The sequence below is a fragment of the Lissotriton vulgaris genome, chromosome 2_1 (assembly GCF_964263255.1).
Source record: "Lissotriton vulgaris chromosome 2_1, aLisVul1.2, whole genome shotgun sequence".
Classification (NCBI taxonomy): domain Eukaryota; kingdom Metazoa; phylum Chordata; class Amphibia; order Caudata; family Salamandridae; genus Lissotriton; species Lissotriton vulgaris.
The window spans coordinates 1,339,736,735-1,339,808,823 of NC_141687.1; positions in this window are offsets into that span (position 1 = coordinate 1,339,736,735).

Consider the following 72,089-nt stretch of genomic DNA (forward strand, 5'->3'; position numbering starts at 1 on the left):
TGCTACGCCTGTTTCAATGACCACACTCCACTCTACACCATTCTTTGCTACTCCATGCTAGGCTATTGCACTTTACACTACACTGTACGCTATTACAATCTACGCCACTCCATTATGTGATACTCCAGTGAACACCGCTCCACTGTACACCAATCTCCTGTATTCCAGTGTGTGCTATTACTCTGTATGCAACTCCACACTATACGCTATTGCACTGTATGCCATACCACTGTACGCATCTTCAGTGTACACCACTGCACTGTGCACTATTCCTCTACACTCTGCGACACTCCAGTGTAAGCTATTCACTGTACATCAATCTATTCTACACCACTCCACTCTACACTATTCCACTCTACAACATTTCACTGTACAACACTCTATTCTACTCTTTGCTCTTCCACTACATGGCATTCCACTCTACATCACTACATTGTACACCAGTCAACTCAACATTATTCCACTCAACACCATTCCACTGTACACTACTCCACTCTATGCCACTCCACTCTATAATACTACAGTCTATACCACTCCACTATATGCCCTCCACTCTACACCAAAACATTCTATGCCCTTCCACTCTACGGTACTCCACTATACAACACTTCCCTCTGTGCTACTCCACAGTACGCTATTAGACTGTACAGCACTGTGTTCTACCCCACAAAACTCTACCCAGCTCCACTCTGCAACACTCCACTATATGGTATTCCACTTAGAAACACTCCACTCTGTGCCAAAACACTGTACGCCACTCCAGTGTATACCACGTTAGCCTGTCTATTCTACTGTAAGGCACTACACTGTACCTCACTCCACTCTACTGGATGCAGCTCCACTGTATGCCACTCCACTCTATGCTATTCCACTCTATGTCATTCCACTCCACTAAAGTGTAAACTATTCTACTGAATGCCCTTACACTCTACACTATTCTTATACCGTGGAGTATGTCATTCCTCTCTAGGATACTCCACTGTGTACGACTGCACTGTATACCATTCCACTGTAAGTTATTCCACTGTATGCTTCTCAACAGTACCACACTGCACTCTATTTCACTACAATACACACCAATCCATTCTATACTATTCCACTGTACGCTCCTCCACTCTATCACACTCCACTCTATCCTATCCTATGCTATGCAACTCTACATCACTCCACTGTACGCCACACTAGTATACGCTATTCTACTGTGAGCCACTCTACTCTACTCTACCCAACTCCACTACATGCTACTCCACTCTACGCCACTCCACTTGACACAACCCCACTCTGCGCCAGTCCTCTCTATTCCATTACACTTTATGCTATTCCATTGAATGCAACTCCACTCTCGCCAGTCCATGCTATTCCACTACATGCTATTCTACTGTATGCCCCTCCACTGTATGTGATTCCACTCTATGCCACTCCATTCCACTCCACTCCATTCTATTGTACTGTATGCCACTACTCTACATTACTCCAAAGCAAGCTGCTTCACTCTATGCCACTGCAATGTACTCTACTCCACTGTATGCTATTACACTATACCACACTGCACACTATTCCACTCCACTCTTACTACTCCACTGTAGGGTATTCTACTGTACGTCACTCCACTGTCCGCCACTCCACTCTATGCCACTTCACAGTATCACACTCCATTCTAAGTCACTCCACTTTATGCTATTCCACTGTATCAGTATCATTGATCTTTATTCGGATCTATGTTATCCATAAAACTGCACTCGTTTCACATAGTCCATCATCCATAAAAGTTATAACTAGACATTGATTATATTACCAACTTATCGTTTAAACATTTCTCATGGTCAGTTACATAATCTTTCAACAATAAAACTTTAAAACCAAATTCAATTCTACAACTAATCGATAAAATATTACAAGGATATCACACATAGTCAATTGCCACTCCAATACCAAAGTGCCAAAGTGTGATGTGCAAATATGCAGAGAGCAGGCAGATTAATAGATAACATTAAAATTACAAATAGCAGCATTGTGTAAAAGTGCCAGTGTGCAAAAACAAGAAAAATTATATCAGAAATTAAAATCTAAACAAGGTACTCTATGCACCCGCATATTAATTGTATTACATATACCCCTATTTAAATCTAAAATCCAAAAGTATATATAAAGTGTGACCTGGTCCAACATTCAAGAATTCATGGAGGAGCATGAGCGGATAGCCATTTTCAAAAAGGTGCATACTCGGTATATTAAATCATCATTTTTAACCTGAAGAACTATTTTATAAGCAACCTTAAAGTCCGATATCCCCTTGGACCTAAAAAACGGTATCAATAACTGCATGCTATCTTTTTGATAAAAAGTACAGAAAAACAAAAAATGCAGCATGGACTGTTTTTGTAAGTTACCACAAGGGAAAGCTGCAGTGTAGTTCCTATTTTCCCAATAGGCCCTGCGCATTGGAATAACATAAACAGCAGTGTAGACGTAGGACTGAGGTCAACTAGGTCTCTACTGACTTAATTTAGGTTTGTGCCAGCTAGCTCAGAGGTCACTGGAAACTTTCTTGACTGAATAGGAAGTGATCAGCTTCCCTGGCTCAGACAAGAAGGGATTCAACCTCTGACAACCCCATAAACATGACAACTTTGCTCCCTCAGAATAAGAGTCAATCTCTAGAGTCGTGTGAAACAATAGACAGCTATTTCACTCAGTCAGATGTGCATTCTTAGTTTCACCAGAGTGCAGAGAATAGAGAGACGGGCGTTTTCAATAAAAGGTATTATTTATTGAGCAGTCTTCCTTCTCATGCAAGAGAAATGAATTGCCACAATTGCAATACTTAATGCAAAGTAAAGTACGTACAGTAAAAGGAGTATTATGAAATAATACTGTAAAAGCATTGATATGGTTTCTTAGCCATAAGACACTTTAAAATGGATAAAATATATATACATATATACATAGGCTAACTTGCTCAACTGGTGCTTCTAAAATACGCCTACCCCGGTGTACCTGACCTAATCCTAATACGTGGGAAGGAGTAAGTAAGTAGCAGTTTGAGTTAAGTAGGTTTTTGCCAAGAATCTGACTCAAGAATTCTCTCTAAGGGTTTAGTCAGCACTGTACCTTTGGAATAGAATGTAGGAGGTCTGGTATCTCTCTCTCAGGACTCGATATCCCAGTCACCCGCAAGGGTAGGCTGGAAACGCCAGAGCTGGATTTTCTCGGCAGGAGAAAAGACAGCGTCTTTCTCAGCGCGTCAAAGAGGAAGGGCAGCGTCCGTGGGCTCTCTGCGTCTGCTGGGCTCTCGGCAAGTAGATTAGCTGCTCTGCTCCGAAACCACCACCGTGGGTTTGCTTAAGGCAACGTTGGTATATTTATACCTGAAAGGTGCCGAGTTTGACGTAAGGTTTGGACATAAGACGTCAATAAAGATGTCACTAAGAACTGGCCGTTCTTACAGTGCTCGCAGGAGTTCTATTACAAATCAAAACAAAGCAAGCAGGGATTTCCCAATTTTCTGGAGGTTTGGTGTGTTGAAAGAACTTGTTGTGCTTTCTAGGAATCTAAGGAAGCAGCTTTTGCCATGCCTTGGGCTGCAAGGGCGGTTACTGAAATATGGATATGTTTCTTATGCCATTATAGGGGTATTTATTGATTATAGCCGTGTAAGGGCATAAAATGGTAATATTGATTCAGGTTCCTAGATAAAAACACTACACCCACTCCACGATTTTATGTCCATCAATTACTTAAAACTAAGCAATAAAGATGCATGTGTATTCCAACCCACCCCAAAATACATTTAGCATTCGAAATGGTGTATGCGAAATACATGGAACGTTATAGGTACTGTACGTTTTTAAGCAGTGTAATCATTCAAAAAAAGTTTCATATATCTTTAGCTGAACGATTTGCGAAAATTGAACATGAAATGTCTCTTAATTACAGAAAAGAAGGTCGAGACTATTTCATCACATATAAATGAAATTGCTTGTGAGTGTGCTAGAGGCTGCAGTAACATATTGTCTCTAGATTAACTAAAAATAGAAGCTCTGTTCTTTATGAATAGTTCTACTGTAAGCAGAGTACATGTGCCAAAAAAGGTAAATATTTTTGAATTTGAAAAAAAAAAATTCGTTTACAGGGGAAAAAATAGTTCCAAATGTTTTCAATAGCTTTTGTTTTTCAAAGCTGAAGGCCGAATTCAGAGTTCATGGGAACGCTGTGTGCCGGTTTGCTTTAAAGTTATTCTTTTGGTTCAGGGGAGAACATTACTTCAGATAGATGCGCAAAAAAACAGTCTACAGCTTCAGGTGAAAGTTCAACCATGGTTGAAAAGGCTGTAACTGGGCAGTCGTGAGATTGATTGCTGTCATCTGTGTCGGGATCAGCAATGCTCACAGAAGGTCGTACCTGGGTGATGTTGCTCTCATTTCTTGCTTCACTGTGAAGAAGTGTGGCTCAATGATTAGAGCGGCAGACCCTGATGCAGAGGTCTAGCCCGGGACCAGGGTTCAATTACCTGCCTCGGCAGGTCTTGGGCTAAAAAATTCCACGGACCTGATAATTCTCGCCTCGGTGCCTATTTCAATCAGGGAGTCCCACTCTGAAACTCTGGGCAATAGCTTGCTTAATCTCCACAACGGCCCCCACAACGCTAAGGATGCCTGGCCTCTACCTTGGGGGTACCCAGGAGTGTACGCCTCACAGAGAAAGCCAGGATGGGTTCCACAGCGGTATTCGTACAAGTGCCTTGAGGCCCTTGTGGGTGAGTAGTGCGCTATACAAGTATCAATTTACATTTACATTTACTGCCACCACCTAATCGTAGTGGAGAAGTCTCAACGAATGCCGTCATCAGGATTGGTAACCGCTGGGGACAACACGATGCATGAGCCATTACAGGACTTAGCAAAGTATTGATATCCATTGGTACTGCTGATTGTAGTGTAAGACAGGTGTCCAACACGCATTCTTCTCCGCATAGCATACATCGAAGCTCAGGTAAGATGCAGTTCTGCCATATAGGTCTGAATGAAAGAAACCAGGTCATATTCCGATCTCTTAGCCGGGCTAATCCAAGGTTTTTAGTTATGGGGTCCCGGTAGCGTATTGCTAGGATTGTTTCTTCTATTGTTGCTGGAGTCATGTCTGCGTTTTGGCTTGCCATATCGGAGCAGAAGGGTCAAAAATAAGATTCCTGCCACGAGTCCCAAAAGTAGTGGAAGGGCGCCAAAGACCGAATGGACAAAATTGGGAAAGATGCCCAGGACTGCTTCGAAGGGTGTTAACAGTCCCGAAAAAATTGTCTTAAATACATGTGCGATACCACTGGCATCTGACATATTTAGGATTTGGCTTAGCATTTCTACAAAATGCACCGGGCAATTGGTTGATAAAAGTATCTCTGCCGTTGTCCTTGCAATTTGAAGATCATACGTTTCTTTTGATGACGAAATAGGCACTGTTGTCTGTAAAAGCACAGACTTCATTCTGCTTAAAGCATCAATTCGTATAGAAGAGATATTCAACCGAGGCCAGATCGTCGCCTCAGTATCAGTAGGGACGGTTGGGTACAATGCTTGCATACAGCAAGTGACCATGGAACTAACGCTTACGAGATATGCTTTTCCTGGCACCATGCCACAACAGCTGTGGTCCGTTATTAGAACGTAACTCCCGTTAGAAAGTTGTCTAAAGAATGGCTCTATTTGTGTTGCAGGTGTGCCGTGCTGGTGGCATGAAAGGTTATTTGAAGTCCCCTCACAGGCCCATGTAAATTAATACCTTGGCACAGAAGTATACCGCTTAGTGATTGTTTACAATTATTACCACTAAGAAATACATTCTGGTTTTTGTCACTATAACATGTGTGTGTATAAGGTAATTTCCATGATGACTTAATGTAGCCTTTACCCAACCTTTCATACTGGCCTGCTGGTATATACTCTTGGCATTTTTTAAATTGGAAAGTTGTTATCGGAATTGTGATAATTCAGTGTATTATCCATTCAATGACAGATCTTTATGACATTGTCAATGGTAATCTCTCAAGTTTTTCAATGCTCAGAATCGTATAGTCTGCTCCTTTTTGTGCCAAACTGATTTGTTTATCAGTAAGGTTAAAGATAGAGAACAATGACGTTGTGTTGATTAAATGCCAAGGCACATATCCGGAACGCAGATTTTGCAACATCCAGCCTAGCTGTACAATAGAACATAATTGGGACTGACCATGTTGTAGCATTAGCAAGTCCTGATCTATTATATCTATAGCAGATGATACAATACTGTCCAGTGAATATATTATGGAGGACAGAGTCATTAACCCATTGTCCACAACAGAAATTGATTTTTCCAAATTAATACGATAAATTTCTCGTATTTTCTCTGCTGTCTCAATTTGAGTCACTTTCCATGCTTCGTTGTGTGCAGCGTATATACTGGCCGCTATGAAATGTTTTTGACGCTGTTTGCGTGGTCCCATTATGAAATCGCGCAAGTCAGCACCGTCTTTAAGTAAAGTCTGGTGTTGCTTAATTTCTGCCAGTGTGGATGTTTGTAGCCATTCAAGGCATAGTTTCCCTACACTGTATGTTGTTACTATCCCTGGATGTTGTCTTTTGGAGTATCTAGGGTCTGGTCTGGTCATTTTTAACCCCTGCATTTTGTTCAGGAATCTATCTTGACATTTATCTGTGTCTGATTGCCAGATTAACCACTTTTTCCAATCAGGATGTGTTCTATTTTGATGTAAAATTTGGGATACGTCTATCTCAATATCTGTGGTTGTGTTATCAGGTATTGGCTTTTGAATAGACGGTTTGTTTAAGTCTTTGATCTTGGCTAGGCCAAAACAGGTAGTTTGTTGAATAGTGTCATTCAAGAACATTATTTGTTCTGGGATCATGCAGGCTCGAAATATTGCTTCTAGGCCTTGTACCTGCCATTCTTTTGTACCCCAGATGTTTTTTGTTTCAATGTTGTTTTTCCAAAAATCTAAACCAAATGTAATCATTTTTTCATAAAATGTTTCCGAATAGATCAATTTAGTATTTGTCAGCATGTTTTTTGTCCCTGTTTTATCTAACAGTTTGTAATAAAATGTTTCTGAATCACTTGTGTTAAACCCTGAGAAGTATGGGAATTTCTCATAGAATGTTTTTGAACTGCTTTTAGGTGGAGTTGCACAATGTTCTCATTGATTATATTTAAAAAAAAATCTAGGTTGAGCAGATTTATGCAAATAGTGGTGTGCATAGTGGTTATAGCAATAGATCTGTTCATAATTGGATGAACCTTGTAAATAATCATGTTCTGTAAATTTTGCTGACATTACTAAATCTATGTATAAGGCCTAGTGCATAAAATCACTAGGACTCTGACATGCACTACAAACAAAATGTTTTACCTTTTGACCATTCAGATTTATTTATATCAATATCTCAAAAACAAACAATTATGTCACATTTCTGTGATATACAATAGTACATTCTTTCAAACAAGAATCATTCCAAAAATCCATAACGGGGTAATGTCAGTTAGTGCCAAAATCAACAGTGCATCATCAAACCATAATCAAAGAAATTAAAGAAACCCAATGCATTTCGGGGCATGTATTGCCCCTTCGTCAGGGGTCTAGAAGAAAAAAGAAAGATACAGACAAGGAGTACGTTACTCAATTATTTAAATTGCTCATAATCATTTATCCTTTGTTTTTATATCTAGGCTTACCTATTAAGGTGAATAGATGTACAACTTGTGAGCAGGGTTACTTAATCAATGTTTTCATATTTCTGTGAAAGTAAACCACGAAGCGTCATGAATAAATGCAAATATTTTAAAGGAAAGGGGAGAATGCGTGCTGTCCTATTGTTTTGTTACCTGTGCTTATAAGAAAAATCGCATCTGAAAGACAAAGCGGTAAAATGACCTTAGCTGCTTGCTAAACGAATGCTTCTAGTGTTATTAATCACTGCAGTAACATAGTAATTGTGAAGGCTCACCTGTGCCTTAAATTGGGTTACACGAATTTAACGGAGACCTGTTGTAAAAGAAGCGGCTTAAGTTTAGTAGCCTGCAACCTTTAGATTACCTCACTGTTTAAATTATGTCAAAACATCCGTTTACCTGCGAGCCTAGTGAGATATACGTCGGTCTCGCCGAGGTGTCCGTTTTCCAAGCTAAAAATAAAAATAAAAAGTCGCCGGGTGTAAAAGGCTGTTATTCTGTTGAAGCAGAATATCTTATCTCGAGCAAGCCATTAGTTCGGCTTGACTTACGCTGATCAGCGTTCCGCTCATCACGAAGTGCTCGCCATCTCCTTCACCACACGAGTGCCGTGGAGGTTTTGATGGTCCTGCGTTTATTTTTACTCGCGTGTAGTTAAAGGACGGACTAATCCCGCGTTGCTGAGTGCTTTTTTTAACAAAATCAACTTTATTTGCCCTGAATGCTTCACAGGAAACACAAAAGGTGTTTGTGTGTATTAAAAACGGCAAAATTACCATATTGATGGTCTGAATGTAGGCTCTTTCATATTTATTTTTACTTGCATATAATATAAGGACGGACTAATCCCGCGTTACTAAGTGCTTTTTTTTAACAAAATCAACTTTATTTACCCTGAATGTTTTTACAGGAAAACTAAAGATGATTGTGTGTATTGAAAACGGCAAGATTACCATATCAATGGTCTGAATGTAGGCTCTTTCTTTGAAAAAGGCTCTACTCGTGAATGATTAGATAAGGAGCAATTGGTTATCTGCCATTGAAAAAAATATTTGGGCATAGATCAGGTCCTGACCAACCATCGCATTTCCTTTGTGTATGTTATTTAGGATATGCATGTGACTATAAGGTGAAATAGGGGGGGATAAACATAAGACGCTTCTCAATGATAGATAAATGTACTTGAATAATCTCAAGATTCCTGGAGTATCATAAAAAATTCAACAAACGTTTTCTTTGAATTACATGATTAAATTCAAGCATAAAGGAAAAATTCAAAATACCCGTCTCATTATATACATCGATACCCAAATGCTGCAATTTCTAGATGAATCATTGGACCTGGTATCAAGGATAGCCCTGCCTATATACAATCTACAACATTTGTTCTGAATCAATTTTCGAAATTCCATCTCACTTACATTTCTCAATAGTTAGACAATGAACCCTTGAGGATGTATGTATGAATGTGTTTAGTGTGTGATTTCCAGTGAAAAATGTGATTGTTTTACAGGAAGCATGACATTTCTAATTTGTCATTCAATCCAAACGGAATCATTGTTTGCAATTTCCGAATCCAATAAGTTTCTCTCTGAATCAATATTTTAGCATTGTCCATTCCAAGCCTCTGTGGCACTAGTTCTATGACTTGGAAGCAAACTTGAGCTATGTTATGGTTTTTCTCTATCCAGTGCTGTGCCAAAGGGGATGTTAAGTTCTTGTTGCGTATACGACTTTTGTGTTCTGAAAGTCTAATTTTCAGTTTCCTGTCAGTCTTGCCAATGTATAAAAGGCCGCACGGGCATTTAATTGAATAAACAACATGTTCCGAGTCACAGTTCGTGGTATGCCTCAATGTTATTTTTTCTCCAGTGCGCGGATGCTGTAATGTATTTCCAGGAATTACATTATTGCAATTCTTGCAATTATAGCACTTCATGGTGCCTTTGAAAGTTTGTTCATGCTGTAGTGGTGTTGATTTACAAAGTAACTCCTTAAGATTTTGAGCTCTCTTATACGCAAACAGCGGTCGTTCCTTAAACAGTACACCGAAGTCTTTTTCTGCCAACAGAATTTCCCATCTCTTTAATATTGTTCTCTTTATATCTCTGGATGCGGTTGAATACTTGGACACAAAAACCATTCTGGTATTGGAAGTCTTGGGCGTTTTAGTGAGGAGATCAGCTCTCGGAATAGTTTTGATTTTTTCCAGATGCGCTTCAAGTAATTTCTTCGGATATCCTCTGTCAAGATACCTTTGTTTCTGCTCATCGAGACTTTTCTCACACTGTTCCGTATCAGACGTTATCCGTTTAATCCTCATAAATTGTGAGGCTGGTAAATTGTTTATCAAATTCGCTGGATGAAAACTACTATATAGTAGTGCAGTATTTTTGTCTGTTGGCTTCTTAAACAATTTTGTGTTAACAGATCCATCCTTAATTTCCACTAGTACATCCAGAAATGGTAATGCTGTGTTGCTGATATTGTGCGTGAACTGAATCCTTGGGTCTGCAAGGTTCAGGCTTTTGATGACGTTGAGCAGGTCAATTACTGGGCGTTTCCATATGATGAAGATGTCATCTATAAAACGCTTATAATAGATGAGTCCTCGTTGCCATGATGGATCTTCTAGAATATAATCTAGCTCAAATTTAGCCATATAGATATTGGCGTATATACAGGCCCCAGGGAAGCCCATAGCTGTGCCTGTCAGTTGGGTGTAATACCTGTCTTGCCAAATGAAATAGCTGTTCGTAAGGCAAAATTCCAATAGTTGAAGAATCAAAATTTTTAGTTCATTTGATTTCTCTGTCCTGAGGAGTGCCCACTCCATAGCTTCAATACCCTGCTTATGCGGTATGGATGTGTACAATGATGTGACATCTATGGTACATAGAGTCCATTCTGCGCATCCTGTTGTATCAATATTTGATAGACTTCTGAGGAAGTCTGAAGTGTCTTGCAAGTAAGTGGGCCATTCTTGTATAAAAGGTTGCATATGCGTGTCAATGAAGATTCCTAAGTTCTCAAAAATGGACGAACAGCCCGATACTATAGGCCTGAAAGGTGGGTTGTTGACATCTTTATGCACTTTGGGCAAAAAATATATCTTTGGTCTTCTTGGGTAAATTTGTTTAAGATATCTCCTTGTGGGGTTATCTATCCAATGCAGTTCTTCCGCTTTATTCAATATCTCGTCCAACTTCTTTCCAATGTTATTCGTAGGATCTTGATGAAGCTCAGCATAGGTACTCGTGTCGTTGACATGCTCATCACCCTTTTGTATGTAGAAAGAAGAATCCATTATTACAAGTCCTCCTCCCTTGTCCGCCTTTTGTATTGTTATGGTGGGTTTTCTAGCCAGACGTTGTATTGTACTTTGCTCAGCTCTTGTCAAGTTACTCAGTTTCCTCTTGTAGTGTATTTTGCTTAAATCTGCTTTTACCAAAGTTTCAAAGGTGTCCAAACATTTGTGTGATGATGGTGCTAAGAAATTGCTTTTGGGTTTAAACTGTCTGTCCGAGTCTTCAGGATCATCCATTGAATTTAAGGTAGTGAAAAAATATTTCAGCCTCAGTACTCTCATAAATTTGAAGAAGGAAATCTCGGTTTCAAACTCGTTTGACTGATACGTTCGGACGAAAGAAATCCCTTTATTTAGTAGTTTTTCTTCAAAACTTGAGAGAGGATGACTGGAAATATTTATGACAAGGTTTTTGTTTGGCTCCGTAATCCTGATTTTTTCTGAAGTTCCCTGTCCTTCTCTTTCTCCCTTTCCTTTTCTTTTTCTTTCTCCTTGTCCTCTTCTCGTCTTTTTTCCTGTTGGGCTAATGGTAAATCGGGAGGTTTGCTGGGCGGCTGGTCCTTCTCTAAAAAAGTGGATGATGTTCCTGGTGTGATTGATGTTGAATCGACAGTCTGTCCTACTCTTGGCGGTTGTGTTGAGATCGGTTGTCTAGCGGTGTTTAGCTCACTATCTGAAACCACACTCTCATCTTAAGATGCTGGTTGTTGTTTTCTGCCAGTCAGTCTCCTTTTTGCATAAACTTCTGCCCACGTGTAAGTCTCATTCAGTTTATAGTCGATGGTATCGCGTTTAAACTTGCGTAACTTGGTCTCTTGTAATTCTTTTCCGTATTTGTCAAGACGCGTATTAATGTCCTCTAAAAATCTTGCCCATTGCGCTTCTTCCAGTCTTTCCGATAGTTCTTGTTTGATGTTATATATTTCTTCCTCTAAGTCCTTTATTGTTTTGGCAAGTTCCTCAACCAATAGCAATATTAAATCCAGGGAACACTTATTGAGAATTTCAAACCATTTTTCCATGAACTTTGGGTTGTTGTTAAGTCTATATAGCATGGGTCTAATTGCAAGTCTCAGGCCCCTAGGTATCCTTCTAACTCGATGATATTGTATTAGAGTCGTCGCATGTAAGCGTTGGTTCAGTTCACGTCTAGTGAGATATTCAAGTTGTTTGAGTTGCTGTTCTACAGATCCTCCTTGTGTATCGAAAGTCTTTGCTTCTTTAATGAGTTTGTAAATTAAATTGGCTTCATCTGCTGTATAAGCCTTTGTATTCACTCGGTTATCAGTTATTGAGGCGATTGAGTCGAATGACATTTTTTGGTTTGGTGCGAGTACCCTTGGGGTGCAGTAGAAATCTAGTATGAATGAAGAAGGGTGCTGCACTCAAGTTTTTCAGTGTTTTTAAATGTTGATACGATACGTGTGCTATGCCAGATCAGTGCCTGCCCACTTACGAATCAATGTATAAGGCCTAGTGCATAAAATCACTAGGACTCTGACATGCACTACAAACAAAATGTTTTACCTTTTGACCATTCAGATTTATTTATATCAATATCTCAAAAACAAACAATTATGTCACATTTCTGTGATATACAATAGTACATTCTTTCAAACAAGAATCATTCCAAAAATCCATAACGGGGTAATGTCAGTTAGTGCCAAAATCAACAGTGCATCATCAAACCATAATCAAAGAAATTAAAGAAACCCAATGCATTTCGGGGCATGTATTGCCCCTTCGTCAGGGGTCTAGAAGAAAAAAGAAAGATACAGACAAGGAGTACGTTACTCAATTATTTAAATTGCTCATAATCATTTATCCTTTGTTTTTATATCTAGGCTTACCTATTAAGGTGAATAGATGTACAACTTGTGAGCAGGGTTACTTAATCAATGTTTTCATATTTCTGTGAAAGTAAACCACGAAGCGTCATGAATAAATGCAAATATTTTAAAGGAAAGGGGAGAATGCGTGCTGTCCTATTGTTTTGTTACCTGTGCTTATAAGAAAAATCGCATCTGAAAGACAAAGCGGTAAAATGACCTTAGCTGCTTGCTAAACGAATGCTTCTAGTGTTATTAATCACTGCAGTAACATAGTAATTGTGAAGGCTCACCTGTGCCTTAAATTGGGTTACACGAATTTAACGGAGACCTGTTGTAAAAGAAGCGGCTTAAGTTTAGTAGCCTGCAACCTTTAGATTACCTCACTGTTTAAATTATGTCAAAACATCCGTTTACCTGCGAGCCTAGTGAGATATACGTCGGTCTCGCCGAGGTGTCCGTTTTCCAAGCTAAAAATAAAAATAAAAAGTCGCCGGGTGTAAAAGGCTGTTATTCTGTTGAAGCAGAATATCTTATCTCGAGCAAGCCATTAGTTCGGCTTACCTTACGCTGATCAGCGTTCCGCTCATCACGAAGTGCTCGCCATCTCCTTCACCACACGAGTGCCGTGGAGGTTTTGATGGTCCTGCGTTTATTTTTACTTGCGTGTAGTTAAAGGACGGACTAATCCCGCATTGCTGAGTGCTTTTTTTAACAAAATCAACTTTATTTGCCCTGAATGCTTTACAGGAAACACGAAAGGTGTTTGTGTGTATTAAAAACGGCAAAATTACCATATTGATGGTCTGAATGTAGGCTCTTTCATATTTATTTTTACTTGCATATAATATAAGGACGGACTAATCCCGCGTTACTAAGTGCTTTTTTTTAACAAAATCAACTTTATTTACCCTGAATGTTTTTACAGGAAAACTAAAGATGATTGTGTGTATTGAAAACGGCAAGATTACCATATCAATGGTCTGAATGTAGGCTCTTTCTTTGAAAAAGGCTCTACTCGTGAATGATTAGATAAGGAGCAATTGGTTATCTGCCATTGAAAAAAATATTTGGGCATAGATCAGGTCCTGACCAACCATCGCATTTCCTTTGTGTATGTTATTTAGGATATGCATGTGACTATAAGGTGAAATAGGGGGGGATAAACATAAGACGCTTCTCAATGATAGATAAATGTACTTGAATAATCTCAAGATTCCTGGAGTATCATAAAAAATTCAACAAACGTATATAGTAGTTTTCATCCAGCGAATTTGATAAACAATTTACCAGCCTCACAATTTATGAGGATTAAACGGATAACGTCTGATACGGAACAGTGTGAGAAAAGTCTCGATGAGCAGAAACAAAGGTATCTTGACAGAGGATATCCGAAGAAATTACTTGAAGCGCATCTGGAAAAAATCAAAACTATTCCGAGAGCTGATCTCCTCACTAAAACGCCCAAGACTTCCAATACCAGAATGGTTTTTGTGTACAAGTATTCAACCGCATCCAGAGATATAAAGAGAACAATATTAAAGAGATGGGAAATTCTGTTGGCAGAAAAAGACTTCGGTGTACTGTTTAAGGAACGACCGCTGTTTGCGTATAAGAGAGCTCAAAATCTTAAGGAGTTACTTTGTAAATCAACACCACTACAGCATGAACAAACTTTCAAAGGCACCATGAAGTGCTATAATTGCAAGAATTGCAATAATGTAATTCCTGGAAATACATTACAGCATCCGCGCACTGGAGAAAAAATAACATTGAGGCATACCACGAACTGTGACTCGGAACATGTTGTTTATTCAATTAAATGCCCGTGCGGCCTTTTATACATTGGCAAGACTGACAGGAAACTGAAAATTAGACTTTCAGAACACAAAAGTCGTATACGCAACAAGAACTTAACATCCCCTTTGGCACAGCACTGGATAGAGAAAAACCATAACATAGCTCAAGTTCGCTTCCAAGTCATAGAACTAGTGCCACAGAGGCTTGGAATGGACAATGCTAAAATATTGATTCAGAGAGAAACTTATTGGATTCGGAAATTGCAAACAATGATTCCGTTTGGATTGAATGACAAATTAGAAATGTCATGCTTCCTGTAAAACAATCACATTTTTCACTGGAATTCATACACTAAACACATTCATACATACATCCTCAAGGGTTCATTGTCTAACTATTGAGAAATGTAAGTGAGATGGAATTTCGAAAATTGATTCAGAACAAATGTTGTAGATTGTATATAGGCAGGGCTATCCTTGATACCAGGTCCAATGATTCATCTAGACATTGTAGCATTTGGGTATCGATGTATATAATGAGACGGGTATTTTGAATTTTTCCTTTATGCTTGAATTTAATCATGTAATTCAAAGAAAACGTTTGTTGAATTTTTTATGATACTCCAGGAATCTTGAGATTATTCAAGTACATTTATCTATCATTGAGAAGCGTCTTATGTTTATCCCCCCCTATTTCACCTTATAGTCACATGCATATCCTAAATAACATACACAAAGGAAATGCGATGGTTGGTCAGGACCTGATCTATGCCCAAATATTTTTTTCAATGGCAGATAACCAATTGCTCCTTATCTAATCATTCACGAGTAGAGCCTTTTTCAAAGAAAGAGCCTACATTCAGACCATTGATATGGTAATCTTGCCGTTTTCAATACACACAATCATCTTTAGTTTTCCTGTAAAAACATTCAGGGTAAATAAAGTTGATTTTGTTAAAAAAAAGCACTTAGTAACGCGGGATTAGTCCGTCCTTATATTATATGCAAGTAAAAATAAATATGAAAGAGCCTACATTCAGACCATCAATATGGTAATTTTGCCGTTTTTAATACACACAAACACCTTTCGTGTTTCCTGTAAAGCATTCAGGGCAAATAAAGTTGATTTTGTTAAAAAAAGCACTCAGCAACGCGGGATTAGTCCGTCCTTTAACTACACGCGAGTAAAAATAAACGCAGGACCATCAAAACCTCCACGGCACTCGTGTGGTGAAGGAGATGGCGAGCACTTCGTGATGAGCGGAACGCTGATCAGCGTAAGGTAAGCCGAACTAATGGCTTGCTCGAGATAAGATATTCTGCTTCAACAGAATAACAGCCTTTTACACCCGGCGACTTTTTATTTTTATTTTTAGCTTGGAAAACGGACACCTCGGCGAGACCGACGTATATCTCACTAGGCTCGCAGGTAAACGGATGTTTTGACATAATTTAAACAGTGAGGTAATCTAAAGGTTGCAGGCTACTAAACTTAAGCCGCTTCTTTTACAACAGGTCTCCGTTAAATTCGTGTAACCCAATTTAAGGCACAGGTGAGCCTTCACAATTACTATGTTACTGCAGTGATTAATAACACTAGAAGCATTCGTTTAGCAAGCAGCTAAGGTCATTTTACCGCTTTGTCTTTCAGATGCGATTTTTCTTATAAGCACAGGTAACAAAACAATAGGACAGCACGCATTCTCCCCTTTCCTTTAAAATATTTGCATTTATTCATGACGCTTCGTGGTTTACTTTCACAGAAATATGAAAACATTGATTAAGTAACCCTGCTCACAAGTTGTACATCTATTCACCTTAATAGGTAAGCCTAGATATAAAAACAAAGGATAAATGATTATGAGCAATTTAAATAATTGAGTAACGTACTCCTTGTCTGTATCTTTCTTTTTTCTTCTAGACCCCTGACGAAGGGGCAATACATGCCCCGAAATGCATTGGGTTTCTTTAATTTCTTTGATTATGGTTTGATGATGCACTGTTGATTTTGGCACTAACTGACATTACCCCGTTATGGATTTTTGGAATGATTCTTGTTTGAAAGAATGTACTATTGTATATCACAGAAATGTGACATAATTGTTTGTTTTTGAGATATTGATATAAATAAATCTGAATGGTCAAAAGGTAAAACATTTTGTTTGTAGTGCATGTCAGAGTCCTAGTGATTTTATGCACTAGGCCTTATACATTGATTCGTAAGTGGGCAGGCACTGATCTGGCATAGCACACGTATCGTATCAACATTTAAAAACACTGAAAAACTTGAGTGCAGCACCCTTCTTCATTCATACTAGACATTACTAAATCTGACATCATATTATTTATGCTTTCAAAGTCCCAATCATCAGAAAATGTACTTGGTTTTACAAATTCACTTAATGAAACCTTAAACTGGTGAGGATATTTCAAGAGTTTGACCGGTCCATATATTTCGTTATCCGTTTTGTCCGGCCCTGGGTGGTGGTGGTCCCCAGGGCCATCAAGGGCTCTAGGAGAGGGGCCCATCTCCCTTTATTTCTAAAGCCCCGGGAAGGTGGTGGTTCCCGGATGTCTTTATCGGACCCCCCAATTTGAATATCTAGTGCCCCAGGGAGGTGGTGGTCTCCTGGGTATATGGGGGAGCTGCATGCCCCCTATGTTTTATTGGCAAAGCCCTAGGGAGGTGTTGGTCCCCGGGGCCTGTGTAGGGATTGATCCCCCACACACATTTTAATCAAAAACAATGAGAGCCCTGGGGAGGTGGTGGTCCCCGGGGCTGCAGGGGGGGCTGCATGCCCCCCACAAATCATCAATCAAGTCCTGGGGAGGTGACGGCCCAGGGGCTGTGGGGGAACCCATAGGCCCCGCTATATAATTGGAGATTTCCCCCAGGACCTGACCCACCCGAGGCCTTAATAATAACAAAGCGCGGGAGCCTGCACTTTGTTTTTAAAATATTTTCTCAGCAGGATTCGCACACCAAGCACGAATTCTAAAGTTTAAAAAAAATGCTTTTTTTGGCCATGGTTGTCCCTGTGGGACCCCCTCGGCAGGCCTAGGGGGTCAGGGTGTTTCTACCCTGCCCCCTTTACTTGTTTCTTTTTTTTTTTTTTAATTTTTTAAAACCTTTATTTTCAAATCAGTGCACACAGCTATTTAGCCTTACATCCCGGAGGCTAGGCAGCAAGTCAGTAAACAATGGGTCAAAGTGCAAGAAGCAAGGTAACAGCACGTGTTGAAGGTTGTAATTTTCATTTTTCTTTTATGAGAAAAGAGAAACAAGTACAGAAAAGAGGCACCTGAACTGGCGCAAGAAAGAAGGCAATGAAACCAGTGTGTGATGGGGCCCAATCTAGGAGTCGGTTAGGCTCAGTAATCACAGTTCGATTCAAGTTACAGTGTAGATGTGTAGAACCATAGGGGGGGGGGAACGAAGGATAGTAATGAAACCAAAAGGCCAGTTGGAGTTATAGGTTATGGGGTCAGACGTTCTTCCAGTGGGGCAGTATCCGGTGGTACGCAGATGTCACCCCTATACTCATTCCAGGCCCCCCATAGCTTCTGCCATTTTTTGGGTTTACCCCTGGATACGTACACAGTCTTTTCTCGGAACATACACCAATCCATGTTGGCCTTCCATTGTACCACCTTTGGAGCTGATGACGCTCCCCACATCTGCGCAATGTCCCGTTTTGCAACCATATTCCCCAGGGTAACCCATTGGGATTGTGCAGTGTTGTAATCAGTTGGGCCCCAAATATTCAAGAGGCATCGCCGGGCCTCCGCCTGAACTTCCACCCCAGTCACCTCACTCATAATAATGTGTACCCGCCTCCAGTAGGAGGCTATCGCACTACACTCCCAAATGATGTGCATAAAGGTGGCCAGAGCGCCACAGCCGCGCCGACAGAGGCCATCAGCCGAATGTCCCATATGTATTAACCTGGGACCAGTAACATAAACTCTGTGCAGGATCTTCAATTGTACCAGTCGCAGCCGGGCAGGAATAGCAACCTCCTTGGGGGACGACACTGCGCTTTGCCAATCTTCATCGTCAATCTATATCCCATCCCATATCCATTAGTCCCTCACCCCCAAAAGAAGGTCTGTGCGAATATTAATAAATTTTTTATAGGTTAGGGAAATAGCGCTATCCGGCATATGGCCGTCCAGCACTCTGTCTTCCAGGGGGGAGTATTCGGGAATTTTCTCGCCCTCCGGCATGGCCGCAAGGAGTGCGTGGCGCAGCTGAGCGTACCGAAAATACTCCGTTCCACCCAGCTGGAACTCTGTCTGCAGTAGGGCAAAAGATTTTACCTCCCCTCTCACCATCATATCCTCCACCTTAGATATGCCGATCATGTCCCACTTGTCGAATCCCTTAGTGTGGCACAATTTACCCAGTATCTCAGAGTCAAAGAGAGGAGTTGCCATTGTGAGCCTATCCTTCCACCCCAGTGACATAGTAATCGTTCTCCAAATGTGCACCGCTGTTTTCGTTGGCCCAGACTTCCGCCTATCAAGAGACCTCGTGTACAACGCCCTGTGGTATTTCCCGCGATCTAAAAGCCACCGATCCATGGCGTAGCCCGGACTATCCACCGGGCCATAAAGGCCGTGATTGAGGGCTGCCAACTGGGAGGCCCAGTAGTATCTCCGAACATCGGGCAGTGCTATGCCCCCGTCGTACCACGGGAGCGTAAGCTTCGTGATAGCTATGCGTGGTCTGCCATCCCAAGCAGGGCACGTTGCAAGCTCTCGATTTCCCCAAAGTAGCTAGCAGGGACCGGATCTTGGGTGTTTTGCAGAGCATACAGAAACCTGGGCAGGGACATCATTTTAAATAGTGCCGCGCGCCCAAGGAGGGAGAGCGGGAGTTTACGCCAACCTTCTACGTCACGTCGGAGGCGAACTAGGGGGGGAAGCAAATTGTTCTCATAGCGTGCCCTGGGGTCAGTCGAGATGTAGATCCCCAGGTATTTAAATCCCTGTCTCGCAACCTGTATGCCACAGTCCCTTAGAAGACGAGGCGTCCCCCCTCTCAGCACGTACAAGTGCGACTTCGACCAGTTAATGACCAGGCCAGAGTGTCGGCCAAAAAGTCGAAGCACGTCACATACCACAATAAGTGACTTGCAAGGGGAGGTGAGGTACAGCAGGATGTCATCAGCATATAATGAGACTCGGTCCTCGAATCCAGGGGACCAGCGAATTCCGTGCATTTCAGGGTGGTGCCGTAGCCACGCGGCCAACGGTTCGAGTGCCAGTGCAAACAAAAGGGGCGACAGGGGGCAGCCCTGCCTGGTGCCCCTATGGAGAGCAAAGGACGCAGAGACATGACCGTTAACCGTCACGTTGGCCAGCGGGCTGGCGTATAGAAGTTTAACTCACCCTACAAATTCCGGGCCGAAGCCGAGCTTCGCCAACACTGCCCACAGGTAGTCCCATTCAAGGGAGTCAAACGCCATCGTGGCATCTAACGATGCCAGGACTGCGGGCTCCCTGAGCGTGTGAGCCCTAGCGAGGGCTTCATGGAGTCTCCAAAGATTAAGGGCAGTGTTGCGGTGTGGAATAAAGCCCGACTGGTCCGGGTGCACTAAGTCGCCTATCGCGCCAATCAAACGGTTGGCCAGCAATTTGGCAAGAATCTTAGGCTCAGCATTCAACAGAGAGATGGGACGATACGATTGGCACAAGTCTCTGGGTTTCCCTTCCTTATGGATGACCACAATGGTGGCCAGCCTCTGGTCGTGGGGAAGCACGCCCTTCTATCGCGCCTCCAGAAACATGTTCCGCAGGGGCGTGGAGACGACGTCAGGTTTGATTTTATAGAGTTCCACTGGAATACCATTGGGGCCGGGTGCCTTACCAGATCTAAGGAGAGCGAATGGCCAGGGCTCTCTCGTCCGCAGTGATGTTCCTATCTAAGTCATCACGGTCCGTCTCTGACAAACACGGGAGATCTATCGCAGCCAAAAGCGCACTGGAGTCGGTCTCAGACAGGTCCGAGACCGAGGTGTAAATGGTCTCGAAGTAGTCTGCGAACGTCTCCTCTATTGCACTCGGATCGGTAACAAGCAGGCCGTCCTCCCCCAACACTTCCGGAACCACTCGACTAGCTCTCTCCTTTTTGTCGAGCCAAGCAATGAGCTTGCCCGCCTTGTCACCGGCATCGTAAATTCGACCCTGCTGCTCTCTGCCCATGACTTTGGCAGCGTCGGAGACAATATCACGATATTCTAATTGTTTGAGCAAGAGAACGTGGAGCAGCTCAGGTGTCGGGCCCGCTTCCAGTTGGGAGTCCAGCTCCATAATCTCTGCTTCGATGCGCGCCACGTCAGCGTCTCTGCGCCTCCGAACGTCAGCAATGAGGGAGAGCGCCTCACCTCTCAAGACCGTCTTAAATGCCTCCCACAGAGTGACGGCCGACGCAACCGACCCAGTATTCTCAGTGAAATAGAGCTCAATAGCCCTGGACAAGAGTCCACGTGTCTTCGGGTTACGGCAATACCATGGATTGACCACGACAGCCCGCTCGGTAACCACAACGTCGAAGTCAAAGGACACCCAGACCAGGGAGTGGTCCGAGATGCCCCTCGCCAGCAAGCGAGCCTCGGAAACTGCCGATGCGTGGGCCGCCAGAGCTAAGATATAGTCTATTCTAGAGAGGCTACCGTGTGCCCCGGAGTGAAATGAATATTGACTCTGGGTAGGATGCATAAGCCTCCAGCAGTCAACCAGCCCCATGGTGTCTAGGAAATCTGGCAGCCAGGATTGTCAACTTCGGAGATCTCTGGGCGGATGTCTGTCCAAGGTCCCCGAGCAGACCGAGTTGAAATCGCCACCCACAATAAGCAACCCCTCGGGTAGACCCAAAATGGCGCCTCCAAGGTCCTGAAAAGTGTTGTTTTGTAGCCCCGGGGGGACGTAAACTGAAACCAAAACCAGAGACCGCCCCTCCCATCTCCCCGAGACAGCAACGTATCGCCCCCTCTCATCAACAACGCTAGAGTTTATCTCCAATGGGAGAGACGTGCGCACCATGATCCCCGCCCCTCGGGAACCCGAGGAGAACCCTGAATGCGCCACCATCTTGAACCCCTTCCTGTTAAGCGCTCGGCACGTATTTCCCACCAAATGTGTCTCCTGCAGTAGAATAACATCAGGCATACATCTCTTGAGCAGCTGTAAAACCACCCCTCTCTTGATGCGATCACCCAAACCGTTAACATTCCAACACAATACTTTTAATTTCCTACCCCCCATTGTCCAATCGTGGGCCTTCGCCGACCCCAGTAGGCCTAATAGATACATTTACGGAAATAGAGCAGTCTTTGCATTGCCTTAAAAGAAGAAAAGAGAAACAAAGAAAACAAACAGAACCAACCATCAAACCTCCCCCCACCCTGCACCCCTGCATAAGACTAAAAAGCCCCCCCAACCAGCAGTGTGCCTGTCGCCCCATTAACTAAACTACAAGAAGACCCTAGAGGAGAAAGGAGATCACATAGGCCCCCCCCGCCACCCTCCATAACGGAAAGAAGGATATACACCATGAGGTGCAGCAGTATGGCATTGGTCATTGTCAACAGGGTCGCTGACCGACAAAGTTATTAAAGTGCGTTCTACTCTTGGCGCTCGGGGCCTCCCGAGGCGCCCTCCGAATGTTCATCTCGTTCCTCTTGTCGGTGCAGCAAGGTGTCCAGCCATTCGCTTACCACTTCGGGCATGTCGAAGAACACAGCACGGCCATCATGCTCAACACGTAGTCTAGTAGGGAACATCATTGAGTACTTCATCCCCAAGTCTCTGAGAAGCCGCTTCACTCCTGCAAAACTTTGGCGCTGTCGCTGAACCGCCCTGGTAAAGTCCGGGTAGAAGTTGACATCCGCATTCTGGAACTTGAGGGGCCCGTGTCGTCTCGAGGCCTGTAGGATCACATCCCGATCTCTGAAGTTGAACAACCGAGCTATAATGGGCCTCGGCGTGGCGCCCAGCTTGGGCCGTCCCCCCGGCATTCTGTGGGCATGCTCAACTGAAAAGAAACGACTGAGGCCCACAGGGGCCAGATGAGTCTGTATCAGTTCTTCAACAAAGAGATCAGTGGCCAGGTCCTCAGCACCTTCCGGCACCCCGATAATTCGGATGTTCTGCCACCTGGCACGTCCCTCAAAATCTTCTAGCCGCTTCGAAAAGAGATCGTTGGCGGACCTCAGGTCCCGGACCTCCGTCTGCAGGTCCGAGACATCAGTCGTGAGGCTCGCGGTTTTGATGTCTAGCGACTTCACCCTGTCGTTGGTCTTGCCGAGATCAGTTCTGATCAGGTTAAGGTCGATCGCCAGAGTGTCCACTTTATGCATTAGGGCCTCATGTTGCTTGTGCATATCCGTCCTGATGCCAGCTATAGCCCCCATAATGTCCCGGAGCGTCGGCTCCGACTCGTCCGGCGATCCCGCACGAAGGGTGTCTTTAGAGCGGGTAGCCGCATTCGGCGAGATCCTTTGTTGGGCATATCGATCGATCTTGTTCGACTGGGGTTGAATTGTCTTCCTACTGACCCGGTTCGCCGTCCTGTCTGGTTTGCCCTTGCCCACCATGTTGGAGCCGGGAGTTGAACAAAGGGTGGTACACCAAAGTCACTTCGGGTACGCAAGCAATTGCAGGGCGTAGCAGCCTCCGATAGTTGTTCAGCGAAAGGCCAGTCCGCAACTTCGCGTACTCCGCAGGGCCGGCGCAGTAGTCACTCACACAGCATATCGTTCATGCATTACAGTGTCGCTGCTGTCGGCCATCACCGAGACAATGGTCCGTCCCTGGAACGAATCTTCAGCACGGTGTATCTCCGTCTACGAGCGTCGGATTTTAAATCGGACAGCAGATCCCGTCTCAACGACCGTTCATCAATAAGAATCCACCAACGTGGATCAGGATTTCGATCAGGATTTATGCGGAGGGTCGGAGGGTCTCCGGAGCTCCGAGCTTACGCGGCCATCTTGCTTGCCCGCTAAGCTCCTCCCCCTTTTCTTGTTTCTTAATGTTCTTTTCAATTTCTTCTAGTGACTCAGTTATCGAGTCACAAGATGGCTGCCATCACTTCCTGATTTGGAGTGTTGGCAGCCAATTAGATTGAAGTTCGTGTCAGGGAGGAGTCGCGACTTCTCCTTGGTGCTCAGATATCAAAATGTTTCTTTTTTGAATTTCTCAGGAACTACTTAATAGATTTACACCAATTAAACAAAAGGTCGCATTCTGAACCAAGACCTACCTTTTTGCCAAATTTGGTGTAATTTCATTCAGCAGTTCGGACTGTCACCATGTCTAAAGTTTCCTATGGAAATTAACATGGGGAAATCATTTTGGGACCCCCTTTTTCTCGGCCCGCGTTTGATGACTCACCCCAAAACTTTCAAAACAGGAGCTGACCATTAGTTTTAAACATTTTCAGAAGATTTGTCAAATGGAGCAAAAGATTATGGCAAAAGAAAACTCTTTTTGAATAGAAACAAGGTCCTAACTATAACTACCTACTGGCGACTGGTAGTAGGTAAAATATATATATATATATATTCACAGAAAAAACCATAGGTTATACTCCATATATAGTTAGGAATTTGCATTTACAAAACCTTGAAAATTCAATGAAAAAACCATTGGTTTTAGGCCATATATAGTTAGGGATTTGCATTTAGAAAACCTTATTTTACTCGCATAAAACCATTGAAATTCCATATATAGTTATAAGCGCTAACTATATATCGCGCACCCGCAATCCACTGCTGATGATGTCACATATTACATCATTCATGACATGGTTAGTGACATCACTGATGACATCACTGATGACATCTCAAATGACATCACTGATGACATCACTGATTACAACATCCAGTGACTGTATGTTTCTGTAAAGTTAAAATATGTTTTACATATTGAAGAATGAGTAGATATATAAGTGTCTGGATGAAGGATTTAGTAGGTGCATGACTGACTGTATGAGTGAGTGATTAAATGTGTCTCACTGAGGGCATGAGTTAGTGACTAAACTGTCTTAATTTGTACATCATTATATCTGTTGTTCTACAAACTGCTGCATATGTTGATCAGTAGCTATATGAGTAACTGTATGGGTTATTGATTGGTTGTCCAAGTATTTGTATGGGAAACTGAGTGTGTGTGTATGGGTGGCTGGGAGGTGTGTGACTCTGTACATAGATGTGTGAGTAGTTGATTCACTATATGTATAGATTCAAAACTGCATGTGGAAACAGCTGTATGGGCGGTTGACTGTGCATGAGTGTATTAGTGAGTGAATGGATATCTCAGTGCTACATGTCAAATTAAGTACATATGTAAAACACAGTACATGTGAGAGTTGACATCTATAAATAACTGTGCATAAGAGCTAGTGAATGTGTGAGTGGCTGTATGGATCATTGTGAACATGTATCAGAGATTGTATAAGAGAGTAAAGTAAATATGTGTTAGTATATGTTTGAATAAGTAAGGTGTGTATAACTGTATAGTTGAGAAAATGGAGGTGTGATTGATTTTTGGCATAACTGACTAGGTGTGTGAGTAACTCCATGGATGAGTGACTGTCTGTTTACACTGATTGTATCTAAGGTTATATTAGAGTCTGAAGAGATTCATGGTATTATCACATGAATGATATCATCAGTGATGTGATCAGTCATGTCAAATGAGATGTTATCAGTGATGTCATCAGTGATGTCATTTGAGATGTCATCAGTGATGTCATCAGTGATGTCACTAACCATGTCATGAATGATGTAATATGTGACATCATCAGCAGTGGATTGCGGGTGCGCGATATATAGTTAGCGCTTATAACTATATATGGAATTTCAATGGTTTTATGCGAGTAAAATAAGGTTTTCTAAATGCAAATCCCTAACTATATATGGCCTAAAACCAATGGTTTTTTCATTGAATTTTCAAGGTTTTGTAAATGCAAATTCCTAACTATATATGGAGTATAACCTATGGTTTTTTCTGTGAATTTCAATGGTTTTTTAATAGCAAACATCAAAAGCTGTCAAATGTCAAGTACGTGATAGGTAAAAACGTTTTCGTGTTTATGCACGCTGATGTGCTTTGAACGCTGCCCCCCCTCCCCACTCCCCTCTTTTCTCTTAGTAGTACTCTCTCTTTGCAGATAGTGAACGGTAGTTAACGCAGACCTTTACCCCTGTTGTAATCCGTCGTACCTGCTTGTCTCTCCATTTGATTGATTATTATCCAAGCATTTACTGTTTTACAATTGGTTCTCTTTGGATCATTCTCTATTTACAAACAAGCACAAAGTCGCAATACTCTGTTTAGTCTTTGCAGATAGTGAAAAATCGTGTAAAAAAATAAAAGTAATCGAGCAAAATCAGTAGGCCACTAATTGGATCTCTTTTTAACCTCGGTAAAATACAAACATTAGGAATAACCCTTCATGAGAAATACGAAAATAGTGAAATGAATTGAGCTCCACACCATGAGGGCTGCAAAACAGCTCGACTCCGCCACCCACACCGCCCAAAATAACGGCAAACCCTATGCAAATATTATAAATATACACAACACACCACCAAAGAAACAGAATAAAACATTTTATTAAATAACTATTTACATAACTATTTTATACTTTTTATTGCCCGATCCGGCTAGCTCAATCGATCGAGCATGAAACTCATGCACTGATAACAAGCGTTGAGAGTTTGTAGAATGATGGCTTCAGATTTTCCACATACGGTGTAGTGGCGCGAACTGGCAGGGGCCGTTTGGATTCTACCCCTTCTCCAAATAAGATTTTCATACGTGAATGTTCGTTCATGCTTTTTGTCCCTGAGTTGCTTCCATGTCACTGCCTTACATAAATGGCATAAGTCTTGGTTATTGAGTGCCATACTTCAGAATTCTAAGCAGGTCTTGTAACACTGTTTAAACCTTATTGGCACCTGCTGCAGCTTCACTATTCAAAGTAAGTGGGGTCCATTTGTGGACCTGACTGCATTGGAAAACAATGTGATACGGTGCCTCCCTAAACCGCTTGACGGAGGCCCCCGAGGGGCGGTGAGATGGCGCGGACTGAGAGGGGGCGCTTGGCTCCTGCCCCCTCCCCAAGTCGTGTTGCCCTGGTGAGGCCTGAGATCGCCCCCGGCATAGGCGGCCGGCTCCCGGGGTCCGGCGGAATTTTTTCCCTTTTGAAGAATCTTTCATTCTGGACCTTGTCCCACAATCCGTTTCACCTGAAGACACGCTGTCGTAGGGCGCCCCTTTACCGTTTTAGTTGCCATTCCGCCCGCTTTTGGTACTCTGTGCCTCTTCCGCCATTCAGCTGTTTACCGCTCGCTCTTGCGACTACAACGTCTCGCTCACCATGTAGTTGAGTTGCTCCCGCTCTTAAGATTTGACCGAACTTTTTGGACTGCTGAAAGCGGTGGAATTCCGACCGCTGGTTGGTGGAGACATTTTGACTATATTCTGCACCTGCATTGTCGCGTAATGCGTCATATGACGCGACGCGTTAGCGCACCCGGAAGTGCTCCGGTGCGCAAGGCGCAGCTTCCCGGAAACGATCCAGAGCGCGCCGCGCAGCGCGTAACGTAAGCATAACAGGTCATGTGACTTGTTAATAAAACTTTTCATTGGTTCATTTTACTTTTCTTTTCCTAATTATGTAAGACTAGGTCATGTGACCTAAAAATAACACTTTTCATTGGATTAAAACATTTTTTTTCCCCAAACGATGAAAGCCCCACCTTGTTTCTGGATGTTTCAGACTGAAGCTGGCGTCACCATGAGAGCACCACCATCTCGTAGCTCCGTCGTGGCCATTCCGCAAGAAATCATGGCAGCCGCTCCCCACCGGAAGCCTGCGGGAGTCGAGGGCCCCCAAGACTTTTGTACAATCTTCAAGGCTGAGGGGACGCTTTCGAGAATGGAACCCAAGCCCTGGCAGACAAGCGTCCGAGTTCCAAGGTGTCCCAGGGCCATTTTACTGGACCAGGCCCAAATCCGAAGAGCCGGCCGCCATTTTAAGAGTCCTGTGGCAGCCGCCTACCGCTGCACCGCAAGAGTGGGAACAACTCAACTACATGGTGAGCGAGACGCTGTAGCCGTAAGAGCGGGCGGTAAACAGCTGAATGGCGGATGAGGCACAGTGTAGCAAAAGCGGGCGGAATGGCGACTGAAACGATAAAGGGACGCCCCACTACAGCAGACAAGCCTCCGCCATGTGCTTCAAAACTGCATATGTATCTCGTGATATCAAGGTTGGGCAACCAGTACAGAACAAGCAGTTACGAGTCCCATTTACACCGGCGCCATTTTGGGCGCGGCCGGGCAGGTCCAGGATCTACTGAAACATAAAAAATGAGGCTGACGTCTCTGAAGCAGTTCACGAACAGCAGGACATAGCAAATAAACATGAACTCTCTAAAGCTGTTAACTCACTGCAGAACAAAACAAGTGAACCTGAAACCTCTGGAATAATTGTCGCTCAAAAGAACAACACACAAAACTCTGTAGAGCCTGAAGAAAAAAAAACAGAAGGGCACTGTAGTTTCAGACACACTTAACACTAATGACGAAACAAAGATATCGTCTGTTTATAAAGCAGTTATCATCTTGACAGAATTGACAAAGAAGTGTACAGACACCAATGCATCAGCATTCTCGGAGATAACATCTTAAGGAACAAAGAAAGACCTGTTCACTCTTGACACCCCAGGTGCTGTGTATATTGCACTATAGTGCTGCATCGAGAAAACGGGCAACCCTATTGATGTGGATTTTTCATTATTGATTATTGTAAAGAAATGGCGACTCCCCCCTTTAGCAGATTAGCTAAATGTTTGCGTAATTTAGGCATAAAAGTTATATTATTGTTGTTGTTGTTGTTATCGTTATAGTTCTGGTTAATTTCAAAAAATGGTTAAATATATTTACAGTTTTTGTTGCGTTCGTTATATTTAAATATTAATAAAGTTTTAAAATGTAACTGTCTTGGAGTACTATATTTTTTTTAAAAATCGGGAGAATGGGGCCTTGAATCGGGTTATTGTCATGTGTGGGCTTTGCAAGTGTACTACTACAAGATCGGACATTTCAAACTCAAATGCACGTTCTTTTTCTTACCTTTCCGAAGAATGGAGCGCAATAGCAGGCAGAGAAAAGGTGATGCACGTGTTGAACACTGCCTGGCCTGCAAATTGCTGCCAGTGCCCCCCCGCCCGCTCCTGAAAGAGGACACACACACACCGCCGCCCCGAGTACTTCACAAATCTTTAAAAGACCATGCGCTTGTTCAATGGGAAGTGGATAACATGGCTAAGAGCATTTGCTGACTAATGCATGAATATCGCTGACTTTTCAGCGATATTCATGCATTGCGGCCGTTTTTTATCGCATTTGCGATAAACCTTGCTAATAGCAAGGTTTATGTGCGATAAAATTCGCCGAAGTGCGGCGATAATTATTGTCTCTAAACAAGTTAGAGACAAAAATTACCGCTAGCTGTTGGAAATATGCCCCCGGGTTTTTCCTTGCAGGAATCGGGAAGCGAAAGACTAGCACTGAAATCAGTAGTCTCACACCTGAATCGGGAGGGTTGGCATGTCTGGATACTCTACAGCTGGAGCCATAAACTACATCCGCAGGGCTAGGTGATAGCCTAGGTCCGGCCTGGACAATCGGACACAGAGGAAGAGAAGTGTCAGAGGGTGCGGTAGTGAATAGGGTGAAAGGGAGGTGTCGAGCGGGCACAGGGTGTGATTCTCAGAGAAGAGCAGCGCAGATGGGGGGAAGTATATGGCCCATGCATGAGAGAGAGAGCGGGGTGACCAGTGCGTGGGGGAGATTCTTGCGAGGGTGGGGAGCCATGCTGAGAATCGACGGCGTGCAGAGAGTGGCCCTGGTCAAGGCATCTAAAATGGCTGCCGTGCACGACAAAATTGTGGCATTGGACAAAAACGCAAGATGGCGCAGACAATGTTTATCAATAAGGATTCATTTATAACAAAATATTTACTCGCAGTGACAAAATGGTGTTCAACACTTCCTGATTTCCATCGAATCGAACGTTAACAAACGTCACGCAGCAAAAAAAAAAAAAAAAAAAAGCTCACGCACAGAGCGGTTTTTAGCCATGTTATCCAATGGAAGGTGGATAACATGGCTAAGAGCATTTGCTGGATAATGCATGAATATCGCTGACTTTTCAGCGATATTCATGCATTGTGGGCGATGTGCGGCGATAATTTTTGTCTCTAAACAATTAAAACGAAGCACAAAATGGCGAATTCCCGTTTCGCTACCAGTTTGCGGCCCAGTTCGCGGCCCGTGAAGCGCTTCTACCGTGAAAAATCAATTTTTTTTTATTTTCCCCACGGGACCCTTTAATAATCCCAACAACATTCCTAGGGGGTCAAGAGGGGTATACCTTGCCCCCTTTCAATAAATTCCCCCTTTGTTTTTCACCTCTTCTTCTCTCTCAATCCTACCGAGAGATAAGATGGCGGCCGCTCCGGACTATTTAGAATGTTGACAGACACCGGAGAGCCAATCAGCTTTCTGTTATCCAATGGAAGGTGGATAACATGGCTAAGAGCATTTGCTGGATAATGCATGAATATCGCTGACTTTTCAACGATATTCATGCATTGTGGCCGATGTGCGGCGATAATTTTTGTCTCTAAACAATTAAAACGAAGCACAAAATGGCGAATTCCCGTTTCGCTACCAGTTTGCGGCCCAGTTCACGGCCCGGGAAACGCTTCTACCGTGAAAAATAATTTTTTTTTTATTTTCCCCACGGGACCCTTTAATAACCCCAACAACAATCCTAGGGGGTCAAGAGGGGTATACCTTGCACCCTTTCAATAAATTCCCTCTTCGTTTTTCACCTCTTCTCTCTCGATCCTACCGAGAGATAAGATGGCGGCCGCTTCGGACTGTTTAGAATGTTGACAGACACCGGAGAGCCAATCAGCTTTCTGCGCGCAAAGTTCCGTTTCGCGAAAAGTAAGCGGACCGGATCGCTGCCCGGAGCGCTGTTACAGATATATATCTTGTTTTGAACGTTAATTTCTCAAAAACTACTGGAGCACATATATTGAGACCTAGCAAAGGCACATCGGGCTAACAGTCCCTACAATTTTGCCAAGTTTCGTGCAAATCCATTCAGCCGTTCGGGCTAAAAGTGAGTCCAACCGCCCTATGGAAAACTCAATGTTAAAAACGCGTTTTGGGACCCCCCTTTTTTCCCAGCCCCCCCTTGACGAACCCCCCCCAAATTTCCAGGAGCTGCTCAGAAACAAAATGTGCCATTTTCCTGAAAATTTCAGCCGATTCCGTCCACAAACGCCAAAGTTATTAGGCATAGAATTTTCAGAAATCCCATAGGGAAAAAATCCTAACTATATATACCTACTGGCGATAGCCAGTAGGTAATATATATATATATATATATATATATATATATATATATATATATATATATATATATATATATTACGCTCGGCTTCAGAACTTGTTTTTTCCAAAGAATATATATAATTATTTTTTTTTTCACTGAAAAAACCATAGGTTTTACACCAGTTATAGTTAGCTGGACATTTTACTTATACAAAACCATTGAAATTCCCCCGTTATAGTTAGTTGTACTCACTAAAACTCACGCGTCCGCAGTCTACTGCGGATGATGTCACATATTACATCATTCATGACATGGTCAGTGACATCACTGATAACATCACTGATGACATCTCAAATGACATCACTGATGACATCATCCAGTGAATGTGGTTTGCTTAGATTTTTAAATATGTATTATAAATACAGTAGTTTGCATTGAATAATGTGTGGATATATAAATTTAAATGTGTGAATGATGGATTTAGTAACAGTGTCATTGATTGTTTTCTTGTCTAATTTGTAGAGTCTCACTATATATAATATGTAGTTATTTAACTGTGTTAAAGTCTTTATTGCTTTGTCTTAATTGGTATATTAAAGATTATATTCATTATTGTTTTTTTAACTAAGTATTTGTATGGGTAAATGAATGTCTATGTGGTTTGGTGTGGGGTGTGTAATTGCCTAAAAATGTGTGAATAGTTCATTCAGTAGGTAAATGAGGTTAGGACTACATGACCTGTTATAATAATTCTTTCAGTGAGTATATATGTTTATAGGTGTGGTGGTGATAAAAAATTTCTCTCAATAGTATATCTCCATTAATTTTGAAAAAAAGCAGTGTATGTTACAGTAATATCTAATTAAGTGAGCCTAAGACTTAGTGATTGTATGAGTCACTGTATGGATAACTGTAAATTTCTAATAGTTATTTTATAACACACTAAGTGTGTGTTACTATCTATATGAATAGATGTAGTGGTGTTTGTATACGTGTGTAGGTGAGTAAATGTAAGTATGATCCATTGTTTGCATAAGTCAATAAGATGTCTTTATAAGTGCTGGTGTGTAATGTTGAAATAGGCGTATAAGTATATTTGTTAGTGTTCTGTTAATTATTCTCTGCATATAACACTGAACATATAGGTAAGTGATTAGATGTGCTTATAGATCTATGAATCACTGATTGGGTGTTTAGAAATTACTATTGGTGTGTCAATTGTTTCAAATATGACACCTTCTATTTTACAGTGAGTGTAGAAATATTATACTAGTGTGTGATGAGGTGTATTTCATTGTCACATGGATGATGTCATTTGAGATGTCATCAATGATGTCATCAGTGATGTCACTGACCATGTCATGAATGATGTAATATGTGACATCATCAGCAGTGCATTGCGGACGCGCGAGTTATAGTGAGTACAACTAACTATAACGGGGGCATTTCAATGGTTTTGTTTGAGTAAAATGTCCAGCTAACTATAACTGGTGTAAAACCTATGGTTTTTTCAGTAAATTTCTAGGTTTTTTTAAATGCTAATTCCTAACTATAACGTGTGTCAAACCTATGGTTTTTTCAGTGAATTTCTAATTCTGAAATTTATATTTTTTATATATTTATTTTTCAACAAACAGCCTTTGTATATTGTAATACGTTGACTGTGTCCTGTAATTTGCAACGGCACAGCTAGTTTTTATGATTTTGATAAAGTTGAACAGTATAGTCTACATCTTCAATCAACATATAAACACTCAAATGTGTTATTTAACTTTTTTTTGTGTGTGTTATCCCAACGTGCGTGCACCTCGCGCACGTTGACAAGGGCTAGGGGGTCAGCAAATCTCTACCCTGCCCTCCAATTTTGTTTTTCAGTCACTTCTGCCACGAGGGTGCGTGCAACGTGTGTGCACCTCGCGGGTTTTAAAAAAAAATAATAATAATTTTTTGCCCTTCGGGGTCCTTCAGGGACCCCCTGAGAAGGGCCTAGGGGGTCAGAGAGTCTCTACCCTGCCCCCTTTTCACGTTCTCCACTTTTGTTTTGGAGTCACTTCTGCCTCAACGGTGCGTGCAACGTGCGCGCACCTCGCGATTTAAAAAAAAAAAATAATTTTGAAGGCCTAGGGGGTCAGGGAGTCTCTTCCCTGCCTCCTTTTCATGTTTTTTAAAGTATTTACGAAAATCGGGTAAAACGTCATTCATATGCGACAGTCGAGCAACGTGCGCACGTAAAGTCATGCGACTAGAAAACAACACTTTTGATTGGTTTATACTAGTTTCTTTTCCAGAATCTTCAAAGACCCCACCCACTTCCCTCACTATGCCTTTCACTTTCCTGGGAGAAGGATCTTTGGTTATTTCTTCCAGCTTTTCATCTTCACAAAATGGCAGAGCAACAGCAGCCACAGGATACATCATCTGACTCAGATGTGGACTTTGTTGAAGAACAGCCATATGTTAAGAAAAGCAAGGAGTCCTTTATCTGGAAGTTTTTCACCTTTCCAGAGGGGCAGAAGAAAGTTAATGCCCCGAAGGTCACCTGTGAAATCTGTGGAAGTGTGCTGTCAAGAGGGACCCCACAAAAACATTATTCCTTCAGCATACATACGATGATTAGACACGTGAAGAATGTACACCCAAATAACTTTGCTAAGGCTTCAACTAGAGCCCTTGCAGTGAATGCTCCAGCTGCTGTCCCCAGCACCTCTACTGCAGGACTATCTCCTTACTCTTCTAGTTTGGATATCCGGCCACCTTTGGCTAACGCTCATTTCCATTGCAACTTCTGCAATGAAATTCTGTGTTATGGTGAGCAGAGTGTCAACCTGATTGAGTTGAAGATTAGGCAGCACACATGCTCCCGCACTTAATTTTTTTCATTTATTATTTTTGTTCCTGTTGAACAGTTTTTCGTTACCTGTTTACTTTTTTGTTTAAAAAAAAAATGAAATTGTTAAAAATCTCCCAAAAAATAACAAAACAAAAAAGACAAAAAACCAGTTATTTTCAGAACTAACTTCACTTCTCCAAGAAGAGCTATATCTATTATATACTGTGTCATACTTTTTTGAATGAATGTGTAGTGTTTGAATGAATTACTGAAATGAATGAGTGCAGGGGAGTAAGGGACTGATAGAATGAGTGAGGAAAGGGTAGTATGGTGAGTGAGGAAAGGAGAGTCAAAGAGTGACTGAAACAAGGGGACTAAGGGTAGGGGAGTGAGGTAAGGGGAGTGAAAGAGTAAGGGAAGGGCAGTAAGGAAAGGAAAGTAAGGGAGGAAGAGTGAGAAAAGTGGAGCAGGGGACAGAGAAAAGGAAGGGGAGTAAGAGACAGAGAGGGAGAAGTAGAGCAGGGTAAAGGGAGTGAAGTTAAGAGAAGTGGAGTGACGGTGACGGAAGGGGTATGAGGATAAAAAAAGGGGGGTAAGGGAAAGTGAGAGATGAGGAGTGAGGGAGAGAGAAGTGGAGTGAGGGGATGGAGGAAGTTAGAAAAGGGAAGTGAGAGAAGTGGAGTAAGGAATGGAATGACAGAAGGAGAGCGAGGGGGAGTGAGGAAAAGGGAGCGGAAACGTGAAAGGGTGAGAAATACAGACAGGAGGAAGTGGAGTAGGGGAAGGGGAGTGACAGTGAGTAAAGGGCAGTGACAGTTAGGGAAGGGGTATGAGGGTGAGGGAAGGGGCATGAGAGAGAAGGAAGAAAATTAAGAGAGAGGGAAAGTGAGTGAGAGAGAGAGGAGGAGTGATAGAAAGAGAGGAAAGAAGATTAAGGGTAAAGGAGAGAGAGGGAGAGCAAGGAACTGAGAAGGAGTAAGGCAGTTAGAGTGAGTGAGGCAGAGGGAGACAGGGAGAGAAATATGGATGAAAAAAAGTCAGTGGTGGAGTTAACGAAGGGGAGTATGTGAGATGGAGTAAGGGAGTGACGAAAGAGGAATAAATGAAGGAGAGTGAGGGAAGGGAGTGAGAGAAGCAGAGCAAGGGGGAGTGAGGAAAAGGGAGTGGGAAAGTGAAGGGGTGAGAAATACACATAGGATGAAGTGCAGAGGGGGAAATGGAGTGACGGTGAGTGAAGGGCAGTGACAGTTAGGGAAGGAGTATGAGGGTGAGGGAAGATGAATGAGGAAGAAGGAAGAAAATTAGGAGAGAGGGAAAGTGAGTGAGGAAGAGAGGAGGAGTGATAGAAAGAGAGAGGAAAGGAGTTTAGGGTAAGGGACAGAATGAGAGAGAGGGAGAGCAAGGAACTGAGAAGGAGTGAGACAGTTAGAGTGAGTGAGACAGAGGGAGACAGGGAGAGAAAAATGGATGAAAAAAAGTGAGGGAAGGAATCAAACAAAGCGGAGTAAGTGAGATGGAGTGAGGGAGTGAGGAAAGAGGAGTGAAGGAAGGGGAGTGAGGGAAGGTGAGTGAGGGAAAAGTAATGAGGGTGAGTTATAGGCAGTAACAGTGAGAGAAAGGGTATGAGGGTGACAAAAGGGGAATGAGAGAGAAGGAAGGAGATTAAGAGAGAGGAAAGGGGACTGAGGGATAAAGTAGGAGTGAAGGAAACAGACAGAGAAAGACAGGAAGGGTGAGGGAGAGAGAGAGAGAGAGTGAGAGAGAAAGAGAGGGAGAGCGTGTGACTGAGAAGGAGTGAGGTGGTTAGACTGAGTGAGACAGAGGAAGAGAGGGAGAGAGAAATGGAATGAAGGGGAGTGGGGGACTAAACAAATGGGAGTTAGAAAAAGTGAATGAGGAAAGGGAAGTAAGGGAAGAGGACTGACGGATGGAGTGAGGGAAAGAGAGTGAGGGGGAGTGAGGGAATAGGAGCAGGTGAAAGGGAATGGGAGTGATGCACAAAGAGGAGAATATGAAGTAGGAGAAGAGGAGTGAGATTGAGTGAAGTGCAGTGACAGTGAGGGAAAAAGAAGCATATTAAGATAGAGGAAAAAGTAGTGAGTGAGAGAGAAGAATTTATGGAAAGAGAGAGGAAAGAAAAGGAAGATTGGTGGAGAGAGAGGGAGACAGTGAGAGAGAGAAAGAGAGGGAGAGTGAGGGACTGTGAGAGAGTGAGGCAGTTATAGTGACTGAGACAGAGGAAGAGACTTAGAGATGGATGGAGGAAAGGGGAGTGAGGGAGGGAATTAAGGAAGGGAAGTGAGCAAAAGGAAGTGAGGGAATAAGAGAAGGGGAGTGACTGAAAGTGAGTGAGGTATTCTGTGAAGGAAAGAGAGTGAGGGGGGAGAGAGAAAAGAGTGAGGGATAGAGCAAAAGAAGGGTAGTGATGGAGGAAGAAAGAAAAGAGAAGTGAGGGTCACAGAGAGGAAAGAGTGAGCAGGAGAACGTAAGTGAGGGTGAGGTAAGGGTACTGATGGTGAGAGAAGGAGTGTAAAGGCGAATTAAGGGGAGTAAAGAGAGTGAGTGAAGGAGAGTAACATGAGCAAAGAAAGTGGAGTAAGCGAAAAACTGAAGAAAGTAAAAAAGGGAAAGAGAAGTAAGAGAGTGATGAGAAAGTATTTTTTTGTTTGACATACTCACCTTATAAGTAATAAAAAGTTAATAATATATTTTTAATAAAAATAATATCTGTGGAAGAGAAGAACAAATTGAGTTATATTATATATTTCACAATACAAAATAATTTGTACAATATGTTATGTATTTTATTTTGCTGTTCTCAGAATATATTGAATTTCACTGAAAACAGTGAGTTCAATAGTACTCATCATATACCAGCGGGCAAAAAAAAGACAATCAATAAGATTGCCTTTAAAAAACCCATTCAACATTTTCATTATGAATGTAACAATTAAAAAAAAACATATCTTAAATGTCTTTTTCGAACAGCAAGGAAACATGTGAATAAGTCGGTTTCTGCTTTTCTCGGAGACTATGGTATGGGTTCTATATACCATAACAACTTGCGTTACAACATGCAAGACATTTATAGAGGAGACAGTGTACATTTCACAGAAGAGGGAAACAGAGTCTTCCTCTTGAATATTAGACTCTGCATCGGTACTTACTTGTAGGTACAAAAACACTGAATGAACACATCGGCTCTTTTTAGAGCCAACCAACATCTAAACACTCAAACTTGTTATTTAACTGTATTTTTTTTATTTTTTATTTCTGACGTGCACGCAACGTGGGCGCACCTCGAGATTTTTAACCTTGAGGGTGCGTACAACGTGCGCGCACCTCGCTTATTCTTTTACAAAACAAAAAAAAATTGGACCTTCAGGGTCCTTTAGGGACCCCCTGAGAAGGCCTAGGGGGTCAGGAAGTCTCTATCCTGCCCCCTTTTCACGTTCTCCACTTTTGTTTTTGAGTCACTTCTGCCTCGAGGGTGTGTGCAACGTGCGCGCACCTTGCAATTTAAAAAAATATATATATTTTTTTTGCCCTTCGGGATCCTTCAGGGACCTCTTGAGTAGTCCTAGGGTGTCAGGGAGTCTCTTACCTACCTCCTTTTCACGTTCTCCACTTTTGTTTTGAGCTGTCTTCTGACTCCGGGGGTGCGTGCAACGTGCTCACACCCTGCGATTTAAAAAAAAAGATTTTGCGCCTTCGGGGTCCTACAGGGACCCCCTAAGAAGACCTAGGGGTCAGGGAGTCTCTACCCTGCCCCCTTTTCATGGTCATTACTTTTATTTTGGCCTCTCTTCTGCCTGGCACTGACAAAATGGCGCCCAAAACATCCTGATTTCCACCGAATCGAATGTTGACAGACGTCTAACAGCAAATCAGAATTCCGCTTGCGCGCAATGGTGCGCGCAACTGTGCGCACACGGGTGCGCGCTTATAGATGTATATATTTTTTTTCTTTTCGATTTTCTCAACAACTACTGGAGGGATTTACACCATTTAAGCAAAAGCGTGATCTGCGAACCACACTCTTCCATTTTGCCAAATTTCTTGTAATTCCGTTCAGCCGTTCAGGCTGTAGCCCTGTCTTATCGTTCTATGGAAAATAACATGGGGAAAACACGTTTTGGGGCCCCCCTTTTTTCTCAGCCCCCACTTGACGAATCCCCCCAAAATTTTCAGGGAAGGAGTGGAGCAGAGCGGGCCATCTTCTTTGAGAAATTCGTCCACCGGCGCCAAAGTTATTCCCAATAGAATGTTACGAATTTCCTATGGAAACTATGTCCTAACTATAACTACCTACTGACGACCGCCAGTAGGTAATATATAGTTGGACATTTGACTCATATAAAACCAGAGAAATTCAGTTATAGTTAGTGGAGCTAACTATAACTCGCGCGCCCGTAATGCACTGCTGATGACATCATATATTACATCACTCATGACATGGTCAGTGACATCTCAAATGATATCACTGATGACATCACTGATGACATCATCCAGTAAATGTGTATTTCGATAAAGTTTAAATATTTTGCATAAATATCTATACCAAGGTGTATTGAAGAATGAGTGGATTTAAAAGAGCTTGAAGGTATTATTTAGTAGGTGCGTGACTGAATGTATATTAGGCCTAGGCGGTAAATTCTGTTCCGCTCACAAATTTGGGACATTTCACATTCCGGGGAGAACGCAAATTGCTCAAAATTCTGCTTCCCGCGACTTTGTGAAATTTTTTGCTTGTTCACGTTCTCAAAATGCGTGTTCGCAAGATATTTCTCCCCGAGCACGCAAAAAGCAATTGCGAACAGGAAAAAAGCAGATTTGCGTAAAGCGATTCCGCAAATTCCACCCACCCCTAATAAGTGAGTGATTGAAAGTGTCTTACTGAATGCATGGGTTAGTGACTAAACTGTGTGAAAGTCTGTATTAGTCTCTCAGTTGGTGTGTAAGCGGCTGCACGGGTTGGTGAGTAGCTACATAGGTCTCTATATGGGTTATTGATTTCTTGTCTGGGTATCTGTATGAGTGCCTGAGTGTCTGTGTGGGTGAGTGCAGGGGTGTCACTCTGTGCATAGATGTCTGAGTGGTTGATTCACTAGTTGTATAGATTGAAAAGTGCATCTGTAAAGGGCTGTATGGATGACTTAGAGTGTGTATGGGTGTGTTGGTGAGTGAAGGGATGTCTCAGTGGTATATGTGTAAGTAACTACATATGCTTTAAGGCAGTAAATGTCAGTGCTGGAGTATATACATGAGTATACATGGGAGTAAGCTATTTGAAGAATGGGTGTATAAATCACTGTCTGCTTGTATCAGTGATTGTATAAGACAATAAGTATGTCTTAGTATCTGCATAAATAAGTGATGTGGTGAGTGTATAAATAACTTAGTTGGTGTATATAACTGTATACAAGAGTAAATGAGTATGTAATTCATTCTTTGCACGACTGACTAGGTGTGTGACGAACTCTATGGATGAGTGGTAGAGTGTGACTGTATGTATAGGTGTATCAGTACATATTAAAGTAACGTTTTGATGAGTAACTGTATGTGTAAGACACTGGATGTGTGTATAGACCTAGGAAAAAGTAGGTGCTATGTAGATTCTGGTATTCTTGTGTGTATGGTTTCAAAATAGTAGTCTGTATTTTAGAGTGCATGTGTCATAGTTTATATTAGGGCATCAGTATGTGCATCAGATTATCACGTGGATGATGTCATCAGTGATGTCATTTGAGATGTTATCAGTGATGTCACTGATCATTTCATGAGTGATGTAATATGTGACTTCATCAGCAGTGCATTGCGGGTGCACGAGTTATAGTTAGCTCAACTAACTATAACTGGCGAATTTCTCTGGTTTTATATGAGTCAAATGTCCAACTAACTATATCGTCCCTTAAACCTATGTTTTTTTTCAGTGAAATTCTAAGGTTTTTTAAATGCTAATTCCTAACTATAACGTCTGAAAAACCTATGTTTTTTTCATTGAATTTCAAAGGTTTTTTTAAATGTTAATTTCATATTTTAATATTTATAAAACCTATATTTTTTCTAATTGTTTTTTAATATTTTGCAACTCTATTATCCTTTTTTTAACTTTAATAATGATGTAATGTTTTATATCTTCCCAAAAAATATGTATATTTTTGATTGAAAACTACATTCCCGTACGGGTAGTCTACCAACCTAGATCAGCACGCAAATCTTATCCACCTAATTTAAATGGTGCGCATTTCATATCCAACGGGTTTGTGACACCACGTCCCACGTAACAACATGTACGTGTGAGGTCGCACCAGCTGCTACTAAGGGATGCGACCGATACGCACAATCAAGCAGCGCGTTACATCATGTACGTATATGGTGGTACCCGTTGCGCGTTCCAAATGCAACAAACGCACACTGCCACGCCCTGTGTTACATCATAGACATACAATATCACGCTGCATACGACATTCCCTCACTTTATTTGTCTCAAAACTATATCTAAATACCTTTAAAGTGTATATGAGAACAAAGGATAATTAAAAATATTTTAAAGTTATATATTTCCAACTGTAATAAACTTATAATATAGTAAATATATTTTCTCAAAATCACATCGGGTGCGATCTCATTGCGCACTAGCTGCGTGATTGCCATGTGACCATAAAAAAAACATTTAATTAGTTCATAACATTTCCCATTGTAACAGTTCATAAACACCACCCATTGTAGTCAATATCTCTACTGCATTTCATGAAACACACCTCTTCTGCTTAAAGAGGTTTGTTCTAAACTTTTTGCAATATACACATATCTTACACTACACACAACATGCAACCATCCTTTTCATCAATATTCATGCTCTGTAAAGTAACCTGTGATAGCCATACACCTAAAAGTTACATTAACGAAATTTTCTCCAATACCAGAGGTAACATGGTTGCATACACTGTCCACAGCACAACGTAATATAGTACGGCCCAGAGACAGTATCATGCATACATAATGAACACACGTACACAGATAGACAGTGCAAGTGGGTTCGGGCACGTGCGCTCGACTCCTTTTTATTACCAGGGTCACATATCCAGTGACGTCTGTGCTGGATGCATGTGGGGTGAGTGTAAACCAGCCCTCAGGGAATAGTTGCTTCTAGCATCAATTACAACAGTAATCATTGCATCACATACAGATATTCAATACTAAAAAAATCAATAATTTGTGCTGCAGGGGGAGGAGCTACGACAGCAAACAAGATGGCTGCTTAGGTTCCCGGCTCCGCTGATCTCCGTATTCTGCCGCAAGATCCTGTACAATATCCTGACCTTACGTCCAGCCTCTGCTTGTATGAAGTGTTCCTCACTCCGATGGCGAAATCCCGACATTTTTATCTGCTGATTTAACAAACTTACACCGTGTTGAAGATTGTGGCCTGTTCTGACGGTGAAGCCGGGGCCTCGAGTATCCGCAAGGCTGGGCTGCAGTGCAACAACATCGGCTGGGGACCTCGGCAGGGTCCGGTCGATCGCAGTGGAAACTTCATCTAGGCCCGAATTTGGTGGTGATTGTTTTCCTATCCCAGCATCGATAGAGAGGTGACCTGCTTGCTGACTGAGGGTGGGAATCCCCGTACCGCGGAACCGACATAGATTTCTGGCGGGTCTCGGCGGGTCGGGACCCCGGCCCGCGTGTTCCGCTGAGTCATCGCGGCTGAGGATAACGGCGGGTCACCGTTTGCGTCTGCCCCCTCGTGATCCTGTTCGCACCTCTTGGAAATACCAGTTTTCGCCCGGGAAGCTGATTGATACTGGTGCCGAACTTGATAAAATGGATCAAACGATATCTGGGCTAACGTTGAGATCGATACTGTCGGAACTTTGGGAGTTTCGCTCGCAAATGGATGTGTCTTTGACAAAAATGGATGCATGCCTAACTGGGATTCAGCTCGGTGCCCAGGACCCTGCCATACGGTTGAATCAACAATCTACAGCCGTTCAAGCAGTGGCCATTTTGCCTTTGTGTGAGGACCCCGTGAGGAAACAAGTAGAGAAGCGAATATTAGAACCAACGGATGGCGCCCTGGAAGTTTGTGTCCCCGAGACCGTGAGTGTGTCACTGTACCTAACATCGTCATTGACTTTGGACGTATCGTGTGGCGTTCCCCCCCCCCCCCGGAGACCTATGCCATAGACTCTACCCTCATTGTGTGGTGGTCTCTTCCTCCTTTGGCTATTCTACGATCCCAGGACGAGATCTATCGAGACGGTCCAGCGCGGGGAAGGACACTTTTAGTGCTTGAACTTTTAGTAGAGCTATCAGCTACAAGTGGTACTGGCTTGACTTTCGATGGCTTCCGTCTTATTTCTGACATGTATGTGTGCTCATGGGTCTCGATGGGGAAGGTCCGTGTGCTGGTTCGGAGGGGTCAGGGTGAAGTTCGTTACATTAGGATGATTTGGAATTACTGTTATTGGCACCTGAATTGCAATTGTTTGATTAATGAGGCTGGGCGGTGTATCACGGTACCCCCTGTGGTCATTCGTAGGAGTAGCTCGACATCCGTCCTTTGTGACAGGGGGGATCTGTGTTGGGCGGGGGGACTAATGGGTGGGAACATCGTATGAATATGCCCTCCTCCACTCTTCTTCTTCTTTTCCCTTCTTGTAGGGTTTAGGTTAGTGGGCGACAGGCACGCTGCTAGTGGGGTTAGGCTATAGCCATCGGCAGGGGTGCAGAGTGGGGGGTTGGAGGGGGGGGGTTATTTTGCCTTTTTTATTTTCTATGGCCTTTCTTTTCTCCCCTCCCTTTATTCCTTTGGATCAGTATGATTTGTGCCTTATTTTGATTTATCGAGCTCTGGTATTTAGTGCCCTTGATTTACGTTCGGTCGAACCTTGGGTGGGCAGGTCCTGAGTACTGGCGTCTACGGAAATGTACATTGCACTGTTGTGTTCTCTGAATCGTAAGTCATAACGCCAGAATCCCATTAATGGTTCTTTTATCTGCATATCCTGATTTCTTGGCCTGTCCCCCGTGTCCAATTGTTCATAATGTATGGCACCTGATCCGCTCTTTTAATAATATAAAATGAAACCTTTATTATCTCCTGTAATGCATCAATGTGTTCTAGTACAAGATCCATTCTGAATCACCGCCGTACCTCAGGGTTGTTGGCTGAGGAGCTGTGTTAAACTCTGGTAAATCATGACAACTCAGGTCTCGCTTCTGTTTAGCCGCCGGCCCCCGTGGTTGTAGGCCCATACTTGTACCTTATGAATGCTGCAATAAAGGTTTTAAAAAAAAATGAATAAAAAAAAATAATAATAATTTGTGCTGCAGTAAGGTAGGGATATTACATATGAAATAATATAGAAATAATTGTATCGTAAAAGAACCACAACTTGTGGTATACTGACACACAATTAATAGATCTAAAATAATACACAAAAAGATGATATCATAAACACTCCATCAGTTCTAGTGCACTCATATAGCCACATCAAAAGCATTCAGCATGTGCAAAGCCAGCAATAATGCGTGCTGTAGACAGGCCATACTAGGAGCACTATCTGTTGCCATCAACACTGCATCATCTGCAATAGCAACTCAATCTGAATTGTGAACACTGCTGTCTGCAGTGCTGGCCTCAGAGAGCCATCAGCAATGACCCACACCTACATAAGGTGAATTGAGCTGCCCAGTGTGTTGTAAGCAAAGCAACAAAAAAGCGTGTGCGGAGCCTGTAATGATACATATCATGGTGCAGACAGTACGCACTAGAGCAAGGTGTTTTCCTACAGGACTACCTCATCTACAATAGCGAGTCGATCTCATTTGTGAACACTGCTGTCTGCAGTGTAGGCCAGAGTGGGCGATCAGCAAGGGCCCACAGCCATGTGGCATTGACTTGAGCTCTACAGTTTGCAATACGCAAAGCTAAAAAACGTGTGCAGAGCCAGCAATGATGCGTATGAGTGGTGCACACAGAGCGCACTGGAGCAATGTCTTTTCCTACAGGACAGCATCATCTACAATACCGACTCAATGTCAAATGTGAACACTGAAGTCTGCAGTATAGGCCAGAAAAAGCGTTCAGCAAGGGACTACAGCCACGTAGCATTGACTTAAGCTCTACAGGTTACAATATGCAAAGCAAAGAAAAACGCCTGCAGAGCCTGCAATGATACATATGAGTGGTGCCGGCAGTACCCATTGGAGCAATGTCTTTTTCTACAGGACTACCTCATCTACAATAAGGACTCAATCTCAATTGTGAACACTGCTGTCTGCAGTGTAGGCCACAGAGAGCAGTCAGCAAGGGCCCACAGCAACATGGCATTGACTTGAGGTCTACAGTTTGCAATTTGTGAAGCAATAAAAATGTGTGCAAAGCCTGCAATGATACGTATGAGTGGTGCAGACAGAGCACACTGGAGCAATGTTTTTCCTACAGGACTGCATCATCTAAAATACCGACTCAATTGCAAATGTGAATACTGAATTCTGCAGTACAGACCAGAGAGAGCATTCAGCAAGGGCCCACAGCCACGTGGCATTGACTTGAGCTCTACAGTTTGCAATACACGAAGCAAAAAAACATGTGCATAGCCAGCAATGATACGTATGAGTGGTGCACACAGAGCGCACTGGAGCAATGTCTTTTCCTACAGGAAAGTATCATCTACAATTCCGACTCAATGTCAAATGTGAACACTTAAGTCTGCAGTATAGGCCAGAAAGAGCATTCAGCAAGGGCCCACAGCGACGTGGCATTGACTTGAGCTCTACAGTTTGCAATACGCAAAGCAAAAAAAACCATCCACAGAGCCTGCAATTATACATTTAAGTGGTCAGACAGTACACACTGGAGCAATGTCTTTTCCTACAAGTCTACCGCATCTACAATATCAACTCATTCTCAATTGTGAACATTGCTATGTGCAGTGTAGGCCTGAGAGAGCAGTCAGCAACATCCCACAGCCACATGGCATTGACTTGAGCTCCACCGTTTGCAATAAGAGAAGGAAAAAAAACATATGCAGAGTCTGCAATGATGCATATGAGTGGTGCAGACAGAGCGCACTGGAGCAAGTCTTTTTCTACAGGACTGCATCATCTACAATACCGACTAAATGTCAAATGTGAAAACTGAAGTCTGCAGTACAGGCCAGAGAGAGCAGTCAGCAAGGGCCCACAGCCACATAGCATTGACTTGAGCTCTACGGTTTGCAATACGCAAACCAAACAAAAGTGTGCAAAGCCTGCAATGATGAGTATGAGTGGTGCAGACAGAGCACACTGGAGCAATGTATTTTACTACAGGACTGCATCATCTATAATACTGACTCAACTGCAAATGTGAATACTAAATTCTGCAGTACAAGACAGAGAGAGCGTTCAGCAAGGGCCCACAGCCACATGACTTCAGCTCTACAGTTTGCAATACACAGAGGAAACAAAACGTGTGCAGAACCTGCAATGATGCGATTAAGTTCTGCAGACAGAGCAAACTACAGCAATCTCTTCTCATCCACAATAGCAACTCAATCTGAATTGTGAACACTACTGTCTGCATTGTTAATTGAAGGCAGTACTCACACACACAACCAGAAATACTTTTCCCCACTCACTCTTTTCAAAATATAACAACATAAATTACATAAAACTCTACAATAAATAAATCAAAACAATCAAATTGGGATTTCATCTGTCCAGTCTACTCTATTCACTGTTCCTTTCGACTTGCAAGATGAATTTGGTCATTGTACTAAACTTATAACTCATCTTAAAAATCTTCTTCAACCAAGTATACTATACCCTTATAGCCCGCCGTAGCAGGCAATACCGTCTATTAAAGGCCCTCTCCAGCATTAAAGGCCCAAGCTGAAGGCGAGGGCCTTTAAAAAGGCAGAGAAACTTTATTAGCCACTATAGTCCAGCTACAAAGAGCTATAAGGCTATTTGAACATTCTGCCACTAGAGGATACAATCTTCTAACAAATAAAGCATAGCCTTAAGAGAGCGCAAGAGGATTGATATCCCTTCAGTCTCCCTGAAGCATTTGTTCACAGCCAGAGCTGTGAACAAAATAACTTTGCTATGTCGCAGCTCCAGGATTATACAAGACATCATAAGAACGGAGCTACTCCGTTGTTTTCAATGGAGCTCCCAACATTCCAATGTTCTAATCAAACAGTATTGTGTGTGTTTCAATAAACGTTCTTATTACTTAACTGCTGGATTCTGTAATTAAACAATCACCACTCAATCTAGATTGTGAACCCTGCGAACCGCAGTCTAGAACAGGTGCACTGGTCAATACCACCTCACACCCACATTCTGTTCGATTCAAAAACATAGAGTTAGTTGCACCTGACCACAGAGGGTACACAGAAATGATCACAAACTTTAACTTATGACATCCTCAATCATACAATAAAGACCCCATTTCACTGTTCTCACCTGCTGTTCCACAGTACACTCCACCGACTACTGTCAACAAACCCAATAATCATGTCCACCAGTTAGCTATGGAAGCACAGAGTGTGATGCATCTCAACACACAAACTTCTGAGAAAAGCAAGCAGCAGGTAATATCGGACATCACCCATTGTGGGATCAAGACACCGTTCCAACGTTGGGACCTAGAGTTGGTTGCAGCTGGTCGAACAGACTACCTTCATCTCCATTCTCAGATGCAGTTCTAACATCATCCATTGTGGGATCAAGACACTGTTCCACTGTTAGGACCTACAGCTGATTGTACCTGGTTGAAGGGAGTACCTCCATCTCCACTCTTTGATACAGTTCTAACTTCGTCCATTGTGGGATCAAGACACCGTTCCACTGTTGGGACCTAGAGTTGGTTGCAGCTGGTCAAAGGGAGTACCTTCATCTTCACTCTCTGATACATTTCTAACATCGTCCATTGTGGGATCAAGACACAGTTCCACTGTTGGGACCTAGAATTGGTTGCAGCTGGTCGAAGGGAGTACCTCCATCTCCACTCTCAGATATAGTTCTAACATCACCCATTGTGGGATCAAGACACAGTTCCAGTGTTGGGACCTAGAGTTTTTTTACACCTAGTTGAAAGGAGTACCTTCATCTCCAGTCTCAGATGCACTTCTAACATCATCCATTGTGGGATAAAGACAACGTTCCACTGTTGGGACCTACAGCTGGTTGCACCTGGTCGAAGGGACTACCTACATCTCCACTCTTTTATACAGGTCTAACATCGTCCATTATAGGATCAAGACACCGTTCAACTGTTGGGACCTAGAGTTGGTTGCAGATGGTCAAAGGGAGTACCTTCATCTCCACTCTCAGATACAGTTCTAACACCGTCCATTGTAGGATCAAGACACTGTTCCACTGTTGGTACCTAGAGTTGCTTGCACCTCATCAGACAGGGTACGCAGAAATCATCACAAAATGTAACTTCTGACATCCTCATTCATATAATTAGGACCCAGTTTCACTGTTCGGACCTGCTGTTCCATGGTGTAGTCCTGCGACTGCCGTCAACCAAGCCCAATAATCATATGCAACAGTTAACTACGGAATCACAGAGTCTAATGCACCTCAACGGACGGAGCTCTGTGAAAAGCAACCACCAGGTAATATCGGACATCGTCCATTGTGGGATCAAGACACAGTTCCACTGTTGGCACGTAGAGTTGGTTGCACTTGTCGAAGGGAGTACCTTTATCTCCACTCTCAGATACAGATCTAGCATCGCCCACTATGGTCTCAAAAACACTGTTCCACTGTTGGTACCTGTCGGGCTACTGTGTTAGTATTATACAGAGCACTCCACGCTCCTGGACCTCAGGCTGGGCGCTGTGTGCCTGTGTCGCTGTAGCAACCGTTAATCTCAGGAGCCTTAGGAGCTTGCAGATCTTGGCCCAGGACCTTCCGCCGGCACATGGTGATCCCTCTTTCACATACAGCGGTTTCAAAAGGTGAACTGTAGAGCACATATGCATCGCAGTGGCCATTACTCTTTCTAGATACCAGCAAGCTGAAAGCATAATTCACGCAGCCACCTTCGCTCATGGTGTCAGTCACATGGCAGTGTAAATTGCCCAGACCTGGAAGACAGGTTCACCAATCCAGAAGAGCACCACACCCAAAGAAATGTGCCTCTTCTTCAAACCCCTACGCTAGCCTTAAATACCCCGAGCCAGCCCAATACCCTAAATATTTAGGGGGGAAGGAGGCACGTACGCGCTACCTTTCCGTAATCTTCCCTACTGACTGTACTATAATGGTTGCGTCCACTATCCACTTCACTCAATAGACCATCAGTGTATGTTGATATGTACATGTCTGTTCTCTGCATACTCAACTGTGTCCGGCACATCCCCTCAAGACTTTACATTATATACTTTTATAAGTGATAATTACTTACCACCTTCGCACATACTTTGCTTCCATCTCTCCCCACATTCTGCATTGTGAGGCAGAGGTGCCATGCCATGTTTAGTTTGCTTACATGGCTCGCCAGGTTTCCCACAGTATGTTGTGTTATTGTGTCTGCTAGGAGCTCATGTTGTTTTCAATGTTGTATGTGATTATATAAGGTAGCGCGTTTATTCATGAGCAGTGGTTTCTCCCATTCACATATCGCTGTCTTAAAGAGCATACAGAAATGTTTCTCACAGGTGAAAAGTGCGACCACAATGACAGTCATTCATTACTATCCAAGAATGTCCAACTACACGGCCCTTCTAAGCTAACAGCCCCCAACCTTGCGTCCTTTCTTAAAAGCACGCCAACTCCCACGATCCGACTAACATTCACACAGCTTTCTAACAGCAGTTATCTGCTTCTCAATAACAAGCATTCCTACAGAATGTGAGCTGCCACACCGCATGTCTTTACTGTTTCAAACAGAGTAACTTTCTGTGGCAATATCTATTCCCACCCACACAAAGTAACTCCCAAACTTCAACTTAGCCTTCAACTCCTAGTTTGAAAACAGATTTCAAGAAACAAACCAAACTAAAAGAGCTTATGTTCAGAACAGTAGTCTCCCTCACTTCTGCAAAATAAATGTATTTACTACAGGTACCACAAACTTAAAGTAAAATACACTCCCTTTTAAATACGAACCGCCCATTACACTTTGTGAATTGTTACACAATTTACAACACATGTAACACTCAAGGTCTGACACACTTTTTTAACACGCTCTCCTACAGCCTTCTAACACACTTTGAAACTGTTCTTCATTTAATAGCAGCCTACATTCATTCGATCATCTCTGGAATAAAAGGAACAGTGACCACAATTCTCGCTCTCTTTACGGCCATCCTACTTCTAATTCTACTTCTATAAATGGCTACGCTTTCTGTGGTAACAACTATGTCCGACAGAATACACAAATACGTCAAGCTACATCAATACTGTAAAAAAACGGAAGAACTTTTCATCTACCTGCCTCTGACTATTATCGGAGCTAGCTACAACATAACATTTATCTACACCTATGCAATATGCTTACAACCATCGTTTAATTGCAAAAATTGCCCATTTGACTGGCGAATGGAAGTATGCCTTGCCAACATCCCAACAATCGCTCCCGATATCTAGCAGGTAATGCATTATCTTGAAAACCATGAACGGATTGTTCTGGCAGTGGAGCAATTTCGAACACAATGCAAAAAGGAATCGCAGCGGAATGGGATTTCTGCGCAGCTGCAAAAGATCTCCTGCAACGTACGTCCTTTCACAACATAGCAGATTGCCTGCCAATTCAAATTGCCGCTCCAACATTCGAGGAACATTACTGTCCCTTCGAAGATATGAATTGGATCGCTTTGCTTTTCTCAGACCATGCCAACAATTGCCTTTTAGAAAATTATGCATCTCAAGCCACTGAAGAACTTCTGGACTGGAATCTCAAAGACTTGTAAGAAACTCACGTTATTCTTGAATGGATTTTCTTCCATCTTTTTCAACTTTTTCCTTTACATTTTTTATAACACACTTCAATCCTACTACTTTCATATAAAAACTTTCTAAGTACACTCAGACATTTGGACTCTATCTTCATTATTGCCCCTTACTTCTCCACTTTAACCAGGGATAGGTGATGTATGGCCTATGCAAATTCGCTATTTCCTTCCTAAATTAGCCTAAACCCAACACCCATTTTGAAACTACGTCTATTCTTTGTGCACATGCCTCTCTGCCTCCCTGTTATTCACAAAGCCCTTTCACACAAATTTACTCAAAGTCAACTTCTTCTCAGAACCTCACAATAAAAATGAAAAAAGACCACTTTGTTTAGCAATTAGTTGGCACAGTGTAGTAATCGTAAACTACCTTTATTTTCATTATACAATTTATTCATCCATGTCTAATAGCTATTGTGTTGGTCACATAGAACTCTAACATATAATGTGCAATTCACTGATGCAGAAGCGCCTATTTGACTACAGCAGAAGTGTTTGGAGTTGGTCTCAGCTCGATGCCTTAGCTCTCTAAACAAGATTGTTTTTTTGAAACAGCTGAAGACAATAATGCATAGTTTTACTACAAAGGTACCGAATGTGCTTCTCCAAAGTGCAATGTTTGTATTCATCCTCAACGTTCCAATGTGGGTAGAACTAGTACCAATTCTGACACGCACCACATTGAATGTACTGTACAACAGATTGCTGACTATTCTACTGTTGATAATTTTGTGGTACAAAAAAGCATTGCCAAGGTACCTAAAAAGTTTGTTGATTACATTTTGCAATTTCTTTTTTATTTCTTTTTTTCTTAAAGGATACATGTGGTAATTGTATCCTCCCATTATTTACCTAATAGAATGTAGAGTCATTCAAGTGTAATAGCTATTGTTTATGTCACATGCAACTGTAACATGTAATATACAACACACTGATGCAGGAGCTTACGTTTGAATACAACAGAAGTGCTTCAACTTTGCATCCCCTGGATGCTCTAGCTCTTGCACCAGTGGGTCCAATTATGGCACTTAAATAAAGACACTTTCTATATAATTTCCGAACTCCATGCCTTTATTACACACACCCACTTTCTTAGAAACACCTCATTTCACCATGTTTCTTCTGTGGCATTGCAACATTCTACATTATATTCCTTAAAATTATTTCTTCATTCTTGCTTCCTAAAACACTTAATTCGAGTTTACAGACCGGTATGGGTGGCTAGTTTGCTTTCCACTCACTGTATAGTATAAACTCACACTAACACTACTTACACAGGTATGCTACAGTGGCCAGTATCGTACAGCACTCACAGCACATTACTTTACAACAATAAACTCACGACTTACACTCCCAGATTCATCCCCGAATCTTGAGACTGGTACCAGTGAGTTCTTTGCTTCCCACTCCCGCCATACTCTAAAAGCATACAAATACCACCTGATCACATATGTTACAACAGCCAGTATGCTACACTGCCCAGAGCAAATCAGTTTACAGCACTCAGCTCACAGTTTAGGCGCACAGTTTCAGCCCTGAGTTTAACGGTACCTCACCGCTGCACCATCACACTGTAGACAAAACAGCACATTCACACCGGTAACTGTAACTACTTTGGTTCTGCCAGTATGCTACAGACCACTCAGCTCACAGTTTAGGCATACGCTTTCATCCTCAGATGTACCGGCACCTCACCTCACCACCATCTCACAGTAGGCAAAACAGCACTTTCACACCGATAGGAGTAAATACTTCACTTCCGCCAGTATGCTACAGCGCCCACAGCACATCAATTTACAGCACTCAGCTCACAGTTTAGGCACACGTTTTCATCCCCGGCTTTATTGATACCTCACCTCAACACCATCTCACTCTAGGCAAAACAGCACTTTCACACCAGTACAGTTAAATACTTCAATTCTGCCATGATGCTACAGAGCACTCAGCTCACAGTTTAGGCACACGCTTTCATTGCCGAGTTCACCAGACCCTTATCTCTGCACCATCTCACAGTGGGCGAAACAGCACTTTCGCACCGGTAGGGGTAAATACTTTGCTTTGGCCAGTATGCTACAGACCACTCAGCTCACAGTTTAGGCATTCGATTTCATCCTCAGGTGTACCGGCACCTCACCTCACCACCATCTCACAGTAGGCAAAACAGCACTTTCACACTGGTAGGAGTCAACACTTCACTTCCGCCAGTATTCTACAGTGCCCACAGCACATCAATTTACAGCACTCGGCTCACAGTTTAAGCACACGTTTTCATCCCGACTTTACCGATACCTCACCTCAACACCATCTCACTCTAGGCAAAACAGCACTTTCACACCGATAAGGGTAAATGCTTCACTTCTGCCATGATGCTACAGAGCACTCAGCTCACAGTTTAGGCACACACTTTCATTGCTGAGTTCACCAGGCCCTCACCTCTGCAGCATCTCACAGTGGACAAAATATCACTTTCACACTGGTAGGGGTAAATACTTTGCTTTAGCCAGTATGTTACAGACCACTCACCTCACAGTTAAGGCATACGTTTTCATTCCCAAGTGTAATAGCACCTCACCTCACCACCATCTTACAGTAGGCAAAACAGCACTTGCACCCAGTAGGAGTAACTACTGAACTTCAGCCAGTCTGCTACAGCACTGACACCACATCAGTTTACAGCACTCAGCTCACAGTTTAGGCACACGCTTTCATCCCCGACTTTACCGATACCTCACCTCAACACCATCTCACTCTAGGCAAAACAGCACGTTCACACCGGTAAGAGTAAATACTTTGCAGATCACAATTTAGGCACACACTTTCATCGCTGAGTTCATTGGCCCCTCACCTCCGCACCATCTCACAGTGGGCAAAACGTCACTTTCACACCGGTAGGGGTATATACTTCACTTCGGCCAGTATGCTGCAGCGCCCACAGCACACCAGTTTACAGCACTCAACTCACAGTTTACATGCAAGCTTTCATCCTGGAGTGTACTGGCACCTCACCTTAGCACCATCTCACAGTGGGCAAAACAGCACATTCACACCAGTAGGGTTGAATACTTCGATTCACAATCCCTCTACAGCACATCCTAACTACCCTACAGACCTTACCTATGGGTACAGTGCAAACGCTCACACCGCCACAGCCAATAAGCAGTAAGCTTATACTCTTAATGCCTCAGCCAATCAGATGGCCGAATTCCAAATATCAATATCTGTAAATTGCAATAGTTCTCAAAAACTACTGAACGGATTTACACCAATAAACAAAAGCGTGCTCTGTAGACAAAGACCCTTCTCCTTGCCAAATTTGGGGAAATTCCGTTCACCCGTTTGACCTGTAACTTTGTCTAAAGTTTCCTATGGAAATTAACATTGAAAAAACACGTTTTGGGACCCCCTTTTTTCTCTGACCCTCTTGACGAATCACCCCCAAACTTTCAACATAGGAGCTGATCTCAAAAAGAATTTGTTTTGAAAATGTCATAACAATTCGTCAATCGGCGCCAAAGTTATTGGGAATAGAATGTTGCCATTTTCCTATGGCAACTAGGTCCTAACTATAACTACCTACTGGCAATATATATATATATATATATATATATATATATATATATATATATGATACCAAAAAGTTCCCCAGATATGAGGCCGCACTCTTCCACAGGTAGGTAACAACCCTTTTATTTAAATTAGCAGCCTGCTTCACACCCCGTCCTTGTGCCCCCTCCGGACTGACGCGTTTCGAGGAGACATTCCTCTTCTTCAAAGTCCACAAGTGCAGGCAGCCTTTTTGCGTGCATCTACAGCGTCCCCGTCTTCCTTATTAGCATATTTTAATTGGCCTCACATGTGCCGTTTTTTTCTTGCTTTCTGGGACCTGTAGTTCATTTATGCAGTCTTTATACCCTCCAATGGGTTTGGTGCCTGCGCTGTCTTGTGGGGGCTCTTTTCAACAGCTCTCCATTAAGCCCCGAGTGAGACGTAGCCTGCCACAGTAAAATACCTGCTTCACTGTTCACTTTTTGAAGAATTCAAAAGCGCAGAGCCTTTTCCTTTTTCCCGGCTGGTGCGATCTCTCCACGGCCTGGAAGCGCCGTGATATGTGATACCAAAAAGTTCCCCAGATATGAGGCCGCACTCTTCCACAGGTAGGTAACAACCCTTTTATTTAAATTAGCAGCCTGCTTCACACCCCGTCCTTGTGCCCCCTCCGGACTGACGCGTTTCGAGGAGACATTCCTCTTCTTCAAAGTCCACAAGTGCAGGCAGCCTTTTTGCGTGCATCTACAGCGTCCCCGTCTTCCTTATTAGCATATTTTAATTGGCCTCACATGTGCCGTTTTTTTCTTGCTTTCTGGGACCTGTAGTTCATTTATGCAGTCTTTATACCCTCCAATGGGTTTGGTGCCTGCGCTGTCTTGTGGGGGCTCTTTTCAACAGCTCTCCATTAAGCCCCGAGTGAGACGTAGCCTGCCACAGTAAAATACCTGCTTCACTGTTCACTTTTTGAAGAATTCAAAAGCGCAGAGCCTTTTCCTTTTTCCCGGCTGGTGCGATCTCTCCACGGCCTGGAAGCGCCGTGATATGTGATACCAAAAAGTTCCCCAGATATGAGGCCGCACTCTTCCACAGGTAGGTAACAACCCTTTTATTTAAATTAGCAGCCTGCTTCACACCCCGTCCTTGTGCCCCCTCCGGACTGACGCGTTTCGAGGAGACATTCCTCTTCTTCAAAGTCCACAAGTGCAGGCAGCCTTTTTGCGTGCATCTACAGCGTCCCCGTCTTCCTTATTAGCATATTTTAATTGGCCTCACATGTGCCGTTTTTTTCTTGCTTTCTGGGACCTGTAGTTCATTTATGCAGTCTTTATACCCTCCAATGGGTTTGGTGCCTGCGCTGTCTTGTGGGGGCTCTTTTCAACAGCTCTCCATTAAGCCCCGAGTGAGACGTAGCCTGCCACAGTAAAATACCTGCTTCACTGTTCACTTTTTGAAGAATTCAAAAGCGCAGAGCCTTTTCCTTTTTCCCGGCTGGTGCGATCTCTCCACGGCCTGGAAGCGCCGTGATATGTGATACCAAAAAGTTCCCCAGATATGAGGCCGCACTCTTCCACAGGTAGGTAACAACCCTTTTATTTAAATTAGCAGCCTGCTTCACACCCCGTCCTTGTGCCCCCTCCGGACTGACGCGTTTCGAGGAGACATTCCTCTTCTTCAAAGTCCACAAGTGCAGGCAGCCTTTTTGCGTGCATCTACAGCGTCCCCGTCTTCCTTATTAGCATATTTTAATTGGCCTCACATGTGCCGTTTTTTTCTTGCTTTCTGGGACCTGTAGTTCATTTATGCAGTCTTTATACCCTCCAATGGGTTTGGTGCCTGCGCTGTCTTGTGGGGGCTCTTTTCAACAGCTCTCCATTAAGCCCCGAGTGAGACGTAGCCTGCCACAGTAAAATACCTGCTTCACTGTTCACTTTTTGAAGAATTCAAAAGCGCAGAGCCTTTTCCTTTTTCCCGGCTGGTGCGATCTCTCCACGGCCTGGAAGCGCCGTGATATGTGATACCAAAAAGTTCCCCAGATATGAGGCCGCACTCTTCCACAGGTAGGTAACAACCCTTTTATTTAAATTAGCAGCCTGCTTCACACCCCGTCCTTGTGCCCCCTCCGGACTGACGCGTTTCGAGGAGACATTCCTCTTCTTCAAAGTCCACAAGTGCAGGCAGCCTTTTTGCGTGCATCTACAGCGTCCCCGTCTTCCTTATTAGCATATTTTAATTGGCCTCACATGTGCCGTTTTTTTCTTGCTTTCTGGGACCTGTAGTTCATTTATGCAGTCTTTATACCCTCCAATGGGTTTGGTGCCTGCGCTGTCTTGTGGGGGCTCTTTTCAACAGCTCTCCATTAAGCCCCGAGTGAGACGTAGCCTGCCACAGTAAAATACCTGCTTCACTGTTCACTTTTTGAAGAATTCAAAAGCGCAGAGCCTTTTCCTTTTTCCCGGCATATATTCACTGAAAAAACCATAGGTTTTAGCCCATATATAGTTAGGGATTAGCATTTACAAAACCTTAATTTACTCGCACAAAACCATAGAAATTCGCATATATAGTTAGATGCAATAACCATATATCGCGCACCCGCAATCCACTGCTGATCATGTCACATATTACATCATTCATGACATGGTCAGTGACATCACTGATGACATCACTGATGACTTCTCTGATGACATCTCATTTGACATTACTGATCACATCACTTATGACATCATTCATGTGATAATACGATGAACCTCTTCAGACTCTAATATAACCTTAGATACACTCAATGTAAAGTGACACTCAAAGACATTCACTCATCCATGGAGTTACTCACACACCTAGTCAGTCATGCAAAGAATCAATCACACCTCCATTTCCTCAACTATACAGTTATACACACCTTACGTATTCAAACATATACTAACACATATTTACTCTCTTATACAATCCCTGATACAAATTCACAATGATCCATACAGCCACTCACACATTCACTGGCTCTTATGCACAGTTATTTATATATGTCAACTCTCACATGTACTGTGTTTTACATATGTACTTACTTTGACATGTAGCACTGAGATATCCATTTACTCACCAATACACTCATGCACACAGTCAACCGCCCATACAGCTGTTTCCACATGCACTTTTGAACCCATACATCTAGTGAATCAACTGCTCACACATCTATGCACAGAGTCATACACCTCCCAGCCACCCACACACACACACTCAGTCTCCCATACAAATACTTGGGCAACCAATCAATAACCCATATAGTTACTCATATAGCTACTGATCAACACATGCAGCAGTTTACAGAACAACAGACATAATGATGCACAAATTAAGACAGTTTAGTCACTAACCCATGCCCTCAGTGAGACACATTTAATCACTCACTCATACAGTCAGTCATGCACCTACTAAATCCTTCATCCAGACACTTATACATCCACTCATTCTTCAATATGTAAGACATATTTTAACTTTACAGAAACATACAGTCACTGGATGTTGTCATCAGTGATGTCATCAGTGATGTCATTTGAGATGTCATCAGTGATGTCATCAGTGATGTCACTGACCATGTCATGAATGATGTAATATGTGACATGATCAGCAGTGGATTGCGGGTGCGCGATATATAGTTATTGCATCTAACTATATATGCGAATTTCTATGGTTTTGTGCGAGTAAATTAAGGTTTTGTAAATGCTAATCCCTAACTATATATGGGCTAAAACCTATGGTTTTTTCAGTGAATTTCAATGGTTTTTTAATAGCAAATATCAAAAGCTGTCAAATGTCAAGTACGTGATAGGTAAAAACATTTTTGTATTTATGCACGCTGATGTGCTTTGAACGCTGCCCCCCCCCTCTTTTCTCTTAGAAGTACTCTCTCTTTGCAGATAGTGAAGGGTAGTTAACACAGGCCTTTGCCCCCGTTGTAATCCATCGTGCCTGCTTGTCTCTCCATTTGATTGATTGTTATCCAAGCATTTACTATTTTAGAATTTATTCTCTTTGGTTCATTCTCTATTTACTAACAAGCACAAAGCCGCAATACTCTGTTTAGTCTTTGCAGATAGTGAAAAATCGTGTAAAAAAAAAAATAATCGAGCAAAATCAGTAGGCCACTAATGGGATCTCTTTTTGACCTCGCTAAAATAGAAACATTAGGAACAACCCTTCATGAGAAATACGAAACTAGTGAGATGAACTGAGCTCCACACCATGATGACTGCAAGACAGCTCGGCTCCGCCACCCACCCCACCCAAAATAACGATAAACTCAATGCAAATATTATAAATATATACAACACACCAGCAAAGTAACAAGGTAAAACATTTTATTAAATAACTATTTACATAACTATTTTATACTTTTTGTTGCCTGATCCGGCTAGCTCAATCGATCGAGCATGAAACTCATGCACTCTGATAGCAAACGTTGCTGCTGATGCTATGCAAACAAAAACTGGTTTTCAGTTTGTACATTCTTCAAGATTTTTCATCCAAGGCTGGTTGAGAGTTTGTAGAACGATGGCTTCAGATTTTCAACATACGGTGTGGTGGCGCGGACTGGGAGGGTGCGCTTGACTCCTGCCCCCTCCCCAAGTCGTGTTGCCCTGGCGTGGCCTAAGATCGCCCCCGACATAGGCGGCCGGCTCCCGGGGTCCGGCGGAACTTTTTGCCTTTTGATGACTCTTCCATTCTGGACCTTATCCCACAATCCGTTTGACCTAAAGACACGCTGTAGTGGGGCGCCCCTTTACCGTTTCAGTTGCCATTCCGCCCGCTTTTGCTACACTGTGCCTCTTCCGCCATTCAGCTGTTTACCGCCGGCTCTTGCGACTACAGCGTCTTGCTCACCATGTAGTTGAGTTGCTCCCGCTCTTGCGATGCAGCTATAGGCGGCTGCCACAGGACTCTCAAAATGGCGGCCGCCTCTTCAGATTTGGGCGTAGTCCACTAAAATGGCCATGGGACACCTTGGAACTCGGACGCTTGTCTGCTAGGGCTTGGGCCCCATTCTCGAAAGCGTCCACTGAGCCTTGAAGATTCTACAAAAGTCTTGGGGGCCCCTGACTCTTGCAGGCTTCTGGTGGGGAGCGGCTGCCATGATTGCTTGTGGAATGGCCACGACTGAGATACGAGATGGTGGTGCTTTCATGCTAACGCCAGCTTCAGTCTGAAACATCCAGAAACACTGTAGACTACCAATTCGATCAGTTCCGGTAGCGCCCCAACGTGACCCGGTAGGGAAGAACTTGCCCTCCCCTCTTTGACGGATGGTTCTTGTTGCCTGTCCCTTCTGTTGTCATTTAACAGAACTTTTTAGACTGCTGAAAGGGGTTGTGTTCCGACCGCTGGTTGGTGGAGACATTTTGACTATATTCTGGACCTAGGTTGTCGCGTAATGCGTTATATGACACGCCGCGTTAGCGCACCCGGAAGTACTCCAGTGCGCGAAGCGCAGCTTCCCGGAAGGGATCCGGGGCGCGGCGCGCAGCGCGTAACGTAAGCATAACAGGTCATGTGACTTGTTAATAAAACTTTTCATTGGTTCATTTTACTTTTGTTATTCTAATGATGAAAGGCTTGGTCATATGACCTAAAAATTACGCTTTTTATTGCTTTCGAACATTATTTTTTCTTAAACATATATGTTATAATGTTCCAGGCTAATGTATTTTCCCGCAAAATTTACAACTGTCCTGCAAGTAAAATATATTCCTTTTTCTAGAAAAAGGGCGTTTCTTCGTCCCATGACGGAGCCGTTGAGAAAAAGATGCTCAGCCTGCTGTCTTAGTGGCCGATACGCCTGAATATCAGATTCTTATCGATCACTTTATGTTGCAGGAGTAAAAAACACAACAGCCCTTGACCATTTATCTTTACTGCGTTCCTGCGTATTATACCTTTTATCCGTCATGTAATTGGACTGCTTTATTTCACTTGCCTTTTACTGATTCGAAAACAGTGACTAAAATTAAAAACTTTACCAATGTAAATACTACTACCATGTTTTGTTTTAAAAACCTTTATTGTGAAAATGTCAGTATACAAATACGGGCCTATAACCACGTGGGCCGGCCACGGAGCAAACTGGAATCGTATATGATGAGGAGACATTTACACTGTAGAGGAACGCAACAAGCGGGCCATTAGGTTGCAAGAACTAAGGTGTCTAACAGTTGCGGAATCGGTGGACGTACATTTTGTAATTAAAATACGACAGGGCCACTTACAATAAAATTATCTAGATATACATTTGCGGGCAAGTACCATGGGTGACGTTAATTCGAACTTTCAATAGTACAGTAATCAATAACACATCAGAACTTAATATCAATAGGGATGTCGAAATATTCAATCAATTCTCGTTCCCGCCCGCCATGTGCTTCAAAACTGCATACGTATCTCGTGATATCAAGGTTGTGCAACCAGTACACAACAAGGAGTTACGAGTCCCATTTATACCGGCGCCATTTTGGGCGAGGCCGGGCAGGTCCAGGATATAGTCAAAATGTCTCCACCAACCAGGGGTCGGAACAGAACCCCTTTCGGTAGTCAAAAAAGGTTCAGTTAAATGACAACAGAAGAGATAGGCAACAAGAACCAACAGTCAAAAGAGAGGAGGGCAAGATCTGAAGCCATTGTTCTACAAACTCTCAACCAGCCTTGGATGGAAAAATCCTGAAGAATGTACAAACTGAAAACCAGTTTTTGTCTGTATAGCATCAGCAGCAACGCTTGAGTCAGCTTTGTGTGAAGCCGCCATTTTGATTCAATCAATAGCGTCCCCCTGCACACATTCAGGGACCTGGTCGTGTCTTCAGGTCAAACGGATTGTGGGACAAGATGCAAAAAGGAAAAGGAAAAAAGTTCCGCCGGACCCCGGGAGCCTGCCGCCTATGTCATGGGCGATCTTTGGCCACACCAGGGCAATAGTGAAGCTGCAGCAGGTGCAAATAAGCTTCAGACAGTGTTACAAGCGCTGCTCAGAACTCTCAACTATGACACCACCTCTGTGCCATCCGGATCTTGGCGCCTTGTGCTGGTTCCGACCTATTCACGCATCGGTCCGCTACTGACACCACCTCATAGGCCAACGGGACACCCCACTCCGACTTTCGGCGCAGCATTGTAGGATGGCCACACCAGTGCGGCAACTTGCTAGACACCACCTCGGTGCCATCCAGATCTCGGCGCGTTGTGCTTCCTTCGGCCTACTGTAGCCGCAAGTGCGGACGCAACTCAGCTGAATAGCGAGTGAAACACCAAGGGGCGCCCCACTGCAGCCGAGGAGCCTCCATCTTGGGGGCGACGCACAGCATCACATTGCTTTCCAATGCAGTCAGATCCTCAAACAGCCCCCACTGACTGACGCGACCTCACAGGCCAACGGGGTGCCCCACGCCGACTTTCGGCGCAGCATTGTAGGATGGCCACACCAGTGCGGCAACTTGCTGGACACCACCTCGGTGCCATCCGGATCTTGGCGCATTGTGCTGCCTTCGGCCTATTCGCACATCAGTCCGCTACTGCGCCGCCTCACGTGCCAACGGATTTTCTACGCTTTTTATAGCAGCGCGTAACGTAAGCATAACAGGTCATGTGACTTCTTTATAAAACTTTTCATTGGTTCATTTTACTTTTGGTTTCCTAATGATGGAAGGCTTGATCATATGACCTAAAAATAACACTTTTCATTGGATTAAAACATTTTTTTTTCCCAAACGATGAAAGCCCCACCTTGTTTCTAGATGTTTCAGACTGAAGCTGGCGTCAGCCTGAGAGCACCACCCTCTCGTGGCTCCGTCGTGGTCATTCCGCGAGCAATCATGGCAGCCGCTCCCCACCGGAAGCCTGCAGGAGTCGGGAGCCCCCAAGACTTTTGTAAAATCTTCAAGGCTCAGGGGACGTCCGAGTTCCAAGGTGTCCCAGGGCCATTCGATCCTACCGAGAGACAAGATGGCGGCCGCACCGGACTGTTTAGAATGTTGACAGACACCGGAGAGCCAATCAGCTTCGCTACGCAAAGCTCCGTTACGCGAAAAGTACGCGATCTGGAGCGCTATCTGGGACGCTGTCACAGATATATCTGTTTTTTAAACGTTAATTTCTCAAAATCCACTTGAGCACATATATTGAGACCCAGCAAAGGCACATCGGGCTAACAGTCCCTATAATTTTGCCAAGTTTCGTGCAAATCCATTCACCCGTTAGTTTGCAACCCGGTTCGCGAACCGAGAAGCGCTTCTACCGCGAAAAATCAAATTTTTATTATTTGCCCCACGGGACCCTTTAATAACCCCAACATCATTCCTAGGGGGTCAAGAGGGGTCTACCTAGCCCCCTTTCATTAAATTCCCCCTTCGTTTTTCTCCTCCTCTTGTCTCTCGATCCTACCGAGAGACAAGATGGCGGCTGCACCGGACTGTTTAGAATGTTGACAGACACCGGAGAGCCAATCAGCTTCGCTACGCAAAGCTCCGTTACGCGAAAAGTACGCGATCTGGAGCGCTATCTGGGACGCTGTCACAGATATATCTGTTTTTTTAAACGTTAATTTCTCAAAATCCACTGGAGCACATATATTGAGACCCAGCAAAGGCACATCGGGCTAACAGTCCCTATAATTTTGCCAAGTTTCGTGCAAATCCATTCAGCCGTTCGAGCTAAAAGTGAGGCCAAAGGCCCTATGGAAAAATGAATGGGAAAAATGCGTTTTGGGACCCCCCTTTTTTCTCGGCCCCCCTTGATGGAACCCCCCCAAATTTTCAGGGGCTGCTCAGAAACTAAATGTGCCATTTTCCTGAAAATTTCAGCCGATTCCGTCCACAAACACCAAAGTTATTAAACATAGAATTTTCAAAAGTTCCATAGAGAAAAAATCCTAACTATATATACCTACTGGCGACCGCCAGTAGGTAATATATATATATATATATATATATACATATATATATATATATATATATATACATATATATATATATATATGAGAAAGGGAATTCCTCCACAACTTGCTCTGCGCTCGCAGACACCGCCTCCACGCCAGCAAAGAAAGAGGACCGGACCAGCAAAGTCAGCAAGATGGAATTTATTTGAACAGAACCAGCGACGCGTTTCGGGCGGAAAGCCCTTGATCATGCTACAACATGTTTCAAATCGTTACGCTTTTTTTATAGGTGTATGCAGTGATATTGACACCGCCCCCTGGAGGCGTCCACCATAATCACGTGATATTGAATAAACAGTGAAAAACACTAATCGCTGATACAATGTTGCTCTAGGTTGCTGGTATACAAAGAAAGGGTTTTGACAGGTTAAATCCACGAATTAAGTCATTGCTTAAAATAATTTTTCAGATGCAAATACATCGAAACACCTTTTCTCATGATTAAATACTAATGACATGTATACCAATTTTGTGCAAATATGCAAATTGTAATATATAGCAGCAATCATATTAAAGTGCATATATAAAAAAGTGCATAAGTGATGAAGATATAATAAAGTGCAAAGGTTACGGGAACATGGCAAGCTACCATTGGAACAGTAGTATACTACATATGAAAATTAGTATGATTAAATTCATTAGAATAATCCTATTCTATTATGAGTTCTTTCAAAGGGTTCCAGGTAAGGAGAAAAATAGTTATCACTCAAGAAGCTAAAAATGACAATATGTATAAATAAGACCATATTTCATATATATACACTCTTTGCGCTAACTTACACATCTAACCAAACATGACAGAAAGAATATAATTAGCCTAGTTGAAATAAGAAGCACATTCAAATGACAAGACTAAAGATGAGAGACCAAAAAAGGTTCTCCCAAAAAAACAACAAAAGGAGATTAATAATATATATCACCCAACTAGTTACTATATACACACCCATCCCAAAAACCTATATATACATATTGAACTGCCTACACATCCCCATATGTACACACCTTTGTTGCTAATTGAATGTGAAACCTTGATCCAATGTATTTACAAATGTACAAAAGTTCCTATATATTGAAAAACCTGTACATAATATGGTATACCTTTGAAATAATATCATGGAACTCTAACATTACAATCAAGAGATAGGATGGTATAAATACGATAAAATTGCAGGGTATCACATTTACAGAACAAAGTGCGTGTATATATATGCTCAAAGGCAACCAAACACAAAGTCCATACCCCACGCTCTTAGGATACAACGAGGAGACACCAAGTATAACCAGTGCTGTTTAATTCACAACACGTTTCGCCGACAAACGGCTTGATCACGTGAATTACTGCTAATGAATCATTGGTATATGTTGCAATGTGTACATGGACATCGACAGAGGACTGGAGAAATCATTGTCAATAAAGCATTACATTAACACAAAATATCAAGCTATATTTGCTTTTTCGTTTCCTCTGTATTTGTACTGACACCATTTCAATTACTGATGGCACAAATGAAATTATACGTAAAATATGCAAATTCATATGCGGTGGAAAATGCGCGATATAATTCATATTTATAAATGTATATGTCCATTTTAGTAGTAAGAGAGGGTTACCCATCAGCCAAAATGAACTTAAGTAACTGAACTCTCAAAGATGAATCCATCCCCGAGTAAGACGTAACTCCACCCCTGCTCACGTAAAATGTTATGTTATATATGGGCTTGTATAGCGCGCAGCTGCCCCAGCCAAGGGGCGTCCCGGCGCTTACTGCGTGAGAAAACGTTACCAGGACATAGCAGGGTCCGTTTGGAACAGAAGACATGGATGTCACAGTTCCTCAATAAAGACTTTCAATTGGCAAGAAGGTGATAGAATATATTGGCGAGTGTACAGTAATCTCGCAAAAGGTGAAGAAATCAAAGAGTATTAACAAGTGTCAGATGCCCCCTGTAACGGCCGGATTCTCGGACCAGATAGAATCAGCTCACCAGAGCACCACCAACCCAGCTGGAACGTAACCACCTCCCTCCTTAGGACCTATTTACAACAGGTATCTATGTCTCCTACCCAAGGATGGGGAATTAGCAATATACATGCCTAAGTTTTCTACAATACCACACTCTTACCATATAGTCTCACGGCATCTCAGACCCAGACTATTCTACCCTAAGGCAGTTCTGATTATTTACCATTACACACTGGCCGCAACCAGTGCTCGCTCAAGCCACAATCCTGTGGGTATAGACACCAGTATCCCCCCTGGTGCTCTCTTATTTCCGTACAAGCCACAATCTTGTGGGTATAGACACCAGTATCCCCCCTGGTGCTCTCATTAACGCCGCCTCACAACGACGATCACTTTCCTATGAATACCGTTATCTCTTCATGTTGGGGAATCTCTCGCTATTTACTAGAGGTACAATACTACAATATTATAGATCACACAATGATGGCCAAATTATATGATGTACGACTTATTCTCCATTTCAAGGGCTCCTCTCTCCCTCATTATTCAGTTACCATTTACCTGATCGGGGGTAGCGTCCGTTCGTGAAACAGTACCTGACTAGAAGAACAGGTTACCTTTATTATACAAGAACAAGAGGCCCATGCTGGTTCACTAAGAACTGGGGTACTTTATTTATCACAATAACAATAACAATATAACAAGATACTATAACATATAGCCTGCAAAGGAAAATGAAAGGTTAGAATGTGTGCACGCTAATAAGAAAGGGTCGACGTCACCTTATTAATATTAAGTCTGGACTCAGCAGTCATCTGGGTTCCCTTCTCGTCTGTGCCTTGGCTCGTCTTAGGGTCACACCTCTGCAGTCACGGATACACATCTGCACCGCTATGCTCTGTCTCCTCCGCTTCCCTCCAATTCACTGGAACCTTCCTCTTATCAGCTGCTTTCTCTCTGGCTGTTCTGCACTACTCCTCTCTCCTCTCAATCACAGACTATCTTCACTTCTCGGCTTCGATCTTATAACTCAGTTTCTGCCACTCTGGTATTCGTTCCCACAACTAACTGCTTCACTCTGTATGCTCTGATCTTAATGTCAAAGCTCGCCAGCTGCTCCAACTAGAATAACTTCAATCTTTCTAAGAGAGTATCAGCTTCTCGGTCTTTCTCGGACTTCAAAATGGCGACTGCCTGCCCTGGAATAATTAATGGCATTGAAGCTAACGACTAGCTCCCGCCTACAGACTGACTGATTCACTACCTCATGCCTTCGCTAATATGGAAGCTTGTCCCTTCATGGAAAGTTACAGCCAGTAACCTGCCGCCCACCAAATTCTTGTACCTCCCCGTACCAAGGACACGTTCCCAGCCGGCCGGCCTGATGTTATGTCTTCGGAATGGAGAAAAATACAGTATTTCGATAAGGGCCAGCCTGAGCCGGTTCTCTCCAAGCGAACAACACCTCGTAACTAAAACATTACATTTGACCTAGAAGCATCTCAAGCTGCCGGGGCAGAAAGAAAGATGGAGTCTCTCCCATTTGAGGCCAACAAGGCCCAAAATAGGCATAACTCCATGGAAAGTATACTAACACTCTTACAAAAGGACGGATTATCACTAGTAATAATGAATCTATCCCCTAACATAAGTTTATAAGCCCTGATCTAAAGAAAAGGGTACGGAATTATATCAACACGCCTTGTGAATAGGCTCTATTTACGGTTCTAATCCCTCCATTAGAATGATAGTAGACTGAAGTCACCTCCAATCACCTTCCCTCAAGGAAGGGCCGAAAAAGTCGGTCAGAACACTTCACCCTTGACTTTAGGCTACTAATCATTCGCTAAATGGAACTAACATCTGTAGAAGAATAATATGAAACAAAACTAACTAATCTATTTCTCGTACCAAATCTACAGTACTGGAGTAAGGAAGGAATGCACTGAATAAAGCAGCAAATAGCTACTAAGATGCTAATAGTAAACATAATACCCCCTAATATTTGTCGTAGAGAATGTAAGTCAGGTAACCAATTGAAGAGCCAGTCAAACCAGCCCTGGTCAATGTGTTTTCTAACCTCTTCAGTCAAGTCGTGAAGTTTGTCAATATGAGCCAGAATGGATCTAGTATGATCCGATAAGTTGAAACAACAAAGGCCCTCAAAGTCAGAACAGTCATGTCCATGCTTGAGCAAAAGATAGTCAATGGCAGCCCGGTTCTGCAAGATAGCTCTGCGTTCACCCTGGGCGTCTAATAACATGTCAGATAGAATTGTAGAAGTATGATTGATGAATTTTACCATCCAGCAGGCCATCTTCCCAATGGATTTTGCGTTGTAAACCGCTAAAGCTGGGACACCAATAATTGAAAAAGCTAAACTAAGGTATTCGGATTTGGAATATAAATGTAGTGAAGAATCACAATCTTCATGTAACATCACAGCATCACGAACAACACGGGAATATGTATTAGGATGTGAAGAAAACATCAATAGGCTCAGTCTAGTGATGGCACAAGGTCCTCCAGAAATGTTTGCGGGAATGTAGGGCCAGGACGTATTACCACAAGAGAAAAGCCATCCAGAGGGTAACAGCATTGTACGATAATGGCTAGGGGTAACTACTAAACTCTTACAGGTCATATTATTTCTAACAGAAGTACATGATTTCGGGGGTCTTCGGGAACATAAAGTTCGTTCATGAGCTGAAAAGGAAGTTGCTGCTTTCAATTTTAAACGCACACATTCAGTAATTGCATTAGGATCGCAAGTAAGGAAAAAACACAAGTCACCTTGGGTGATATTATATGTAGTGATTTGGGAATAAATTGGTGGTATTGGATCTAAAAGTACAGTACATAAAGGACAGTATTCTTGGGTAGCGAAATCTCCAAGGATAACATTGGGCCGGGCATTTGATATATTAAAGATATGGGCTAAAGTCTCCAACGAAGCAGGGACCGCAACCAAACGGGTCGCTAGAATGTCAGTCACCGATTGCATCGGTGTCAAACAGAAATGTGGAGAGTTGGTAACTCGTTTAGCTAAAGTAGTTCAAAAATTAGATGATGAATCCCACGCAGCAAAGGAACGCGGTACTTGGGTTATCGAATCAACCAAAGTCTGTGGGTTCCCTCCTCTTCCGACGTAGCAGACCAAAAGGAGTCCAACGCCGACACATCCTGCAGCAACAGTCCAGAGAATGATCTGAAAGAAAATCAAATACAGGCATTATTCATTCTCGTAAGAAACATTTGTCAGCCGGGACAGCTTCCCAGCTATCTTTCCCTGGTCTCATGACAAGAATCGTATTATCATGACCGGTTGCAATAATTTCAGCTTGTTCAGGGGGATTTTTAGGCGATTGCACCCACACTCTCGCTCCGGGATTATCCGTGGAGCCAAAACCTTTTTGTCCTCGTGCAGTTAGCAAAGTTGGGGCAGTGCCTTTTTGAATCTCACCACTGAAAACAGGCATTATTAGCAACTGAGCAATTCGGTCCGTTTTGTGAATTGGTAAATCAACCTCACTGCTATTCAGCAGGAGCACCTTAACCTCTCCCTGATAATCGCTGTCAATGACTCCTCCGAGTACTTGAATGCCTTTTAAGGCCAGGCCCGATCTAGGGGCAATCAATCCAAAATTTCCAGTTGGTATACAGACACCAACACCAGTTTCAATGATCACTCGATCTCTGATTTTAATGGTAGTGTCGTTCATGGCATGCAGGTCCAAGCCTGCGGAACCTGGGGTTGCTCTGCATGGAGCTAATGCTCCAGGGGAAATTTCCCAGTACATTACAGTGTTGCCAATTGAGTTAGGCTTCGCGTCAATAGCTGGAGGAAATAAATGCATTAATGGAGATTCAGCATTCAAAAAGGGACGATTATTCAAAATTAACAGTGTTTGAAACAAGAAATATCTCCAATTTTTATATTTATTGTCAGTTTATTTTCGTAATTGATCTTTTAGCAAACCATTCATTCTCTCAATAAGACCCGCTGCCTGTGGATAATATGGTATATGAAACACCCATTCGATGTTATTTTCCACACAAAATTCCTGCACCAATCTTCCCCGAAAATGGGATGCATTGTCAGATTGAATTTGAAATGGAACACCATAATAGAGCATAATCAATTCCAATGTTTTAATGGTATTCACTTGGGTAGCTCGCTTACAGGGAAAGGTCGCTAAAAGGCCACTGTATGTGTCAACAATGGTGCAAACATATTGGCAGTTTTTACTCATAGGGAGTGGACCAATATATTCAATTTGCCAAATTTGAGCGGGCAATTTTCCTCAATGTAAATGACCTTTAACAATTTGGGGTACTTTTCATTGTCTAGAATGTTGACAGATAGGACAATGCAATATTGTGTCTTTAATCAAATTTAAAGGAATATAAATTCCTCGATCGGCGGCCCATCTGCTAGTGGCTCTCTCTCCAAAATGTCCTGCTTTCTGGTGGGCCCATTTCGCCAATCCCGCCAAATCAGAATCTTGCATGTCCACCACTGCCTCAGCAATTTTAGATTTCTCATCTGCAATGTTATGAAAGAATTTGTCAAGGGAGTCTATCGGTGTATGAGCATCCACATGAAAGATTGTAACAGTACTTTGTGGGATTATTTCCCAAATTTCTTGCCATAATTCTTTTCCCCACAGTTCTTTAGAGTGTAATTCCCAATTATGAGAATGCCAAGTTGGTAACCAAACCGCCAGTCCATTAGCAGTGGACCAGGAATCAGTGAAAATGTGGCATGTACCAGGTAACTCTTGTTTCAAAACTTGATAAACAGCATATAATTCAGCAAATTGACTGCTCTTTCCTTCACCAGTTGTACTCAGCAAATTTTGTGTGATGGGATTATAGGACACTGCCTTCCAATGCCGTTTCTCTCCTATGTACCTCGCTGAACCATCCGTAAACCACACATGGTTTCTGTCCTCCGCGGACAGATCATCAAATGGCTTACCCCACTTAACAGGGGATTCCTGTACTACAGGTACGGAGCAATCACTCCCAGTCTCAATCGATGGCGCCTGCGCCACTTGTTCATGTAATGATGCTACACCTTTCGGTCCCACACGTGCCCTGTCTTGTATGTACCATTTCCATTTAATCACACTCGCCTCTAGAGCATGTCCAATTCAATGAGTTTTCGGCGAACTCAAAACCCACTGCATAATAGGAATTTCAGGTCTCAAAATCAAAAATCACATCATGTCCCAAAGTTATTTGCTCGGTATCCACCAGAGCCCAGTAACATGCAAGCAACTGTTTCTCAAAAGGTGTATAACGCTCACCAGCATCGGGTAACTTTTTAGTCCAAAAACCTAATGGTACTTTATTTTTGCCTTGTTTTTGCCACAAACTCCAATTCGCATAGAGACCTTGCACGGACACATTCAAATCCACATCACCATCGCACACAGGCCACAAATCCAAAGCATACTGAATCGCTTCTTTTGCCAAATTAAACACATCCTGCTGCAGTTTACCCCATTCAAACACATTCTTTTTACGAGTGACTCTGTATAAAGGGGCCAATATCTGACTCAAATGTGGAATATGCTGACGCCAAAAGCCAAATAAGCCAATAAAGCTCTGGGCTTCTTTCCTATTTCTTGGGACTGCAAAATCGAGAATTTTCTGTTTCACTTGTGGAATCACCTCTCTGTGACCTTCATGCCAATTGATGCCTAAAAATTCACATTTTGAGATGGACCTTGCAACTTATCGGGATTGATTTCCCAACCTTTTTCACGTAAGCAATCAATGATTTGATCTAACTGGGTCTGGACTTGGTCTTGTGTCTCACCTTGAATCAAAATGTCATCAATATAGTGGCATATCTGAATTTGCGGGTGTATAGGTACTTCGGACAAATGTTCCAACACCAGCCGGTGACAGATCGTAGGACTATGTACATAGCCTTGGGGAAGACTTCTAAACGTCATTTGACGTCCATTCCATGTAAAACTGAATTGTTCCTGACACTCGGGGGCAATCGGAATTGAAAAGAAAGCATTGGCAATATCAATAGACGCATACCATGTACCTGAATGTTTTTGAATTCTCTCAATTAAAGTAATGATGTCTGGTACTGCAACAGTAAAAGAGGGTGTATGTTTATTCAATTCGCGGTAATCAACAGTCATGCGCCAAGAATTATCACTCTTACGCACGGGCCAAACGGGATTATTCCAAGCAGTTATAACTCCTGCATCCACCAAATCCTGAATTGTAGCACTAATTTCTTCATGGCCACCTGGGAAACGATACTGCTTTTTAGAGACAACCTTTGTAGCCTGAGGAATCTTTATAGGGGGCATTCTTAAACGACCAACTCGTACAGGCCTGGACGATATATAATTTTTACTTCCAAATTGATAACAGCCGTCATCTAAATGCAATGTCATTCCTTTCAAAATGTCAATTCCAATTATGTATTCCAAAAGTGGCACAACTAATACAGAATACTCTTTTCGGGGAATTCTACCTATTTTCATTTCAAGTGTAGTTTGCACTGCAGGGGTTTCCTTTCCACCTAAACCAGTAATTGTAAAAAATTGACCTTTAAATTTCTTTGATTTGCCATGAATAAGAGTGGCCTCCGCTCCCGTATCTACCAATGCTCGGGCCCTTTGGATATTACGATGTTTCCAAAAAATGTCAATATCTACATAGGGTCTATTATCTTTGTGAGCCCACCTGCGTACTGGAGCTTGACCTATTTCCTAGTCATTTTTACTGCGTTTTGTTAACCAGGACAAATCAGGGTAAATGCTCTCATACTTCTTGGGTGTTAAAACATCATGTTCATATCCATCTCCATGACAAAATGGATTCCTGTCATCTGCCTGGTATTGTGAATTTTGATTGGAAAGTCTGTGTCGATCCTCCCTTCTCCTCAACTCGGGGGACTGATCCCTTTCATCTCTATATCTGCTGTTAACCCGGTCATCTCTCCCCCTTTCTCTTTCCCCCTCGCGCCCTCTCTCTTTAGCACGGCGAGGGGATCCATCACTCTCATGCCGTCGTTCACCACGACGATCAGAATCATCACGACGTCTTTCGTCTCCACTGTCATCAGAATATCCACGATCACAATCATTCTTTCGCACACGTCGAACACCCTCCTTCCGATCCAAACCACGCTTGCGAAACATGTCCCACAAGCGATTATTAGGCTCACCATCAATGTCTTCCTGTTTCACATCATCAGCCAACAGTGCAAGAAACATATCACGTCTAGAGAACTTATAATCTCCAGCAGTACGACCCTCGGTTCTGGACTGTCTCTCAGGTTTAAACCAGTCACCCAACTCACCAAGCTGACGGACAGATTCAAGCACCATAGACAAAGGATTGCCAGTTTGATTAATTAACAAAGTCATCATAACTTGCTTATAAGCAACAGGGGAAGAACGGATGATGCGATTACGCACAGAAGATGTTAACAAACATCCAACAATCTGTCAGCTGTACTCAGAAAAATCACAGTTTTCATCACCTCCTCTTTCAGCCATTGCGCTGCATCGCGCAAGGTATACCACGGCTTGTCATTCACAGGCCAATCAGATTCAGTAGGGTATTTGTGATTACAGCCGTCAGTCGCTAACTGGAGTAGACTAGTCTGACCGGCACCATTAAAATTCCGAAAATGATCTTGCACAGTAGAATCGGAACTCAAAGAACAAAATTCAAGGCATCTCCTG